General features: G+C 42.5%; 3 protein-coding genes across 3 annotated transcripts in view; 2 read left to right on the plus strand and 1 right to left on the minus strand.

Annotated features, from left to right (window-relative positions):
- The first annotated feature begins 11,961 nt into the window (after positions 1-11,961).
- On the plus strand, positions 11,962-39,715 carry LOC117528729 (cytochrome P450 2K1-like). The gene is made up of 8 exons (XM_034191365.1): positions 11,962-12,090; positions 12,196-12,375; positions 26,861-27,025; positions 34,451-34,630; positions 34,722-34,863; positions 38,340-38,522; positions 38,622-38,765; positions 39,525-39,715. The coding sequence occupies exons 1-8, from the start codon at positions 11,995-11,997 to the stop codon at positions 39,713-39,715; spliced, it is 1,281 nt and encodes a 426-aa protein (XP_034047256.1). The 5' UTR covers positions 11,962-11,994.
- Positions 39,716-61,197: 21,482 nt separating this feature from the next.
- LOC117527803 lies at positions 61,198-66,262 on the minus strand. The gene is made up of 4 exons (XM_034190300.1): positions 66,109-66,262; positions 64,367-65,044; positions 63,058-63,159; positions 61,198-62,782 (listed from the first exon to the last, which is right to left on the minus strand). The coding sequence occupies exons 2-4, from the start codon at positions 65,003-65,005 to the stop codon at positions 61,838-61,840; spliced, it is 1,686 nt and encodes a 561-aa protein (XP_034046191.1). The 5' UTR covers positions 65,006-65,044; positions 66,109-66,262; the 3' UTR covers positions 61,198-61,837.
- A 12-nt stretch (positions 66,263-66,274) lies between these two features.
- The window catches only part of LOC117527804 (RNA-binding protein with serine-rich domain 1-like), a 7,755-nt gene continuing 1,940 nt past the window's right edge, over positions 66,275-72,089 (plus strand). The window contains exons 1-4 of the mRNA XM_034190301.1: positions 66,275-66,348; positions 67,777-67,920; positions 68,030-68,209; positions 71,262-71,370. Of these exons, the coding sequence (XP_034046192.1) occupies positions 66,347-66,348; positions 67,777-67,920; positions 68,030-68,209; positions 71,262-71,370 (435 nt within the window). The 5' untranslated portion in view covers positions 66,275-66,346. The remainder of the gene's footprint in view (positions 66,349-67,776; positions 67,921-68,029; positions 68,210-71,261; positions 71,371-72,089) is intronic.

Consider the following 72,089-nt stretch of genomic DNA (forward strand, 5'->3'; position numbering starts at 1 on the left):
AATAAAACAGATGCTTAGATGCACCAAATTAAACCATGGGAAAGGAAACACCCATTTTAGTTGAATGCAGTGTTAGTGAAAATTGTATCTGCTTGGAGTTTCTTGGGGAATCCAACTGTTATCGTGGTCTATTCAAATATCCAGTCAAAGTGATTATGTAGTTGTCCTTACTGTTGGGGAAAGATTGAGGTTCCCCCTCTTTGATGATATAACACTGTGTTTCTCCAATTTACAACTAAACATCTAATCATGGCCATGACTAGCTAAAGACCATATTTGTATTTTGATTTTATTTTGTTATGGCAGAGGACCTTAAAACGGGTCTCTGAGAATGGAAAGGAAGAAGACTCTGGAAATACACTGCACGCTGTATCTTTCGGAGACTTCTCCAGCTGCATCTGTTTGTCCTTCAACCAAAAATGATTCTCTCTGCATTGATATGTCTGACTCCTGATTGCTCCTTCACAGTCCTTCTCATTTTATGCTGAATATCATTACAGAAATTCCACAACAGATTGGTATCACAAACAGGATTTCAGCGTAATGCTAAGTGCAAACTCTTATTCTACCTTGCTGTGACATTGTTTGATGAAATCTAAAAGAACTTGTAATGTGGGTTCATGTTAAAATGGAATAAAATCTTGACATTGTTTGATGTCAGACGTGATAAGGCTTAAGGAGCAAGAAGGTAATTTAATTCAAGTTCTTTATTGTTTGCTGAATTGAAATAAAACACCACTTTGTCTGTGCAGTGATTGGGTTTGCAAGAAACCAGAAATCAAGATTCTGGGCCTAGGTTGGAGAACAGGCAGTGTCGTAATCATGGCCTCACTTCACTATAAGTAAATAAGTGCATTAATTTGCTTTTCCAAAGACCTGAGGTTTCAACTGTGAGAACACTGTTGTTTCATTTTTTACTTGAAATTCCAGGGGCCATCTGGAGATAGAGCCTAAAACACTCCCTGGGCCCCTACATCTGGCCCACATTCCAACAGAATTGTAATTCAGAGTTCTTCAAGGTGGTCCTTGAAACCTGTTTATTGGTGAAACTCCAGTCAGTGGAAATTATAGGACATTATAATTGTTTCAGGTCAATGAGAAGCTTTCCAGGCCTGGGAGAATCAACATTTATTGCCTCACATCAAGTCAAAATATTTCACAGACCAGGCCGAGATATCTTTTCCTTTCACTCAAAGTGGGAGAAGAGACCTCATTGTTTGAATGCAAGAGCATTTTTTTTTTATCTACATATGAAAATTCTAATGTTTTCTTGTGTGTTTTTTCAAGCAAATGCTTTGCATATATTCCATATAACCTGACCTGTGTTCCTGTTATAAATTGGTATGTTAAAGGTGATTCTTGACTTATTAATAATTTGATGATGAAATATTCTGTTTTAATCAATGGCTTGTTTATGTGTTAGTTGGGTAACTTTAATAATGTTATATTCAGTCAAAAGTATACATAGTTCATGTTTTTAAATATTTAAATCACCTGTCTCTCTACACATGAAGTCTTCTCTGAAGTTAATTTCGACACACCAAATGGTTAGAGTTTTAATGACATAAGTCCCCTTTAAAAGTTTCACAAGAGCTCCTCAGCCCTTCTCCCTGCCTTCTGCCCGCTTCTTCTGCTGCTCTTATTACAACAGCTTAATTTTTCTTCTCTGGTCCTAGCCATGTAGCTAAGCTGCCACGTGGCTGTTTGTTGTTTTATTCTTTGTTTCATAACAATTTGACAACTTCCTAGTGGAGCTTTTCAGAATGACAGCGAATTTACAGAAAAGTGTCTTTTTCCTTTTTGTCACGTCAACACATTACTCTCAAAACTTTAACTAAAATTCACAAAGACTTTTAATTCAATTCAATTTCAATTTATTTCATTTATATAGTGCCAAATCACAACAAAGTTGACCCAAAGCGCTTTGCACAAGCAAGATCGAACCTTACCAACCCCGAGAGCAAGCACACAGGTGACAGTGATAAAGAAAAACTCCCTCTGATGATTTGAGGAAGAAACCTCAAGCAGACCAGACTCAAAGAGGTGACCCTCTGCTTGGGCCGTGCTACCGACACAATTTACAATACGATTACACAGGAAATTTTGGGAGTTCGTGGTGGTGCACAGGATGAGAGGCCTGCAGAAGAAGACACCCACTCCCATTTTTGGAGTGAGCCACACCTCAAACAGACAAAAAAAGAATCAGGCAGCAGAAAGACAACAAATACAGTATAATTTCTCAGTATTAAGCAACAAGAAAAAATACTAAGGTGATCGCCGGCCACTAACCCTAAGCTTCACGAAAAGAACCAGAGTTTAGATAAAGCTGAGGCTGTGACCCGCTCCTCACTTTGTCAGCAGGGCTGGACTGGCATCTGAAAAGGGCCCGGGCACTTTTTGATCATTTTTGACCATTCAGGTGGAGGTCAGCAAGGTAACATAACACTATACAGTGTAGTTAACTTGTGTAATGTTCATCTGTTCTGTCATTACTTTTGGCCCTTCATTTCCAGTTTCTATGTTGCCCATTCATGAGTGTGTGTTCTTCGATGTGACATTGACTTGCTGTTGCGTTTTCTGACCAGCAGATGGCAGTATAACCCCATATAGTGTGTACAGTTATTATTGACAAAAACATAGAATAGTGATCACAACATTTATGTATGTTGGAGCTGTGGCTGTGAATAAACATGATTTTATTTAGCACACTGTCGAGTAGGGCTGTCACGATTAGGAATTTCTGGAGACGATTAATTGTCAGGCAAATAATTGCGATTGACGATTATATTGTCTATTTTTTTCTTTTTTCCCCTTCTTTATATTCTACTATCAGAGTATGATTACACAACTCTGGAAGAATGTTTGCCTTTTGTGAGTGGAGAAACTGGGAATAGTGCAACATTTTTATTTTTATCTTCATTTTACATACAATCCCAACTTTTTATGATTTGTGGTTGTTTCTGTTACATTTCTGAAATTACAGAACTGCTATAAAGAACAGTGTGAACATTATATTGTGTTTTAAAACTTTGTGGAGCAAACACCAAACTCTTATAAAGAAGGAAAAACACCTGGACATGTTCAGGAAAACTGATATAAACTTAACAGAACAATGCAGGCTGATTACACTACCCATGTTTTTTTGTTTTTTTTGTATAAATAAATCAGAATACAATAAGAGGCAACTCACTTTGAAATAATTAAAACATATAGCTGCAGCTTATTAACTTTGAAAAAGAACAGAAATCAGCAGCTTGTATTTTTATTCTGACTCCAGTTCATTTTAGTATGATGAAGTCATCCTTTTTTTCCTCTCATCAGTCACGTTTTGTGCTTGAATACTACAACCCCTGGCAAAAATTATGGAATCACCGGCCTCTGAGGATGTTCATTCAGTTGTTTAATTTTGTAGAAAAAAAAGCACATCACAGACATGACACAAAACTAAAGTCATTTCAAATGGCAACTTTCTGGCTTTAAGAAACACTATAAGAAATCAAGAAAAAAAAAATTGTGGCAGTCAGTAACGGTTACTTTTTTAGACCAAGCAGAGGGAAAAAAATACGGAATCACTCAATTCTGAGGAATAAATTATGGAATCACCCTGTAAATTTTCATCCCCAAAATTAACACCTGCATCAAATCAGATCTGCTCGTTAGTCTGCATCTAAAAAGGAGTGATCACACCTTGGAGAGCTGTTGCACCAAGTGGACTGACATGAATCATGGCTCCAACACGAGAGATGTCAATTCAAACAAAGGAGAGGATTATTAAATTAGGATTAAATTAAATCATCACGCAATGTTGCAAAAGATGTTAGTTGTTCACAGTCAGCTGTGTCTAAACTCTGGACCAAATACAAACAACATGGGAAGGTTGTTAAAGGCAAACATACTGGTAGACCAAGAAAGACATCAAAGCGTCAAGACAGAAAACTTAAAGCAATATGTCTCAAAAATCGAAAATGCACAACAAAACAAATGAGGAACGAATGGGAGGAAACTGGAGTCGACGTCTGTGACCGAACTGTAAGAAACCGCCTAAAAGGAAATGGGATTTACATACAGAAAAGCTAAACAAAAGCCATCATTAACACCTAAACAGAAAAAAACAAGGTTACAATGGGCTAAGGAAAAGCAGTCGTGGACTGTGGATGACTGGATGAAAGTCATATTCAGTGATGAATCTCGAATCTGCATTGGGCAAGGTGATGATGCTGGAACTTTTGTTTGGTGCCGTTCCAATGAGATTTACAAAGATGACTGCCTGAAGAGAACATGTAAATTTCAACAGTCATTGATATGGGGCTGCATGTCAGGTAAAGGCACTGGGGAGATGGCTGTCATTACATCATCAATAAATGCACAAGTTTACGTTGATATTTTGGACATTTTTCTTATCCCATCAATTGAAAGGATGTTTGGGGATGATGAAATCATTTTTCAAGATGATAATGCATCTTGCCATAAAGCAAAAACTGTGAAAACATTCCTTGCAAAAAGACACATAGGGTCAATGTCATGGCCTGCAAATAGTCCGGATCTTAATCCAATTGAAAATCTTTGGTGGAAGTTGAAGAAAACGGTCCATGACAAGGCTCCAACCTGCAAAGCTGATCACTCATTAAGTCCATGCCTCAGAGACTGCAAGCTGTTATAAAAGCCAGAGGTGGTGCAACAAAATACTAGTGATGTGTTGGAGCGTTCTTTTGTTTTTCATGATTCCATAATTTTTTCCTCAGAATTGAGTGATTCCATATTTTTTCCCTCTGCTTGGTCTAAAAAAGTAACTGCTACTGACTGCCACATTTTTTAATGACTTTAGTTTTGTGTCATGTCTGTGATCTGCTTTTTTCTACAAAATTAAACAACTGAATGAACATCCTCCGAGGCCGGTGATTCCATAATTTTTGCCAGGGGTTGTACATTAAGCTCAAGATTGAACAAATACACTCAACAAAAATATAAACACAACACTTTTGGTTTTGCTCCCATTTTGTATGACTCAAAGATGTAAAACTTTTTTCCATATACACAATATCACCATTTCCCTCAAATATTGTTCACAAACCAGTCTAAATCTGTGATAGTGAGCACTTCTCCTTTGCTGAGATAACCCATCCCACCTCACAGGTGTGCCATATCAAGATGCTGATTAGACACCATGATTAGTGCACAGGTGTGCCTTAGACTGCCCACAATAAAAGGCCACTCTGAAAGGTGCAGTTTTGTTTTATTGGGGCGGATACCAGTCAGTATCTGGTGTGACCACCATTTGCCTCATGCAGTGCAACACATCTCCTTCGCATAGAGTTGATCATGTTGTCAATTGTGGCCTGTGGAATGTTGGTCCACTCCTCTTCAATGGCTGTGCGAAGTTGCTGGATATTGGCAGGATGTTGTGTGTTGGGGGTGTGTGGCTGGACATTTTGGTGTTCTTTTCTTTTCTTTGCTCTCCAGGTGGTATGAAAACTGATTTGTCTGTGGAGAAGGTGCTGGCTGAAGAGTCCTTCACCCTCATCAACGTTATGTGCAGCACCTGTGGATGGTGCTCACATGCAACCTTAAAGACTTTCAGCTGAAGCAGATAATGAGATGGCGTTCTGCATTTAAGCCATGTGTGATTCAAGCAGAATTGCCGGGAACTCGACCTTGTGATGTTCGTTTGTGAGACGCTGAGGACCGCGCCTGGGTTTGACACATCGTGCCTGTGAAGGAAGAAGGGTGAGGGACACATGCTGTCAGCACACATCTGAGGTGATTAATTGTTTGACTAATTGTTGATAGTAACTTGGTATTTTGTTACGCAGTAGATTTGAATTGTGATGAGAATTGTGCAGCTCGCTTCTCACTGCCGTGGCATGCGGACAAGTGATCCTCCACCTGTTGTGAGAAGCTGCTCGTTTACATAAAGCTTAAATACAGACCTGAATGTGTTGCTGATAGTGTGTGCCTTTTGAAGGATATTGATTGTAGCTGCTGACTTACCTCACCTTTTCTATCCTTCGCAGAGAGTCGGTTTGTCGTGTCCACCTGGGGGGTGTTTGGCGGTAAAGTGAGTCCAGAAACGCCGGGCTTCGATCCTTTTAGGCGCTGGAGAGCGTGCCAGCCTTCACTCCACCAGACTGACGCATCTTTTGTTCATACACTTTGTTATGCACCAGAGGGTGGAAAAATAAATTGTTTTGTTATTGGAACCGCTTTCTGGTTATTTTAGCGCTGGGTTCCGTCAGACGCAGGTCCGCTCCTCAACCCGCGTCGACACATAACACAGGAACTGGTACACGCTGTCGTATACGCCGGTCCAGAGCATCCCAAACATGCTCAATGGGTGACATGTCCGGTGAGTATGCCGGCCATGCAAGAACTGGGACATTTTCAGCTTCCAAAATTGTGTACAGATCCTTGCAACATGGGACCGTGCATTATCCTGCTGCAACATGAGGTGATGTTCTTTGATGTATGGCACAACAATGGGCCTCAGGATCTCGTCACGGTATCTCTGTGCATTCAAAATGCCATCAATAAAATGCACCTGTGTTCTTCGTCCATAACAGATGCCTGCCCATACCATAACCCCACCGCCACCATGGGCCACTCGATCCACAACATTGACATCAGAAAACCGCTCACCCACACGACGCCACACACACTGTCTGCCATCTGCCCTGGACAGTGTGAACCGGGATTCATCCGTGAAGAGAACACCTCTCCAACGTGCCAAACGCCAGCGAATGTGAGCATTTGCCCACTCAAGTCGGTTACGACGAGGAACTGGAATCAGGTCGAGACCCCGATGAGGACGACGAGCATGCAGATGAGCTTCCCTGAGATGGTTTCTGACAGTTTGTGCAGAAATTCTTTGGTTATGCAAACCGATTGTTTCAGCAGCTGTCTGAGTGGCTGGTCTCAGACGATCTTGGAGGTGAACATGCTGGATGTGGAGGTCCTGGGCTGGTGTGGTTACACGTGGTCTGCGGTTGTGAGGCTGGTTGGATGTACTGCCAAATTCTCTGAAATGCCTTTGGAGATGGCTTATGGTAGAGAAATGAACATTCAATACACGAGCAACAGCTCTGGTTGACATTCCTGCTGTCAGCATGCCAATTGCACGCCCCCTCAAATCTTGCGACATCTGTGGCATTGTGCTGTGTGATAAAACTGCACCTTTCAGAGTGACCTTTTATTGTGGGCAGTCTAAGGCACACCTGTGCACTAATCATGATGTCTAATCAGCATCTTGATATGGCACACCTGTGAGGTGAGATGGATTATCTCAGCAAAGGAGAAGTGCTCACTATCACAGATTTAGACTGGTTTGTGAACAATATTTGAGGGAAATGGTGATATTGTGTATGTGGAAAAAGTTTTAGATCTTTGAGTTCATCTCATACAAAATGGGAGCAAAACCAAAAGTGTTGTGTTTATATTTTTGTTGAGTGTACATACCTTTGGAAAATAAACAGCTGTTAAAGTTCAGCTTTTTGTGATCTGTGCCTCTGCACAGCTTCTCCACAGCAGGGTTTTTTTAAACCCGTGTGTGTAGTTTTTGCTCAGTTCATTTATATATTCTCATTTTTAAGGATGTTTTAAGGATATTTGACCGTTTATTTCATCTCGTGATCTCATAAATTCAGTATACAACGCGCACATGGTCTGAACAGGTCAATGCCGTCAGAACCACACGTGTAGAGAAAGTACAAAGAGTAAAGGCAGCCCCAAGGTTTGTTTGTTTTTTTTAAACATGTTCACTCGGGTTAAAATCCTCTCTCTGCTCCACGCTCGCTGTCTTAAGTGCACTGATAGTTCACAGCAGAATGTAACGTCTCATGCCTCCGTTCAGGAATCTCACTCCCTCACCTGCTCCCTCCCTCGCAGTCTGTAGCGAGTTGACTCTGCGCGCGCGCACACACACACACACACACACACACACACACACACACACACACACACACACAGCTCCTTCGGTAAAATGCCCATTTTAAACGGCTTTGAATAAGACGGCCACTGTTTTAATCGGCCGTCTTATACAAAATTTGAACGTCCAAATGACGGCAGGATGGCTTGCTGCCTAAAACTATGAATTGAGAGGAAAAACAAAGACTTAAATAAAATAAATGACTCAACTACTAAATTAGTTGTTAATGATTTCAATCGTCAACGTAGTCGTGACTAGTCAACTAGTCATGGCAGCCCTACTTAAAACCGAAATGCATCCACAGCGGTGCCGTGGTACGTGGCTTTGGAACCAGAACCTCCTCACGCTCCGTGTTATTATCCGAGCCTCGCTAACCATCCGACCAAAACGAGAGGAAACAGAGTGAGTGAGGCAGCGAGGCTGCGTGTGGCTGCTGCAGCACGATGACATCAGATTCTGAGTCGTTTTATGCAACTTTGTGGATAAAATAAGTAATTCACGGTAATCGCAAATATGAAAAATAATCACGATTGGCGAATACTGTAATAATTGTGACTGCCCTACTGTCGAGGACTGTTTGTTATTGAAGTGCGTAACATTTACAGATGCTTGTGAAATCCACACCTCCTCCTCTTCACTCTCCACCACCTGTGCTCTCGACGCCGGTCCCGGGCTAGTTTGAAATGACGGACCGGCGGCCCCACTACCCGAACCCGAGGTCGAGCTTGTGGTTTTAAACATATCTGTGATTTTGGCACATTTTGCTGCGTCGTCTTTTAATTTCTGTTTTCTTTTTTCCTTTTGCTTCTCAGCTCCACTCTTTTGCTTCTCCATTTTGCACACAACTCTCTGTTCTCCACTCGAGCTCAGACCGAATACCCAAAACTTTGAGTGATGACTTGGGTCAGGTGGGGGCCTGTAGGGAGGGGCGGGCCTTTGAGAACCAAGGAATTTCATTGGACTAGCCCAATGTGCCTCAGGAGAAGCATCCAATGGGCCTCTATGTGTCATTTTTTACTGTCGCAATCAATAAAAACTATAATTATATACATATATTTTTTAATGACAGACCTGAGGGGTCCCAAAATGCGTGAGGGCCTGGCGGGATTTGCCCGGTATGCCAGATAACCAGTCCAGCCCTGTTTGTCAGTGTGATGTATGACACATGAGCGTTAGCTGGTCAAATTGATGCCGATGTCTCACTGGATCAAGAATCATCATTTCAGTCTTATCAGAGTTTAAAAGTAGGAAATTGCTTGACATCCAGCTTTTCACTGATGCAAGGCAATCTTCTAAGGATTTTATGTGGATGAGATTACCAGCAGTTATTGGCATGTGACCAAGGGATGCTACATAAAGGGAGAAAAGCAGGGGGCCTAAGACAGATCCCTGTGGAACCCCAAATTTAATTTCACTAAGCTTAGAGGTAGTGTTTTGTACAAAACACAATGAGAACGACTGGTCAGGTATGACATCAACCATGCAAGGGCATTCCCAGTTATCCCAAAATGATCCTCCAGCCTATTGAGTAGTTTACAAATTATGAATGTTTATGAGTTCAATGGTATGAATATTTTGTGAGGTGAAAGCTGGAACATACCATTCAACAAGGCTTCACCTCGTTGAATGGTTTGTTCCAGTTTTCACCGAATTAAATATTTGTTCCATTGAAAGAATATCAAAACATTCATTATTTGTTTATAACGACTAAAATAGATCTTTGTCATTTGACATTTTATTAATTTACAACCCCAATTCCAAGTTGGGATGTTGTGTAAAATGTAAATAAAAACAGAATACAATGATTTGCAAATCCTCTTCAACCTATATTCAATTGAATACACCACAAAGACAAGATAGTTAATGTTCAAACTGATAAACTTTATTGTTTTTGTGCAAATATTTGCTCATTTTGAAATGGATACCTGCAACATATTTCAAAAAAGCTGGGACAGTGGTATGTTCTCATTTTAACCCTCTGTGATATCGCGGGATTTGACTTCCCCCACTTACGGGGACCTCCATTTAATATATATACAGCATAACTTAACACGGATAAATGGTGTACTGTTTTGTTTTCTGCTGCAATCACATAAGCAATCGCGAAAAGTTTTTTTTTTTTTTGGTTCCCAGTGGAAAAGAAATGATGAAGCAAGTGGGAGACGTTGTGTCGGTAAGTGTTAGCCTACACAGCTAACCGGAGTAGCTGTGCAGTCTGAGATGGTAAGGTGCAGCACCGGGGCCCCCCAGGGCACCGTCCTCTCGCCTTTTCTCTTCACCCTCTATACCTCAGACTTCACCTACAACACAGACAGCTGCCATCTCCAAAGGTTCTCTGATGACTCCGCCATTGTGGGTCGTGTGTCTGAGGGGAACAAGCTGGAGTACCGGTCGGTCATCACAGACTTCGTGGACTGGTGTGAGCGCAACCACTTGTGTCTCAACACCAGTAAGACAAAGGAGATGGTGATCGACTTCAGGAGGAAACCACCACCTCACCCACCGGTGAACATCCAGGGAGAGGACATAGAGAGTGTGGACAGTTTGAAATACCTGGGTGTTCACCTCAACAACAAACTGGACTGGACTCACAACACTGACGCCCTGTACAAAAAAGGTCAGAGTCGCCTCCACCTCCTGAGGAGACTGAGATCCTTTGGAGTGAGCAGGCCTCTGCTTAAGACCTTGTATGACTCTGTTGTAGCCTCTGCTCTCCTCTATGCTGTCATCTCTTGGGCCCCAGGCAGCACAGAGCGGGAGAGAAAGAGACTGAATAAGCTGGTCATGAAGTCCAGCTCTGTCCTGGGCTGTCCCCTGGTCTCTCTGAAGGAGGTGGCTGAGAGGATGGTGTTAGCCAAGTTCAAATCCATCATGGACAACTCCTCTCACCCTCTGCACCGGACTGTAGTGGAGCTGAGCAGCTCCTTCAGTGACAGGTTGAGGCACCCTCAGTGCAAGAAGGAACGATACCGCAGGTCGTTCCTCCCTGCTGCTGTCAGACTGTACAATAACACTGTGAAATAACCACATGCAATAATATGTCTACAAATCGTGCAATATTAATATGTCCATAAATCATGTGCAATAACAACTCGTTTACAAATCCCTGCACTAATGTCACCTTATCACATCTAAATTCCACTTCACATATTGTAAATAAGATGCTCCTATCTCTTTTTCAATCCCAGTCACGTTTATATATATATATATATATATATATATATATATATATATATATATATATATATATATATATATATACACACACACACACACATCTATTTCTACCTCATTTTCTTATTTTATTGTACTGTTACAAGTATTATTATTGCTTATCCTTGCACACGCTGTTTGATGAACATTTTCCTCTACTTGCATCCATCAAAAGCTGACGTAACATGTGAATTTCTCCTCTGTGAGATCAATAAAGATTTTATTATCTTATCTTAGCTCCGTTCTCTCGCCTGCAAAACCACGTCGACATGTTCATAAACCGTATCATAAACAAACCATAACACATGTCCACTTTCCCACCGCTTTGTCACTTTTTCTTTGCATTTTCACTTTGTTTGCATGTAATTTGCCCAAAAACCCATTGAAAAGGCCCTGGTTTGTACCCCGGAAGTAGAGAAATTACGTCATATGTGTCATATTTTACCCCTTTAGTGCCCGCCCCTAAACGTGACTACGGCCTCCTGTTGACAACGCAATGTATATGCGTGTGCACGATGACAAATGCAACACTTGAGCATGCAGCCAAGAGAAGCAGTAAAGGCTTGAACTGCCTTCCCTTTGAATGAACAGGTTCCACAGGTTGGATTCTAAAAGCATAGGATTACAGCCTGTACTAACCATTCATGTGCAACAACGGATTAGCTACTGATGAAGTAACATTAAGGGCATTCTTAGACATTATGACGAGCACAAAACATCACTGTGTATTGACCCGTAACAACTGGCAACAGACTGATGGCTTTTTTTGAGGATTATTTCTTCATTTTTTCCAGTCCAACCACTGTTTTGTTGTTTATTACTTTCTTGTTCTCTGCCTCACTTACAGCAGTTTTGCTTCTCACATGGAGAATGACCCTCTGGGACCGAGCCATCTGCCTCTGCTTGGCAACCTGCTGCAGACTGATCTGAAGAGACCCCACAACACCTGTGTGAGGTCAGTTTGTTGGTTTTTAAAAAGGTGTCAAATCCAATATGCTGCAGTTTGTTTAAATGTCGAATCAAATATCACCTCACATCTGACATAACTGACCTTTTCTGTGCAGTTTTCAAAGAAATATGGATCTGTGTTCACTGTGTATTTTGGACCCACTAAGGTGGTGGTCCTAACTGGGTATAAGACAGTCAAAGAGGCTCTTGTCAACTATTCAGAGGAGTTTGGAGATCGAAGCATCACTCCTATTTTAAATGACATCAATCATGGTCATGGTATGAGGTTCCTCTTACACTTTTAATCTTTGTTTTGAGTCCTTGTATATTGCCTCTTTCATACCCCCGTCACACATAGTCAGAATGATGCCGAATGGTGTCAGAATGACGATTCGGTCCACATCCAAAAAGTGTCGAGTTGCAGCTTGAAAACGTTCTGACAGCCATCTGTGAAAGTCCACACAGTTGGCTCCAATCGGCCGGCAGCCCTGAGTGTGTTGCACATGTTCAAAACCCTCTGGGTTCCATCGAGATGGGACACCTATCCAACGGCAGTCCATGTGCAGTATGAGCACCATCTGATCGCAATTTACTTATTCTGATGGAGGCAAAACAGGATCCAAAACAATTTGGTTGTAGACTGCAGCTCATTTGGCAAAAGTTGGTCTGTTAACCAAAATGTTGACAAATCAACAGCTGGCTACTTCTGTCTGTCAACATCCTTGTTCAAGAGCTTGAAACCGAAACCGAGCCTGGTGTGCAGGTTAGAATATTCTATGGAACATCTTCGTATTGGTATGTGTAGTGCGTGTTCAGTTAGTTTTGTGTTTTCCAAATGCGTTAACATCATGTCAACAAAGCCAAACTGGGGAAGCATTGGGCTGAAAATTATTGAAGAGATCTTGTGACCAGAGGGTCACAAGTTTAATTCCCTAACTTGAATGGAAAATGTAGTTGGGGAAGGTAAGAGAACTATACTGGTCTCATCATCGTCACTCTGAGGTCAGATTAGCAGCAAATGAGGGTGACAAGTAGTTGGGAGTCCATGCCGGTGTCCAGGACAGGAGGCTGGCAGTGGGGGTGGGGGTGTCCACAGATCCCATCTATTTCATGATCATTGCACAAGAAGACACCCACTCCCACTTAACAAAACCAAAGCTAACGATCTCGACGCTTTAACGAAACGTGCCTGGAGCCACAGCTGGAGCAGTGTGGGTCTGCATCTCTGAGTTCCAGGACTCGGCGCTGAGACGGAGCTCGTAGCGCCTGAGTCCTGGAGAAACTACAAACAGAAGCTGTGGAGATCTGTGTGCACGTCAGTGGAACCACCTGCTCTGGTTCCTGGTCCAGAACAAAAGAGGGATCATCTCCTTCATCATCAGAATCCGCACTGTCTGTCGACACGCTGCGCGCTCTGTCTTGCTCCAATTAAAAAAAAAAAAGTGCGCTGTGGTCACTGCTGTATCACTGTATTACATTACTAAGCCATATATATTGATTTATATCAGAAAACTGTAAAAAGGGAGAAATATAAATATAAGTGTAATGCTGATTGAATATATCAGAGCAGTAAATTAATCAGTGCGTGTGAATGCGCGTATTGACTCACACGTGCGGTTATTTCCACCAGCTGATCACTGATCCACAACGTGATTCTGCCTTCCAGAACAGCTAGTTATATCATCATTTTGATTCATCTACCCGTTGCCACATGTACAGAAGGACTGGATTATCATTCCTACACTCAGATTGTTATATTTAATACAAAATAATAAGCGCACGCAGCAGCTGCTGCTGCCGCTAATGCTGCAATGAAGTACCGTTGGAAATTACACAACTTTTTTGTTGTTTCAAATTCAACAGTTGCTTGTGGCAAAATAATTAATTATATCCACACAAAAAATTAATTCTGGCCTATGTAATGTGCCTGAGCCCATTGAAGCTGACCCCCTACCCAGATAAAAAAAATCCAAGCAAGCAGGCTGAGTTTGCCGTGTAATTTCCAACGATACATGAAGCAGCAGCAGCCTCAGCGCTCACAAACCGGCTTCTGCACTGTGTGAAAACATTCAGCTGCTCCAACGAAGTCAAACAACAGCAAAACGAAACAGACGAATTGAGGTTTTCGTTGCCCTTTGTTCAAATTTTTCAACAGTTTAAAAATCCTGACGTAGAGCCAGCTGCAGGAATGAAGCTGCATAAAGGTTAAACGATGCCAACGAAAGTCCAGATTTGTTTTTTTGTTAGGGCTTTGTTGCCCTTTGTTAAGTGCCGTGTGACTGGGCCATTAAACAGAAATTTAAAAAATGAAAACAACCTTGTTGTGATTAGAAGAGCATCATTCAGCATGCAGTCCACAGTCTGTTGATTTATTTATTTATTTTCATGGCAAAATAACAAAACAAAGTGAATCAAGTTTATTTGTAGTTCTAAATATTATTATGGTGTTTTACTCACTTTTTGTCTCTCCCATAACATAATTTTTTTCTATAGCATCTTTTATGACATCATATTATGTAAATCGTATGCAAATTAGGTGATGACATCATTCAGCAACTTCTAGCGATTTTTAGGACAGCCAATAGCTACTTTTCTTACTGAGGAATTGGCAACACTGCTATGCAGATATGAAGAAGTTACTGACACAGTGCAAAGTTGCTGGTCATTGTTCCTAACCTCACATAACCTTTGCAGGATTGTAAAAGTATTAACATAGATTAGAGCATTTGGAATGAATAATATTATCTAACGTGTATTTTCAAGGTATATACTAACAGCACAGCAGGGTGTAGTGGCTGGATTGCAGGATGCTGGCATATATTTAACCTAATGTCGTCCTTTTTCTTTTCAAAGTAATGTAAAAAGTCTTGGGCCTTAAAAGGGGAGCGACTTACAGGTCGAACGGGAACTTTGAATTATGCTTGTTTTTGTTGATTGATCAAATTAGAGTAACATTTGTAGCCAGCAGTGCATGCTTATCGTCGAGATTAGCATCATGCCACATAAGGTTGAATACTTCTAGGTTTGAAATATGCCATTTTTGTTCTAAACCTCTAGCCTTATGCTTGAGGCAACGTAAGTAATCACTGAACTAAGGCCACTGTGTTTTGGGGGGCGTGGTTTTAATATAGGTGGAGTAATCATGTTGAGTGTGGTTGTAAGCGCTGAGTTTAGTCTGTCCACAAGACTGCCTACTGATAGGTCATTTTCCGAAAGTGATGCTAAGATATCAGGCAGTCTGGCCCCAAGTTATATTGTAGTTAAAGAGTTTACGTGTCAGCGCAATGATAAATAAGGTTCTTGTTCCGATAAACATGGCAACGAGTCTGTAAACTTAATAAGTGAGTGATCTGAGACCACTGACACAAGATGCATGACGTCAGTATTTGTGACAGCGATACCATGAATGAGGACCAAATCCAGGGTATTTCCACTAATGTTTGTCGAACACAGAATGCATTGCTGGAGTCCTAATACATCTATAATATCCATAAATGATTTGCAGAGGGAGTCAGAAGGCATCTTGTCGCGTGAATCCATTTAGCCATTCCTTCCACCTTTACAGCTGTCCTTGTCACCACCAGAACCTGGTATAGACCTTATCACCTGGGAGACAAAGACACTGTTCAGAGACTTGATTAACACATACGTAAGAGAAATGTAGGAATAGGTTCATCTGAAAGCCTTTGAAGTCTCCTGGATACCTGCTTTTCCCAAATCCCTGACAATAGGTTTGATACGTTTACAATAGCAATTGCTCACCATGAACTAAATTAGAAGTAAATTTATAATTAAATTAATTCAACTGACTAATTTAATTGGAGTCCTACATTTACTTGGTTTAGCTGGTTTAGAATAGAGCGCTGTTAGTCTCCATGGCATTTCCACCGAGTGGTTCGGGTTGGTACTGTACGGTGTGGTGCGGGTCAAAACAGTTAAGTCTGGCTTGGTTTGTATTTCCATCACTGGCAGAGCCATTTTGTTTGGCAGGTGGAATAAAATATTGATGAGCACGTCATTGAGCGTGCCTATGCTGTCGCGTGGCATCTCTTCTCCACACAGAGGCAAAACAGAGTAATTTAACATTATTTTATTTTTGTATTTTTTGTATTTCTCTTGGATCGTGGGATTTATTTTCATCATGTGCAGACTGCTGAATAATCAACTGAGCTCTGTGTTAAATATTGGTGTAAATGAATGAGGCACTGTGACTCAACTTTTAAGTGGCAATTGCAGTCTGATCTGTCCCCTTGTGCGATCTGATCAATCCCCCATCTGACTGATCAGACAGGGGGACCGATCAGATCGCATTTACAAGTCAGTTAGTTAGTTATCAGTTACGCAAGCTTCTGTGGATGGAGAAGCTTTCAAAAGATCAGTATACTGAAGAAGGGTGCTTCTATATGGAAGTTGCAAGTCTTCCGGATCACGTTTTACCGCTGCTGCGTAAACCCCTGGACTCTCCACAAATCCCTGAACCAACCAAGTTCATGTGTAACTGTTCACCCTTGCACATGAGCACAAACAGGCAAGGCTTACAAACACTCGTCTTCAGTCATTTATTCATTCATTTTGCCCATCGCTCGCCTGTCTCGAGCTCCCGTCACCAGGTGTTTCTTGGCCGTCCACTTTTCCGTTTTCCCTGGGTAGGGCTCCAGCTATCGAATATTTTTGGAATCGAGTATTCTATCAATTATTTTATCGATTAATCGAGTAATCAGATAAAAAGTACTGTTGTATTTGTAAACAATATTAGTAGTGGCAGTGCTTTCCCTAAGCAATTCGCCCAACTGACGTATCCCATAATCCCTTGCGCGCCAGAGAGTCGCTGCTGTCAAACAACATAGAGAATCCACATGATGACAATTGTAAATGAATATTATACCCAGTGGTGTACTCTACATTTTTGAAGTGGGTAGACTGTGTTTTTTGCCTGTCATCAACCCCGTGCGTATGCACCCCGGTTATTAACATTTTTAACACCATAACAACAAATAGATCTATACTTTCCATCTGATCATTTATATTCTATATTTGCCACTATAAATGTGAGAAATGTGTCAGAATGTAAGTAAGTAATTTGCACCAATTGCAAAATTAGTGCTGGAGCTAAGGCTAAGATCGTGCATTTTTGGGTTAAAAGCATGAAACTTGGCACAGTTATAGAGTGACCCCAGGTGAATATTTCTGGATATGGATACATTCTGGCAGAGCCCCCTGGCGGCCACAGCTGAAACTAAAAGTGCGCCCATCGAAATAGCACTACTTCAGTAAATAAATCACGTTTTATATATACGAGGGCTGTCAATAAAGTATAGGTCCTTTTTATTTTTTTCAAAAACTATATGGATTTCATTCATATGTTTTTACGTCAGACATGCTTGAACCCTTGAGTTTTTCCACGCCTGTCGGTGACGTCATTCGCCTGTGAGCACTCCTTGTGGGAGGAGTCGTCCAGCCCCTCATCGGAATTCCTTTGTCTGAGAAGTTGCTGAGAGACTGGCGCTTTGTTTGATCAAAATTTTTTCTAGACCTGTGAGGCACATCGAAGTGGACACAGTTCGAAAAATTAAGCTGGTTTTCGGTGAAAATTTTAACGGCTGATGAGAGATTTTGAGGCGATACTGTCGCTTTAAGGACTTCCCACGGAGCGGGACGTCGCGCAGCGCTCCCAGGCGCCGTCGTCAGCCTGTTTCAAGCTGAAAACCTCCACATTTCAGACTCTATTGATCCAGGACGTCGTGAGAGAACAGAGAAGTTTCAGAAGAAGTCGGTTTCAGCATTTTATCCGGATATTCCACTGTTAAAGGAGATTTTTTTAATGAAAGACATGCGGACGGGTCCACGCGTCGGGACGCAGCCGGCGCGGTGCGGCGGCACAGGAAAAACACCTCTGTGTTGATAACCATTTGTAAAATCCAGGCGGCTTTTGATGGCTTTCAGTGGAGTGAGTATCTGAGAAATTGTTTAACAGCTGGACATGTTCCAACTTGTCCTTAAGGCTTCCAACAGAGGTGTTTTTCCTGTGGCGGAGCGTCGTGGCGGTTGCGAGCCGACGCTGCAATCTGTCCGCACGTCTTTCATTAAAAAATCTCCTTTAACAGTGGAATGTCTGGATAAAATGCTGAAACTGACTTCTTCTGAAACTTCTGTTCTCTCACGACATCCTGGATCAATAGAGCCTGAAATGTGGAGGTTTTCAGCTTGAAACAGGCTGACGACAGTGCCTGGGAGCGCTGCGCGACGTCCCGCTCCGTGGGAAGTCCTTAAAGCGACAGAATCACCTCAAAATCTCTCATCAGCCATTAAAATTTTCACCGAAAACCAGCTTAATTTTTTGAACCGTGTCCACTTCGATGTGCCTCACAGGTTTAGAAAAAATTTTGATCAAACAAAGCGCCAGTCTCTCAGCAACTTCTCAGACAAAGGAATTCTGACGAGGGGCTGGACGACTCCTCCCACAAGGAGTGCTCACAGGTGAATGACGTCACCGACAGGTGTGGAAAAACTCAGGCATGCGCATGAGGGTTCAAGCATGTCTGACGTAAAAACATATGAATGAAATCCATATAGTTTTTGAAAAAAATAAAAAGGACCTATACTTTATTGACAGACCTCGTATGTAAATTATATACTAAAATACATAATAAGACTAGTTTAATAATAGTAAGTATATCAGAGTAAGTTTAGGTAATGAATCACAATTACAAATCGATCCAGTCCTTTGGGGCTGCCTCGCAGACGCCATACGAGGGAGCATGAGTTGCTCCTGAGGTTAATCTATCTTAAACCTAATAAACTACTTATTAATCCACCTCTCTTTGTTGACTGCCAAAACAAACAAACAAAAAATATACGTATATACACACACACTAAATCGGCATAAGGCACCGTTTAACTGGGGGGCTGACCTATGTTTGAAAGCAGTTTCCTTCACAGTTGCAAAGTGCAGTGCACTTCAGCTGGGCTTTGCTGCATTTGCATAGCCCCCTGCAAGATTTCTTGCACTTGCAGTGTATCAGCTCATAGCACATTTCATGCGCCTGTTGAAGGGTGGTCCCTCTTGGTATCCACTTTCTATTAGTTTCATTCCATTCCCAGCCATACAGTGATGGACTTGGCAGCTGTGGTTCTTTCTTTAATGACTGACCCCATATATGTCCTGCTACGAAAGCTGCTCTCAGAATGTGCTGCTTTAATGCTGCTTGTGTTGGAGGAATGCCTTCAAGAGATTTAGATTTCCTAGAGAACATATGCTGCCTTGCATCATTGACACTGGAAAGCTCACTTGTGCAATCATACTAGAGTACAACAAATCTCTCGATTAGACACAGAGAGGCTTCAGTCAGCTCCTCTGCAGATGCCAGAGACAAGAAAGCTTTTGTAACATCAGGATAGGCATTCCATGTATCCCATGCACTTTTCTTGCCCTTTCCAGCAAAGAATGATGTCATGTCACAGCCACTGAATGCATGGAAAAACAACAATGCCTGTGCTTTGGATACGGAAAGAGCACCAGCAATCTCATGGATTGCTATGTACCTCTGAGTTTTCCCTGTGCCAAAGGAGATCCACAATTCAGGAACTCCAAATCTGTGGAAGAAAGCTACTGCAAGAATGACAACATCAGTGTCAGCTGTTCTGATCATGATACTTGCATGACCTTTTGTGGCAGCATCCAATACATGCAGCATTAGGCATGTGTCAGATGGCTCTAACATTTTCTTATCTGTTACTGCTGAATTGCAGATCACACTTTTGTTCACTGTGCAGAGAATCTGCTTATTGTCTTTTTCAATGCTTGCTGCCTGTTCAGCAAGGAGGGTGAACAATTCTGTTTTGTTCTCATTGTTCCTCAGAAAGCTTTGCCAGTTACCAAGAATCTGAGTTGAGAGAGTGACCCTTCGACACACGCCAGTACCTCTTTTCTCTCTGGTTGAGGCCTTCAGAATTTGTGCATCATAGACATCAAACACCACATCAACTCTGTCCACATTCTGCAAGATTTTCTCAATGTGGGGGAAAAAAAACCTCTGCAATGTAGTCAGCAAATGTTTTGGATGTGATGGGTCTTAGACTATGGACCACCATGGCACCATCCAGTACAACTGAGGTCACCGCAGGTGCTGCATTGTGCAACTCAAGTAAAGCTTCCAAGGGAGACAACAAATCAGCCTTCTTTCCTGATCTCATTTCTCCAGCTTTTGAGAGTGAGGGTGGCCATGGTTGGTTTTCATACTTGAAAAACTCTTCTAGGTTTCCCTCTCTAGACTGACATGCTATGCATAGTCTTGAAAACAAAGTACAGTCGTCTTTCAGAGCAGAGACCTGGCTTTTCTGCTTTGTTTGTGACTGAGATCCCAAGAACAAGGACAACTTGTTTTTCTTGATTGGCTGCATTATAGACTTGGACTGAGGAACTAACCACTCAGCAACATATGCCTCATACTGTTGCTGACCCACTGGTGTGGGCTCAGTTGGACCAGAAGGACCTGGGATCGGATCATCAATTATCTTAAATGACATAATGAAACTTCAACCTCCTTAATCTTGTTACTATATAGCTCTATATAGGCCCACCTTTGACAATAAATGTTACTAAACTGGAATGATTATAAATGAACAGTATAGATGTAGCTACTAATAACACATATCAAACAGCTGACAAGACATCCAACCATAAAATGATGGCCAAGTGCATTTCCCTGGTGAGAGTTACTGAAAACATAAAACCACTGGCGACACCCTACAGTGGAAATCGCAGCAATTCACCAGTACTTATTCTATAATGTCTCTCAATGTGGTTTTATTTATATTTGCATATAATATTACCAAGTTGTATTATAATAAAATATGTAATATTATCATGGTGATTGTTAATATTAAACAAAATACAGTGACTGTTGGTATTTGTTGGCTATCATTAAAACATTAATAAACTTTTAAAAAAAAAATCAAACAGTGGCCACCAGGGCCTAAATATTATAAACAACTATTGTAGTCACCGTTTCCTCTGTAAATATACTAAATGCAAAACCTAAACTAGCATCACAATCAGAAATCTGACAATTTCTATGGCATCACCTATTTCTTTAAATATTAGTTCCAGCTGTGGCCACCAGGGGGCTCTGCCAGAATGTATCCATATCCAGAAATATTCACCTGGGGTCACTCAATAACTGTGCCAAGTTTCATGCGTTTAACCCAAAAACTTACAATCTTAGTACCGGGCTAGCCTTAGCTCCTGCACTATATGAGATGCAGATGTGCTGCAGGTCAGGTTTATAAAGCATGCAAGACGTCTCATTTTGGGAGGAAAAAACGTTTTAGTCGATTGTAGTTTATTGTCTGTATTGCAACGTTTGTAAGAGGTGTCATTTTATTTAAAGCGGCGATTCGTTTTGAAGTTATTAATTCCGAGCGGACTCTGTCTCAGAGAGCCTCGCAGCATTTAAAGTTGTTACAAAACGGATGCCGATTCTCGTTTCTCGACTGCAACAAGACCAGAGTCCCAGTTAGTGACTTTAATCCACACAAAAGCGACTCATGGTATTTTAATGGCTTTCAGAGGGGTGAAGAAGTGGACTTACCGATTCTGAAGAGCAGCGAATCAAAGAGCCACGAGCCACTGAATCGAAGCTTCGATTCACGCTTCAAACTAGAGTCGCGCTGCAGAAACGGTTGATTACAGACACTGTATTGAAAATCATAACGGTCCAAAATAAGCGTAACCATCCAAAATTATAGCATAACGGGCCATGACACAAGTTTGCACTAGCTAGAACCCTGGATAATATCATAAAATGCATTAAAATTGTAATCCTGCGAAGTAATCCCCATTTTTACTAAATATACCTGTAATCTGAATACGTCTTTTTTTCTGTAACTGTAGTGGAATACAGTTACCTTTTTTTGTATCCTAATTACATAACGCCGTTACATGTATTCTGTTACTCCCCAAGCCTGCTTGTTAGTTACAGGAATATCCCCATATGCCCATCGTCTGCGTAGCCCCTCAACAGACTTTTTCAGGCTACAATCTGATCTTTGTTAGACTTATCTGAAAGTAACTTTCAGTCTACATAGACTAAGCAGACCGCCTAATCACGATTCCTGCGTGACCAGGACGAGAGGGGAGTGACCAGCTGTGTCACCACACACATGGTCCACAACCTCTCTTCAGGAATCTACCGTCTGCTTCAGCAGACTGGCTAATCTCCAACCAAGGCCCCTAATCTCGATTCCTGATTTCTTTCAAACCTAATCAATGCACACACAAAGTGGTGTTTCATTTCATTTCAACAAACAATAAAGAACTTGAATTAAATTCGCTGCTTGCTCCTTAAGCCTGCTCACTTCTGACATCGAACAATGTAAAGATTTGATTTCATTTTAACATTAACCCACATATAAGTTGTTTTAGATTTCAGCAAACAGCATCATGGCAAGGCAGAATAAAAGAGTTTGCACTTACCAGCGTAATGTTGAAATCCTGCTCATGATGTCAATCTGTTGTGGAATTTCTGTAATGATGTTCAGCATAAAATGAGCAGGATGGTGAAGGAGAAATCAGGACTCAGACATATTGATGCGGAGAGATTTATTTTTGGTTGAAGCAGAAACATCTGTAGAAGTCCTGAAAAGATACAGTATGCAGTGTATCACCAGAGACTTCTGCCTTTCCATTCTCAGGGACCCGTTTTAAGGACCTCTGCCATAACAAAATAAAATCAGAATACAAATATGGACTTTAGCTAGTCAGGGCCATGATTAGATGTTTAGTCATGAATTAGATAAACACAAAGTAAGACATATCAATACACTCATCATCATCATTCATCTTCAACTGCTTATCCAGGATTGGGTTGCGGGGGAAACAGCTCCAGCAGGGGACCCCAGACTTCCCTTTCCCGGGCCACATTGACCACCTCTGACTGGCGGATCCTGAGGAGTTCCCAGGTCAGTGTTGAGATATAATCACTCTACCTTGTCCTGGGTCTTCCCCTGGGTATCCTCCCAGATCCCAGGGGGCATCCTTACCAGATGCCTGAACCACCTCAGCTGGCTCCTTTAAATGCGAAGGAGCAGCGGCTCTACTCCAAGCTCCCCACAGATGACCAAGATTCTCACTCTATCTCGAAGGGAAACAATAGCCACCCTCCTAAGGAAACCCATTTCAGCCGCTTGTACCTGCAATCTAGTTCTTTCAGTCATGACCCAACCCTCGTGACCACAGGTGAGGGTAGGAACAAAGATTGACCAGCAGATCGAGAGCTTCGCCTGTTGGCTCAGCTCCCGTTTCGTCACAACAGTACGGTAAAGCAAATGCAATTCCGCCCCTGCTGCGCTGATTCTCCGGCCAATCTCACGCTCCATTTTCCCCTCACTCGTGAACGAGACCCCGAGATACTTGAACTCCTTCATTTGGGGCAAGACCACATTCCCTACCTGGAGTAGGCAATCCATCAGTTTCCGGCTGAGAACCATGGCCTGATTTAGAGATTTAGAGGTGATGATCCTCATCTCAGCTGCTTCACACTCAGCTGTGAACCTATACAGTGAGTGTTGGGGGTCACAGGCTGATGAAGCCAACAGGACTACATCATCTGCAAAAAGCAGTGATGAGAGCCTGAGCCCACCAAACTGGAAACCCTCCTCCCCCCGAATATCCTGTCCATGAATATCACAAACAGGATTGGTGACAAGGCACAGCCCTGGCGGAGGCCAACCCCCACCAGAAATGATTCCAACTTACTGCCGAGCACCCGAACACAGCTCTCACTTTGTGAGTACAGAGACTGGATTGCCCTGAGAAGGGACCACTCATTCCATACTCCTGCAGCACCTCCCATAATATCTCCCGGGGGTCCCGATCATACGCCTTCTCCAAGTCCACAAAACATACTCCCAGACACCCTCCAGGATCCTTGTGAGAGTGAAGAGCTGGTCGGTTGTTCAACGACCAGGATGGAACCAGCATTGTTCCTCTTCAGTCAGAGATTCGACTACCGGCTGAACCGTCCTTTCCAGCACCCTGGAGTAGACTTTACCAGGGAGGCTGAGGAGGGTGATGCCCCTGTAATTGGTACACACTCTCTGTTCCCCCTTTTTAAATTTGGGGACCACCACCCCAGTTTGCCACTCCTTAGACACTGTCCCAGACCTCAATGTAATGTTGAAGAGACGTCTCATCCAAGACAGTCCCTCCACACCCAGAGCCTTCAGCATTTCTGGACGGATCTCATCAACCCCCGTGGCCTTGCCACTGCAGAGTTATTTGACTAAGTTGATGAAAATCCTTCATCAGCTTCCAGCTCTGCCCCTACTATAGAGGGCGCTCCTGTCTGATGCAGGAGGTCCTCAAAGTGTTGCTTCCAGCCCCGGATTACATCCTCAGTCGAGGTCAACAGAGTCCCATCCTTACTTTCGACAGCTTGGATGGTTCCCTGTTTTCCTCTCCTGAGGTGCCTCAAGGTGTGACCGAAGCACCTCCATCGTTGCTCTGAAGTCCTCTCACACCCACTGCTTTGCCAGAGGCTGCTGCCCTTTGGGCCTGTCGGTACCTTGCAACTGCCTCCGGAGTCCTCCAAGATAACCTATCTCGGAAGGCCTCCTTCTTCAGTCAGAAGGCTTCCCTGACCACTGGTGTCTACCACAGTGTTCAAAGGATGCTGCCCCTTGAGGCACCTAAGACCTTCAGGCCACAGCTTCCCACTGTAGCTTCAGCAATGGAAGCTTTGAACATTGTCCATTCTGGTTCAATGCCCCCCCCCCCCCTCCCCCAACCTCCACAGGGATGCTAAAAAGCTCTGCTGGAGGTGTGAGTTGAAAATCTGTCAGACAGTGGGCTCCTTCAGACGTTCCCAGTTCACCTGCACTATCAGTTTGGGCTTACGATGTCTGTCCAAAGTTCTCCCCCACCCTCTGATCCAACTCACCACCAGATGGTGATCAGTTGACAGCTCTGCCCCTCTCTTCACCCGAGTGTCCAGAACGTGTGGCCTCAGATCAGATGATGCGATCACAAAATCGATTATTGATCTTCAGCCTAGGGTGCTTTGGTACCATGTACACTTATGAGCATCGTTATGTTCGACCATTGTGTTTGCTTCGACAGTCTGTGATTAACACAGAAGTCCAATAACAAACGACCATTCAGGTTTAGATCACGGAGGCCGTTCCTCCCAATCACACCTCTCCAGGTGTCTTTGTCATTGCCCACATGTCTGTTGAAGTCCCCCAGTAGAACAATGGAGTCCCGCACCAGAGGCCCATACAGGACTCCATTCAGGGACTCCAGGAAGGCCGAATACTCCAAACTGCTGTTTGGTGCATACGCACAAACAACAGTTAGAGTCCCCTCCAAAGGTGCGGGGGGGAGTGACCCTCTCATCTACCGGGGTAAACGCCAATGTAGTGGCGCACAGCTGTGGACTCATGAGTATCCCCACACCCACCTGGCAGCTCACACCCTGTGCAACTCCAGAGAAGAATAAGGTCCAACCCCTACAAAGGAGAGTGGTCCGGAGCCAAGGCTGTGCGTGGAGGTGAGGCCCACCAGATCTAACTGGTATCGCTCCACCTCCCACACAAGCTCCAGCTCCTTCCCCCACAGTGAGGTGACATTCCACACCCCCAAAACGAGCCCCTGCTGCCCGGGTCTGGTCCGCCGAAGCCCTCAACTTTCACTGCCACCCATGGGACAGTGCACCCGACACCAGAAGTTTCTCCTGCGGGTGGTGAGCCCACAGGGTGGAGATGGAAGGTCCATCTTGCCTTTTCGGGCTGTGCCTGACTGGGCTCCATGGCAAGCACAGCCACCAGGTGCTCGCTGATGGACCCTCCATCCAGGCCTGGCTCCAGACGGGGGCCCCAGTCTTCCTCTGGGCCGGGTCACATTTCCTCTACCTCATTCTGTCATGGTGTCTGGTGAACCATTCTTGGTCTGGCCTCTCGCCTGAGACCAATTTGCCATGGGAGACCCTATCAAGAGCACAAAGGCTCCAGACAACACAGCTCTCAGGTTCATAGTGGCACACAAACCTCTCCACCACAATAAGGTGATGGTTCCCGGAGGGGACATATCAATACAGAGAGATTTATTTTTGGTTGAAGCAGAAACAGATGCATCTGGTGAAATCCCTGAAAGATACAGCATACAGTGTATCTGCCAGAGCCTTCTGTCTTTCCAGTCTCAGAGACCCGTTTTAAGGACCTCCGCCATAACAAAATAAAAACATAATACACAAATATGGCCTTTAGCTAGTCAGGGCCATGATGAGATGTTTAGTTGTAAATTGGAGAAACACAAAGTGTTCTCAACAAGGAGGGGGATGACCCTGAGCTGGGTACAGAGCCTTCCTGCTCTGCAGACATGGGGAAAACCTCAATATTTCCCCAACAGTAAGGACAACTCCACAATCACTTTTTTTTATTTTATAGGAAGAAACCTCAAGCAGATGAGACTCATTTGGGGTAGCTGTGTGTAAGATATTCTTTCAGGACAGGACAGAAGCCACAAAACAAGCTTGACAGGATATGCATGAACATTATAGAAATGTTGCAACTGCAGAAAAACAAATTGCTTATTGTTCACAATGGCTGGATATTTGAATAGACCACGATAAGGGCTAGATTCCTCAAGAAACCCCGAGCAGATAAGATTTTCACTAACACTGTATTGAACCTAAATGGGTGTTTCCTTTCCCATGATTTAATCTGGTGCATCTAAGCATCTGTTTTGTTATGTTATTAAGCAATTTGGGTTGTGATTTCTAATTTACAGGGGAAGCATTTGATACAAAATGCCTTTTGTCTTGTGCATCATCCAATGTCATCTGCTCCATTGTGTATGGAAGCAGATTTGAATACAATGACTCAGTGTTCAAGGAAATGATTCGGATTGCCAGTGACACCATACGCCTTGCTGGTTCTGCAGAAATCCAGGTAAAAATGTTTGCTTTCTGAGTTGTGTTGGGATACACAAGCACATTTTAAAATCTGAGTGATTACAATATTAAACAGAATATTTCTCATTGGCGTGCATGACTGAGTACAATGTCAGATGATTTATTGCCCTTGTACATCACGTGATCTGTGACATTTCACATGACAATTTGTGACAATGTATCAGATCTGATCACATCTGTGACATTTCACGTCATGTACAAAGCCGCAACTAACAGCTGAGCTGCACATTAAGACAGTGTGCTGGCACACACATTCAGATCCAAATTCCCACAGACTCTCTCAAAGTGAAACAAAAATTTTACTTTCATTGAAAGCTCCATTGAAAGGAACACAAAGCAAAAGACAAAAAAATTAACATTCCCTCACCTAGTTGAATTAAATATAATTCATTTGAGTATCTGATTCTCCGTTATGCCCATGATGCTAAGTAAAGATTTACAAATAATAAATCCACTACATCGAAGAAGCCCTCACACACGCATCACGAGCAAGATTGCCAGCCAATTTTTGATTTTGATTAAAGATCCACGAGTACTCACACAGATGGACAGCCAGAGACCATTTTCAAGTTCCACTAGTCCTCAGGTACAGATGGACAGCCAGAGAATGTCCAGGTCCACTTGCCCTCAGCTTCTGATCGTGTGTGCATAATTTCTGATCACAACTCTGCCTTCAGCTCAACTTCTGTCATGTTTGTGGCACGATAGATAGTCCATTATCTCTTGAAAATAGCGTCTTCTGAGTTTATCCAATATGAGACATACATCTGTGTGTCCAGGCGGTCTGTAAAAACAGCTGGTAGAGACCACCCACGTCCATCATGTTTACAGCAGCAGTAAACCAACATCCTGTGACACAAACAGCAGCATCACCACAATTAGGTTCCAATATCCGACACTCTGAAAAAGCTAAGTGTTTCGGGGTGAAGTGTGTCTTCTCTTCTGTAAATCCGAGCCATCACTTTCAAAGAAAAGCTCCGGAGCTTTGTTATCGGACAAAACCGCAGTTGTTTCACTCTGTCAGCCATCGGGATGTTTCTGTTCTGCTAATATGTATGTCATATGCCAAGAATTGCAGAGTCAGATGTTTTCTGGAAATACACCTGTTATCTTGCTCAGGTAGAGCAATAAAAACCATCAGAGACCACTAATGATGAGAGCATGTGCACAGAGAGACTTACAATCATGAATACCTTGATGTTGTGTTGCTAACTGGGATGTTAAACATGTGACATGTCCTTTAAACTGCTGGTGAGTTGGTGTGACTAACAAAAACTTTTTAAAGGTTTAGTAGTGTCTGATCAATCAACATGGCCACTTAGATGAGAGTTGATGAGAGCTGATCCTGACTGAAAGTCCATGGCTCCCCCATGTTGAGATGCTAGGCCACTGCAGGTTACTGTTTTCTGGATGCATTTTATGTTAGACCAAATGATGATGCAAAAGATACAAACCAGTGCTGAAAGTTTTATGAACATTACCAGTGTTTGTGGCTCGTATTTACATACACTCTGCCTTTGTCATATTATGCAGTAAGCATCATCTGCATATACTAAAGTCCCGGTCACACGACACGCACAAAGGACAATGAAGCCCAAATGAAATAACAAAACTGGACTTTCGCTGACTTTCAGAGGCATCGTTTAACCTTCGTTCAGGTTCCTTCCTTCGTAAGAATTTTTAATCTATTGAAGAATTTGTAGGAATACTGCAGACAACCTCAATTCATCTGTATTTCGTTTTGCTTTCGTTCTTGATGGTTTTTTATCGTTTGCTTAGTTTTTGGAACATTATCCAATCCAATCCACTTTATTTATATAGCACATTTAAACAACAGAACAGTTTCCAAAGTGCTGCACATAAAAATGATTATACAACTATACAAAACAATAAACCCACTCAGATACTAATAAATAAATAAACATAAAAACAATAAAACAATAAATAATTAAAACACTAGGCCAAAGACAACAGAGGACCATACAACATGCAGAGCTAAAAGCCAGAGAATAAAAGTGAGTCTTCAGATGAGACTTAAAACACTCCATTGTGGGGGCTGTTCGGACGTGGAGAGGCAGAGTGTTCCAGAGTCTGGGCCCAGCCACAGAGAAGGCCCTGTCCCCCCTGGTCTTAAGTCTCGTCCTAGGCACCACAAGCTGGAGCTGGCCCTCAGACCTCAGAGCACGCGCTGGGGAGTAAATTTGGAGGAGGTCTACAATATATTGTGGGGCCAGTCCATTTAAAGCTTTAAAAACAAATAATAAAATTTTAAAATCAATTCTAAAATTAACAGGGAGCCAGTGCAAAGACGCAAGAATGGGTGTAATATGTTCATGTTTTTTGCTCCCAGTTAAGAGGCGTGCAGCAGCGTTCTGGACTAACTGCAATCTGTGAAGTGTATTTTGATTAATTCCAAAAAAAAGTGAATTGCAGTAGTCCAGGTGTGACGAAATAAAAGCATGCATGACGCGCTTCAAGTCAGAAAAGGATAAAATTGATTTAATTTTGGTTAAAAGACGAAGCTGATAAAAGCTGGATTTAACAACCGCCTTGACCTGCCTGTCCAGTTTAAGATCAGAGTCCATAATGACGCCAAGGTTGGTGGCTGTGGGCTTCATGTGTTGACTGAGAGGGCCCAGGTCTAATCGAACTGTGGAACCAACACTGGGCCCAAACACAATCACCTCGGTTTTGTTCTCATTTAAGCTAAGAAAATTTTGAGCCAACCAAGCCTTGACGTCTTCCAGGCACACAAGCAAGGGTGTCGGGTTCTTCTTAATAGGCAAATAAATTTGAGTATCATCTGCATAAAGATGATAAGATATGCCATGTTTTCTAAACACCTGACCTAACGGGAGAAGGTATAGGGTGAAGAGAATAGGCCCAAGAATAGAACCCTGGGGGACTCCACAGTTCAGAGGAACAGAAGACGAGGTGGACTCCCCCAGCCTGACAGTAAATGAACGGCCTGTAAGGTAAGAATGGAACCAGTCCAAGGCTGTCCCCCTGACACCCACACAGTTCTCAAGAAGAGATAAAAGAGTTGCATGGTCAACTGTGTCGAAGGCAGCAGTCAAGTCTAAAAGCACCAAAACGGCAGAATCACCAGAATCAGTGATTAAAAACCTTTAAAAGTGCAGACTCCATGCCATTAAAATAATTTATAACCTGACTTAAAACTGTCTAAAATGTTGTTCATTTCTAGTACAAGAACAGCTTTTTCCAAAATCTTTGAAATAAAAGGAAGCTTAGATATGGGCCTATAATTAGAGATAACAGAGTTATCAAGACTCGCTTTCTTTAAAAGAGGCTCAACTACAACCTGCTTACAAAACGCAGGAACTTTTCCTGACATAAGGCTGCTGTTGACCAAAACAACATCAGGGCAGATAGTTCCCCAGACCTCTTTAAAGAGTCGTGGGGGGATACAGTCTGAGGGACAAAATGAAGGTTTGAGATTTTTAACAATATTTGATAAATCTGAAAATAACACAGGTTGAAACTGGTCTAACACTGTTGTGTGTTGGGGGGGAGTGGCTGGACATTTTGGTGTTCTTTTCTTTTCTTTGCTCTCCAGGTGGTATGGAAACTGATTTGTCTGTGGAGGAGGTGCTGGCAGAGGAGTCCTTCACCCTCATCAGCGTTATGTGCAGCACCTGTGGATGGTGCTCACATGCAGCCTTGAAGACTTTCAGCTGAAGCAGATGGTTGGATGGCGTTCTGCATTTAGGCCATGTGTGATTCAAGCAGAATTGCCGGGAACTCGACCTTGTGATGTTCGTTTGTGAGACGCTGAGGACCGCGCCTGGGTTTGACACATCGTGCCTGTGAAGCAGGAAGGGTGAGGGACACATGCTGTCAGCACACATCAGAGGTGATTAATTGTTTGACTACTTGTTGATAGTAACTTGGTATTTTGTTACGCAGTATATTTGAATTGTGATGAGAATTGTGCAGCTCGCTTCTCACTGCCGTGGCGTGCGGACAACTGATCCTCCACCTGTTGTGAGAAGCTGCTCATTTACATAAAGCTTAAATACAGACCTGAATGTGTTGCTGATAGTGTGTGCCTTTTGAAGGATATTGCTTGTAGCTGCTGACTTACCTCACCTCTTCTATCCTTCGCAGAGAGTCGGTTTGTCGTGTCCACCTGGGGGGTGTTTGGCGGTAAAAGTGAGTCCAGAAGCGCCGGGCTTCGATCCTTTTAGGCGCTGGAGAGCGTGCCAGCCTTCACTCCACCAGACTGACGCATCTTTTGTTCATTCACTTTGTTTATGCACCAGAGGGTGGAAAGAATAAATTGTTTTGTTATTGGAACCGCTTTCTGGTTATTTTAGCGCTGGGTTCCGTCAGACGCAGGTCCGCTCCTCAACCCGCATCGACACATAACATAACACAGCAGAACAGGTGTGAGCCATGATTGAACTGGCCGAAGTGACAGTCATCCCAGCCCTAATACTGGCGACCTTATCACAAAAGAAATTTAAAAAGCGATTACAAACAACTTGAGTTGCTTCCAAAGTGGTGGATTGGCCAGGGTTTAACAAAGATCCAATAGTTTTAAAAAGAACACGAGGTTTGTCCCAGTTATCAGAAATTAGATTGGAAAAGTATTTTGCCTTTTCAGACCTGACCATATTTTGGAATTTTCTCCAACTTTTTTTAAGAATTTGATAGGAGACGGTCATTCCATCTTTCTTCCATTTGCGCTCCGCCTTCCTACACTCACGTCTGGCCTGTTGCACCGTTTCATTCAACCAGGGCTCCTGCCTGGGTTTAGGGCGCATAGCTTTGAGTGGAGCAATAGTGTTCATAATGGTATTGCATGCCAAAAGAAAAGTAGATGCAATTTGTTCTGTGTTTTGGCATGTGACAGCTACATTGTTTTTTGAGGCCACAAAAAGGGAGGAGAAATGATCTCCCGCCGCCGATAGCATGCAGAAACACTGGGTTTATTACTGCTGTCCAAAATAAAATTAAATAACACCGGACGGTGATCAGAGAACACTGCATCCAAAAGCTGAACATTACTGACATCAAAACCATTAGTTAAAAGCAAGTCCAACCTATGACCAAATATGTGCGTTGCTTCAGTAACATGTTGCATAAAATTAAAGGTATCAATCAATTCTGAAAACTCAGTAGCCAAAGGCTTGGACGGACAGCAAACATGAACATTAAAATCACCCAGAAGTAAGATTTGATCATACTGTGGAATAACAGCTGCAAGCAAGTCAGAGAAATCATTTAAAAAATCTTTGTTGTGCTTGGGTGGGCGATAGATAAGTGCGCACAACACAGGGCTGCGGTGTCCCAGTTCAAAGCAGCATAATTCAAATGATGAAAAACATCCAGGCACAATACTTTTATATGCCAAACTGTCTTCGAAAATAGTAGCAATGCCACCACCCCGACCACTGCTTCTTGGAACATTAATGAATGAGCAGTTCGAAGGAACCAGGTCAACAAAAGCTGAGGACTCACCCGCAGAGATCCAAGTCTCAGTCACAAACAATACACCCAAAAAGTGTGTGGAGAAGAAATCCTGCAAAATGAAAGTCTTGTTCATCACGTAACGCGCATTAACTAGCGCACAGTTGATAATCTGTGTATTAGCCTCCGAAGCTACCTGGCTAAGGCCTCGGAGGTTGGCGTGGTTTATGTCTGGAGAGACTTCAGCTCGACGTGGCTTGGTGGTACGGAGCGTCCAGGGCTCCACATCAAGCGGAACCAAGCCAGGCGCCAGAAAAGTTCAAGGTGCGGCGCGACGTGAAACAACGAAAACAGTCCATATATTCAATGGGGATATTGTACAAATCTGCAGAATGTGTCAGCCAAAGCTTCAGCTTGACAAGAGTACCCCCACGCTTCCCTCGATGTCTCTTCTTTCGTTTGACAGGTAAGATGCCGGTGCACGACAGATACGCAGGAACATTAGCCAGCAGAGGGGAAAAATAAGTTCCACTATTACGATATGCCTCCACCGAATCCACCGCAGATTTTATTTTCAAAAGCTCATAGCGGTTATAGCTCAGCAGAGAGTCAATGGACCTTGTCATCAAACACAGTATGATTAAAAAACATACAACTATCGCCAGTACAAGACGGCGTACCAAGCATGCCGGCGCCATCTTTCCGTAAGGCACTACGGAAAGATAGCGCAGAAAACTCTACAACATTAGAATTTCGTTTGACTTTCATCCAACTTCATTCAACCTCCCGACGTAGTGAACGAAGTCAGACGTATTGAACGAAGGTTGACGAATGCAACGATATCTGAACGAATCAATAATTAAAGCTTTGACTAGCTGAAAGAAACATCCTTGTATCACTAATGAATCATTCATTTTTGGGATGAAAAAGCAACGTTTTCATACAGAAACAACTGCGTTAAGAATGTTTTATCAACTACTTTAAATGTGCACATTTAAACCATTTGTGGCTGGCCTGCCTGTGTGTGTCCTCGGGTGTAGCCCTGGTCTGACACAAACAGTTCCCCATGACTGATGCCATGGACTCGTCAAAGGTACTCATCAGGACAAGTACTATCACAGATAAAGTGTACAACAAGGTACAGACATGCTGCGAGAACTCAGAAGGTGAAGACAAACAAAACTTGTAAAGACGATCTCTCACCTGTAAGTACTGCGGAAATGAGGACAAGGCTGGCTGCGCTCAGTTTTATACTTTTTCTTTAAGGTCAGATCTGGCAGCTAGTACTGATGCTGTGCATCATGGCATCCTGCACACTACAGAATCACCTTGTTGCCTGGATTGCAACCACCCAGGCAGCCAAATGGTTAATTCCTTTCTTTTAAAAGGTGGGATTGATCAGTTGGTTGCCTGGGTGTCCCTCTGGGGTTTTACATTTGCTGGGATCCTCATCATTGAGCTACCAGCATGCTGGATCACACCCAGAGAAATCCAATACATGGCAGAAGCGTAGCTGATGTTTCCTCACAATGCAAGTGGTACCCCTCATCTGAGTCTCCCCAAGTAACAGTTTGTTAGACACAATCATTCCAGCTGTACCCAAGGATCCTCTGAAGAGACAGTGTACCACAGACATCTAGATGTCACCTTAGGTCTTTTTTAGCATCCAAGTCTCACAATTGTATAACTAGACTGGAACCCAGAAGAGTTTATCAGCAGCCCAAACACCTCTTGACTCCATAAGATCTTCCCACCCATCTCTCGGTCTCAAAGGCAGCAGCCCCAGAGACATGGGTGTTACACTTGAGATGAATAAATCTCCCTTTATGGCAATCTGTCATGAGTTAAATGGACCATATTCAGATAATATCTGGTGACTCCTGTTAAACTTGAATCATTATGACTGCAAAGTAAATCTGTGTTTGTTTTGTTTTTAAATTTCTTATTTTATTTAACTACTGTTCAACAGCTTTACAACATGTTTCCATGGTCGGGAAGTTTGCTCCAAAAGCGAATGCTGATATTGCAAAATCATGAGAAAAATGTTGCCATGAATAAAGGTTTAATCCAGAATCTGAAAGAAACATTGATCACTGATGAATGCAGGGGTCTGGTGGACTGTTTCCTGACCCGTCAACAGAAAGATGAGGTATGAAAAATACACGTTTATCTATCAAATACTAAGTCAATTCTGCCCTTCTCTGTTCCACTACGTGATACCTTTGACTATTTTGTTTCAGGAAGCTCATGTCGTGGACTCTCTTTATCATGAGAAGAACCTGCTTTGTGCAGTGAGCAGCCTGTTTGGTGCCGGTACTGAAACCACAGCAACTACACTCCATTGGGCTTTGCTGTTTATGACCAAATATCCACATATACAGAGTAAGGACCGAGCCAAAATAAGTTATGCCTACTGTTTTGCAAATCTGACCACGATAGAAATGTGTGTTCAGAGTGTAACAGCGGGACATGTTCTGTTTTCTCTGTTCTACCACAAATTGTAAGGTTTTTATCAAACCAAGGGATGCACGTGAAAATGCTAGAGGTCTGTGTATCAGAAATTTGAGTCAGCTAAAACGCTTTGACTAAGGATGCTTTGCAGCGCCGCGGACTCCCAGCCGGCCTCCGCAGCGAGAACCCGGAAGTCGACTGCATACTCCACAGTGCTCCGCTGCTCCTGCCTCATGGACAATAACTGCTGGGAAACTGAGTGGCTATGTTGGGGGTGATCGAAAACCAATCGAAACTCTTGGGAGAAAAGTGAAAAGGAGTGAAGCAGAGGGGATTCAGTGCTCCAGAGGGCGGTAGCCCACTTGAGGGCCTCCCCCAGGAGCAAGTTGATGACGTAATATATTTTACTGAGATCGGTAGAATACTGAGAAGGACGATGGGAGGAAACAAAGGAACACTGCATGGGAAAGGAAGAGCATGTATCAACATTAATATATATGAATATGGTCCTGGATGACAGATAAACGGTTCGGGGACTAGATTGGGGGATGCGGAGGCCTGTAGTTGAACTGGAGTGGAAACCGGAGCAGGAGGCAGACCCAAGGTAAGCTTCTCAACTTTAGCTGCTCGTGAGGATAGTATGGTGTGTGTGTGTGAAACCTGTTGGGTGAGGTCCTGAACATGATCTGACAGTGCAGCGAGTTGTTGTTGTTGTTGCTGACCCAGGAAGGCGCCCTGGGTGAAAAGAGCCTGTTGTAGTTTGTCTGACCCTGCGGAGTCCATGATGTTGGCCAGAAACTCCTGTTACAGATTTGACCCAAACACCCGGATTGGGCTCCAATGCAGGGAGGCTGAATGGATAAAGAAAACCAGATTTATTGTACAAGGATGATGACAAGAACAAATGCTGCATGAATGGTGTATACTGCTTGGGAGGTTTGCAGAGTGGAGACCCGGCCCGCGTTGCAGTGGAAACTGGTGGTCGCAGCGCAAGTAGACCCGGTGTGCAGCTGGAGATCCATTGTGTCCATTGTGTGGAGTTGTGAGTGGTCCGTGGTCCAGATGGCCCCCTGTGGAGATGACAGAGAGCGGTGTCACTGCGGAGGAGGAGAAACAGTATGAGGGTGTCTGCCCACACTTACTCAGACCCAAATTAGAACAGGTGACTGGAAACATGCAAGTAGCCAAACAGAGAGTGAAGATATCACTGCGACGGAACACAGAAAGGCTCTATCCAGAAATAGAGAGGCCAGGTACCAGGTCGTGAACACTGAGTTTCTGGCGCCAATGAGCTGTTGAACCAGGGTTTATATGGAGGCAGGTTGACTGCAGACAGGTGTGCTCATCAGCTCCTTGTGGAGCTGATGAGCACATCTTATTTTTATACAAATTCTGACACAATCATAAAATATAATAAAGTTATTGCAGATCATTTCAGCGACTATTTTGTTAATGTGGGCAAAAACTTATCAAATTCAATTGTATCCTCAAATGTGTTCTTTGGACAACAGTAAAACAATTAACATAATTCTGGATTTAATGTATATTAAAGAAACAGATGAAAATGAAATTATTGACATAGTTCATAAACTGAAGAAAAAAAATCAACTGACAGTTACAACTTTGATAAAACCTTTGATTAAACCTTTAACTTATATTTGTAATTTGTCATTAATGACTGGGAGATTTCCTTCCAAAATTAAGATAGCTAAAGTGATACCACTGTTCCAATTTGCCGACAAACATCTTTTCAAACTACACGCCAATCTCATTGTCACCACAATTTTCAAAAATTCTGTTAAAGATATTTGTAAAGAGGTTGAACGATTTCATAACTAAACATCATATACTCAGTGAACAGCAGTATGGCTCATACTACTTCACTGGCTTTAACTGATTTTGTTGAACAAATTACAAATGCAACTGAGAATAAGCAATACACTGTAGGGGTTTTCTTTGATTTGCAGAAAGCATTTGATACTATAGATCACACTTTACTATTGGATAAATTACAGAAATACAGTATTAGAGGACTGGCTCTTGATTGGATAGCTAGCTATTTATGCAACAGGTTTCAGTGTGTCCATATTGGTGGGATAAATTCAGAATTTTTGAGGATTACATGTGGGGTGCCCCAGGGTTCAGTCCTTGGGCCATTGTTGTTTCTGTTGTATATTAATGATTTAGGTTTGGTCTCCAAGTCGGTGACTTGTATTTTGTTTGCTGATGATACAACTGTGTTTTGTCATGGGGATCATTTGGGACAGCTTTTGGACATGATGGAGAGGGAACTACTAAATTTCAAACAATGGTTTGACTCAAACATATTATCACTTCATCTTGGTTAAACAAAGTATATTATATTCGGAAATAAGCCCAGGAACGTAATTAGAAATTTATTATTGAATGATGTTGAAACTGAAATTGTAACCAAAACCAAATTTCTTGGAGTTTTTATAGAGGATAAATTAAGCTGAAAAACTGAAAAAATTATGTTAAATCTAAAGTCATCGCGATTTTATAAAAAGCACAAGACTTCCTCTCCCAGCATTCATTAGTTTCATTAGTTACACTATATCATTCATTACTTCTCCCTTATATGACCTATTGCATTGAGGTTTGGGGAAACACACATAAAACAAATCCAAATCCAATATTTTTGTTATAAAAGAAAGCTATAAGAGTTATACGTAATAAACCATATCGTGAGCCAACAAACCCACTATTTGTCTGTTTACACATGTTGAAATTCTGGGACTTGGTTGATTATATTACGATACAAATCACGTATAAAATTAAAAATAAACTTTTGCCTCAACATGTCCAGGATCTGTACAAAATGAGGGAGTCTAGCTGTAATTTGAGGTGAACATTAGTATTTGATATAGATTAAAGATTCAACCACTGTTAAAAGTCAATGGGTTTCCATAAAAGGTGTCAAAATTTTGAATAAATATTTTGATAGCATTAAATCATCTGGTACTTTAGTTGGCTTGAAAAGACTTTATAAAAACAATATACGTAATTACTTATTATAGTATGATGAATCAGGTTAACTGAGTTTGTTACTTTTTTATTGTGCATTGTACTTTTGTTTGTTCTGTTGTGGTGAGATATTTTAGTTCACTGATTACTCTATATGGTCTCTGCTTGTTTTTTTGTAAGTGTTCATATATATGTATATAGCAAACGGTAAAAGGGGTGGGTGTTTATAAGCTTTTGCTTCAGCCTACACCCTTTCGGCTGCACAAAACTGGAAATTGCCTATGAGTTTTGTGTTTTGTTTTGTTTTTCTTTAATGAGAGATTTCTTTTTTGTTATTAAGTATGTGTGCGTGTGCATGCCGAATAAAATTCATTCATTCATTCAAATGTCAAATGTAAGTAAATTATAACTTGTATTTTCAGACCAGGTCCATGCGGAGTTGGGCAGTATTGTTGGAAAGCGTCAGATCAACGCAGATGACAGAAAACTGTTGCCGTACACAAATGCTGTCATTCATGAGACCCAGAGGTTTGCAGACATTCTACCACTGGCAATTCCTCATCAAATGGCAAGCGATGTAATCTTCCAGGGGTATCGTATTAAAAGGTATATTGTTCATGTCTGTAGATATATTTATACAATTACATTTTGTGTTAATGTGACGGCTTTAAGCAGTTGTTCCAGGTGTTAAACTTTGCCTCCACAGGGGACGACTGTTTTTCCGTTACTGACTTCTGTCCTCCACGATGAGAATGAATGGGAGAGCCCGCACACTTTCAATCCTTCCCACTTCCTGGATGAACAGGGCAAATTCATCCAACGAGATGCTTTCATGCCATTTTCTGCAGGTAACAACTTTTTTTTGTTCTTTGTTTTTTTGTTTTGTGTGTGTGTTTGTGTGTGAACGAGAGAAAGTGTGTGTGTGTGTGTGTGTGTGTGTGTGTGTGTGTGTGTGTGTGTGTGTGTGTGTGTGTGTGTGTGTGTGTGTGTGTGTGTGTGTGTGTGTGTGTGTGAGAGAGGCCAAAATTGAGATTGACTCACCTTAAAGAGGTGAAAAGCTGCCAAACAGTCAAATCCACAGCTGAGACTCGATCCAGAAAACTATCTTCGAAATCCTCACACCTTGCCTGGTGTATGCCTCTGTAAAAAAAACAAAACAAACTCAAACAGACTTGGCTCTATTTGTAAGAAGTGAGGCTGGGAGCTGGTTTTAGTCTATGTTGTGCAGCTTTTTTTCCAGCTGTCAAACTCAGAGCCGCCAACATGAGTGCAGCCAGTGTGCGGCAGTTTGTGGTCGCTCCTTTCTCCCAGCCCACACACACACACACACACACACACACACACACACACACACACACACACACACACACACACACACACACACACACACACACACACACACACACCTTCCAAAAACTGTGTCCTAAAGTTCTTCAACTTACTAAAACACACGAAGACAAAAAATAATAAATAACGCAAACATTGGTGGGGTTTTTGTTTCTGCCAAAAAACAGCAGCACTTTGATAAATCCAGGGGCAACCCAAGCCATTAGAAGATGGATGGATGGATTTACACTTACTTCCCTTTCAACATTTTATTGCTGTAGGTCGAAGGGTGTGTCTGGGTGAAAGCCTGGCCAAGATGGAGCTCTTCCTCTTCTTCTCCAGCCTTGTCCAGCACTTTAAATTCTCTCCTCCACCTGGAATTACAGAGGATGAACTGGATCTGACTCCTGATTTGGGCTTTACTATTGGCCTGTTGCCATATGAGCTGTGTGCCACCAACCGCACTTGTTGAATGCCAATCAGTGGTGTAGTCCAGGGTATATGGTAGTATACGGTGTATACCTACTTATTTTTCAGGCAGCATTGCGTATACCCACTTCTAAATCCCCCCTGATGCGCACCATTCAGTAATATCTGTGTGCCAGATTGCCCAGCTTTTCCTCAAGGATGGTGAAGCCATGACCCACCCTCCTCTGCCTCTAATTGGCTGGTACTCGCTGCCTTCACTGATTAGATTGGGTAACTTTAGGGATGAGGACTGATGAGCCAATCAGAGGCAAAGTAGGGTGGGTCATGCCAAGGAAAATATTGCTAACACCTCATTGCCACTCCAGTTGATTGATAGGTCACTGCATGTCTCTTTGAAAGATGCGCGGAAATGCGGGAAAGGTAGAATAAACATCTTTCAAGTGAGTGGCACCAATTATCGAGAGAAACTATTTTCATGGAAGACATAATTCTGAGGTACATTTTAAGGTGATTTCCAAATGAATCATTGTTTTAAAGACTGGCAATGTGACTGCACATTTTGAGGAGAAGAGATTTTGTCGCCAACAGTTAAACTATGCATGTCGGCTAACGTTATCCTAACATAAGCCTGAAGCTGGCTAGATTGGGATAAAGTGGGGAAATGCGTCATTGTTGGTTTTCAGTAAGTGTATAATCAACCCAGTTTGCAAGAATTTCATATGAGACTGTGAATGCCCAGAGATTATCTCAGTGTCTATTCAGCTTGTTTGTTATTGTAAAAGTCTAAATTATAACGTTTGCCAAGTTACTTAGCCCTAACTAACCTACATGATCTAGTTTAATTTTATCGCAGATAGGCTGGTAGTTTATTTTAAAGTAAGTTAAAACACAAGAATGGGGACAAATCGTTTAAGATTCAGCCTAAAACAATATTGAGGTCCAACCAGGCTGTCTTATTTTTTATAGGGACAGATAACAAGGAAAAGAAGGGAGAAATTGCTGACTTTTTTGTAAAGAGGCACAAATCAGTGCCAGACCAAGCTCAATCAGACCCCAGCCCTGAAACCAGCTTGTGTGACAAGTAATAACTACAAACTGCTCCTAATCAAGTCATGATAATTTTATAATAGTCAGCAAGTAGAAATGACGGTTTTTGGGGTAAACTAAATAGAGTAGCCTTACATGTCACTGTTTCCAAAACAAGGTGTTTTTCTGGACTACTTAAAAAAAAAAGTGAAAATTGAGAGTATACCCACTTCTCTAGTAGGGACCACTACACCACTGATGGCAATCATATCTCTGGAAACATATAGACACAGGTTCTTACATATTTTAGCTTCAAAGTGGGGTAACTTGTTTTGAGACTGACTTGTTCTGCTGAGGGAATTAAACATAAATAAATAACTTAATAAAATAATCCATGCATTATGAAATTTTAATTTAAAAAAAACAGTGGCAGGTAATGAATTGACTCAGTTGTGACTGGAACATCTTCAATTCAACAGCTGATGTAACTGGGTTTCCTTTGGCAACAGGCACAGGGTGAAGGTTGAGTTGTGGATGAATTAATTAACCAGTTATGTGGGATATGTTCCTTTGGTCAGAAATACTCAGTAACTCTAGTTGACCTGATCTGAGTATGCCTCAACATTTTCTTGAATATTTTGACAAGTTTTTGTGTGGCATTTTAACATTCATCCTCTCTGTCATCAAAGTCTGTGGGGAAACTGAGTGTGTACCTGCTGGGTGGCAAAATCTGTTATTATCTCTCTCAAGATTTCATTTTGCTCTTTAAATATTATTAGTTAATGTTTGATCCTAATAGAGGAATCAATAAAAATGAAACATACCTTTAACAATCGCACTTTATCGCGTTTTATCTGCAGTTTCAGTGTCTGTACTTGAGTTCTGCCTTTGATTTCTATTTAATCCACTAGATGGTGGATGTAGCCTGTGAGCGGTTGCCAGGCAGTTGCCATCTTGCTTAGCATTATTAGGCGTTGTTAGGCATTAGATTAAATAAAAATTGATCATTCACTGACATAAACTTGGATTAAAGTGATCTGAAAATGCCGTTTTGTGCAGTGTTCGGGTGCAACAACAAGCTGACAAAGGATTGTGTTGTGAGCTTTCATAAGTGAGTATTATATGTAATATTAATGTGGGGAAATTACTAAAATTGCTGAATAAAGGTTAGAAAATGATTTATTTTTTGTGTTGATCTGTATTTTATAAAGTAGTGACCTTAATTTTACTGCCTGCCCATATCCAGTTCCCCACACAGAAACTAGGGTTGACAGACAATTTGAAGCTGGTTTTCTGATTTAACAAAACTTGTGACCTAAAACGCAGATACTCCGTTTATATAAAATGGTTGTGATTATCACTGAACTGCCCATTTTTCACATTTAAAATTGTTTTCTGACTGTAATCTTCACTTGTGTGGTTATGGCTGCTGGATTTGGTTGATGACCAAATGAAAACCAGCACAGGCACATTTGGGTATGTGCACATTCAAATATATATATATTTTTTATTACTAATGTGTTTTCTTTTTCTTGATGGTGACACAAGAGCTGCAGATTCTTAAGAGGCCCCGATTGTCTCCCTGTGTTCAATATTTGTCAATAAACGTGTGTGTAATGTTGTGAATGTCACACACTGTCAGCCGGAGCACCTAATTTCTTTTAACCTCTGTGTATGCACGCTGCTCTGAGCTCACAGTGGCCTCTCATACACACACACTCCCACTAGCGTTTTTCCCATTTCATGTTTATTCCGTGTGCAAGGGTACCAAATAAACTAAAGGAATAGAAGGCAGCAAGTTATTCTCAAAACTTCATACAAACTCAGGATTTTGGCAAATACCTTTGTTCCAAATACCTTTGTTTTTGTATCTTGTCTGCGCTTGAACATTTTAAAAAACGAATGTCTCAGCTCTTGGAGAGGGCAAATGGAGTTGTCTGCTAAATGGATGACATTTTGGTGTACGCTGACGCATAAGCCCAGCATGACCAGCAACTACTGGCAGTTCTCGAGTAGATTACAAAAGCAGGTGTGACATTAAAAAGTGAAAAATGTGAATTTGCAAAAACCTCTGTCAAGTTTCTCAGACAAATCATTGACAGTTAAGGAGTCAAGGCATCCCCAGAAAAAGTGAAAGCTGTCAGCAACATGGAGCCACCCACCGATGTACCCACTTGGAAAATTACCTTTCCCACCTAGCAGAGGAAACAGCCATTGAAAGAACTACTCAGCACTAAAAACATGGTGCTGGAGTGTGAGGCTCAGCAAACTGCATTTAACAGCACTAAGTCAAAACTGAGCAAACCACCAAACTTGACAGTCTACTACCTTAAGGTACAAAGGATAGTGTCAGGTGATGCATCGTCCTATGGACTGGCAGCAGTGCAACTTCAGAAACAAGAGCATGGGACCACCAAACCAGTGGCATTCACTTCAAGAGCGCTAATCACCACAGAACCAAGATATGCTCCAATCGAGAAGGAGGCATTGGCCATAACCTGAGCCTGTGAGTGATTTTCAGATTGTCTCACAGGCATCGAGTTTCATGTTGAGACAGATGACACATCTTTAGTACCACTTTTAGACTAAAAGAACTTGGATGAACTACTGCCACGTGTACACCGCCACATGTGAGACTGTGAATGAGATTAACGAAGTACTCTTTCACCATCTCACATATAGTGTTAATTTTGTTGCCCATTTTTCAATTTAGCCTTCGTCTTGTGTCAAAGTTCATTCTTAGTTTTAGTCCCATTTAGTCATTCACATATCATTTTTGTTAGTCATGTTTTAGTTGAATAAAAGTCTCAACATTTTAGTCTAGAGCCCGAGAGATATATCGGCCAGCCGATATTATCGGCCGATATAAGCCCTTTTCAAAGTACTCACTATCGGCCGAAATTTTGCCGATAGAACACTGACAATTTCTCATAAACAGAACAGTTACTGGAATAATGTGTGTCGGCAATGTAAAATGTCCTTGCGCCGTTTGTCCAGTAGATGGAGCTATGACTTCATTCAACTGAGAGCTGTTTACACCCCTGCTTATGTGTTCATCACCAGCCCCGTAGTTGCCGTCCCACTGCACTGATCGACTGACAAAAGCATACAAGTAAGTTTATAAGGATGTTGTTTGTAATACCTTTGCGATTACATTCACCCCACATTTCTCCCGTTTCAGTTCAACTCAGTTTGATTAACTCAGTTTAGGTAGTAATGTGTCAAATGTGCTTCATTGCGTCGGTCACGCTTTTTATTAAGCCCACGTTGTGTAGACCTTATTTCTGGCATGAAAAGCTTTCATTTACTGCTAAGAGGTTGAAACATTCAGATTCACTGGTCGTCCAGAAGGGTTCTGGGAATTACTGCCGTTTGTCATTAAACCTCTGGGGCCGACAGCCCTGCATTTTTTTCATCCAAATATTGTATCGGCATCAGCCTCAAAAAATCCATATCGGTCGGGCTCTATTAGTCTAGTGTTAGTCAAAGGAGAACTCAAGGTATTTTAGTTGAGTTTTAGTCAAAACATTTTTGTCTTTTTCTATTTATTTCAGAGGTAATTTTTGTTTTTTCATTCCAGTTAACTTGTGTTTCACAGTTGAAATATTGATTAAATGTCTGGAATAACAAACATCTTGAATGAATTGAATTGAACTGAATGAATGAATCTTCAATGCAACTTTGCTAAAAGTGTCTTGTTTGTTGATTCAATACACATTTACAAATGATACACTTGTTCTGATGTTTTATATTTATTAGAAACACCAACAAAATAAAATAAAAACTGGTGTTAAATAATATGACTCTTAGACTCTTATAAATGTAAAATGTTACTTTAGCCTCAATATCCTCCTACAAAACTCGTGCCTGGAGCGCTGAGACTTTGACACTGACAGAACATCTCATTTTGGGGAAATGGAATGAAATAGAGCAGACTGAACCAGACTGACTCCAAAAAAATACTTTAATTTTTAGCTTTTGTTTTTTTGTGAGATGCGCTCAGTACATGTAGTAGGGGCAGGTGCACCATCTGGCGTTCAAGAGATGAAACTTCAGTCAGTGGGTCAGTCTGCTCCATTTCATTACATTTAACCCCTGTTTCGTTATCAGTCCCCATTTTGCTTAAAATAGTTAAATAAAAGTAATTAAGTGAATCATATTTAATCATATTTGGAGTCAGTCTGGGTCGTCTGCTCCATTTTGTTACTTTTTACCCTCATTTCGTGATTATTAGGCTCCATTTCATCCATTTCGTATTTTAATATTGACGGTTTTACAGTATCCCAGAATCCTTTGCACGCTGGGGAGGGAGGCTTGATAATGGCTCAGCTTAATGCTAACTTTAACATTGAAAATGACATAGACATTCTAACACGTTAGCATTGGTCCCATTTTTAAGTTATAAACTCTCTCAACTGTTTCAGAACACCATAACAGCTGGTTTAACATAAAAAAGGTAAATATTACTCACAAACATATGCTCTTTAGGGTTTTAGCGGGGAAAAATTAAGATAAAGCGAAATAAATCAAAGAACCAGCGAAGCAGCAGATTGAAGATTGAAGCACTGCTTCATTGGGTCAAGGTTCAAAGCAAAGGCAAACAGTTGATTGTACAGACCAACTGCAGGATCTGTAATCAGTGTACAGAAATTATCATTTTCCTGACAAACACCCCCCAAAAACAACAGCCACTCTGAAGGACCGATAAGGGAATCGTAAGATGTCGATGGATCGAATAATTTCTTAAAGCTACCCGAAAAGAACCGGTTCATGACACGCAACCCTAATAGCAACATGCTTTTTTATTTATTTATTTTTAATAAAACTCACATTAAAGAATCAAGATTATCTTAGTTAAACACCTAAATACATATTTTGGTTGAACTCACCTCCATAATGATGCAATGCAAACAAGTTGCTTCTCCATTCCAGTGACAACGAAATCTCGGCCTCCCCAGCGAGAACGTGAGTACGCATGAGATTTGACACCTTAAAGGCATCAATAGCCACAGCTAGACTGGATGTTGCGTTTCTTCTTATGTAGTAGACGAAAACGAGAAACTAGTTCAAGAAACACTAAAAACCATAAAACATGTCCAGGAAACCTTGTTTTAGTCGTGGTCTGAGAGGCTATGACATCGACCGGCTGCCGCTATTTATGCAGGTCAGGTGGTTGACGTCACTGGTTGGGGGGAAGATGAGCCTCGTTCTGAGATTCCCAGCCAGAGGCACCAACAAAGAGGTTATATATAGTACTAGAGTCCACACTCCCAATGCTGCCCACTAAACACGAACGTCCCTTCATGGACAGCGACATGACACCTCCTAACTTAATGTTCCCAGATGTTAATGCAGGGCACAGGCACGGGCAGGAAACATACACCTGTTTATGAACCAAATGTCATGGACAAAGTGACAAGAAGAACCAAAACCACTTACTTATGGAAGGAAATATTGTCTCCCTTGTTCCTCCGTTTGTGGCTTTGCCAACATGCGTAGCTTTCCGGCATATTCCACCTGTTTCTTGATAGAACTTCAATAAGCGAGCTAAGTAAACTGCCCGAAATTAAAATGGCCACCGCACCTCCTTGCTGGAACACGGCTCAGTGTGAGTGCGAACTTTATGTCTTAGATATAACCTCTTTGGGCACCAACAACATGGCTTCGGGAATCGGGATCAACAAGTTTGCCGTGCTCTCCATGTTGGATCTCAACTGCACTCGTCCTCAGCAGAGGAGACCCCAACCAGTGACGTCAACCGGAAGTGCCCTCCACTGACTTCAGCCAATGGCGATTTACATCTCAATTTATAATTCAAATAATATTATCTACACTGCACTCAAACATTCTGCAAGTGGATGAATAAAACTTAATTTCTACCAAGGAATGCACAAACAAATTCTCAAAAAGTGTTTCTCTTCCCCTTTAAGTGTAATGTCATCAGAAGCATCCTGATCAAGTCTGGAAATGTGTTTATTCATTTATTTTCTGGTTGTGAAAATGGCTGCCGGTAACATTACATTCACAATTTTATTTTTGGACTTAAAACGAAAAGTACAACTCTTTTAATAACACTGGCACTCCAAATCTCAGCTGAGTATTGATTTCTCAGCCATCTACGTACCTGTTAAAGATTCGGAACATTAACATAATAAAAATCTAAACGACTAACTCCTCTTAAAAATCAAGACAAAATTATAACCATCTTTGATTATGCTGATTTTCTTGGCTATAGTTATAAAAGCAACATCTGGAGTTGGTTCCCAGGCACCAGATTGTGGCTGCCCACTGCTCAGAGTGGTTGGATTGTGTCTTACAACTGTAACTAGGATGGGTTAAATGCAGAGGACAAATTTCATTGTATGTTTGTATATATGTACAATAGAGGGTTCCTTTTTCTTCTTCTTCTTCTTAATAATAATAATAATAATAATAATAATTAAATTAATAAACATCTTTCCAAAATAAAGGTTTCTCTATGCATGAGTGCTGATGAGAAAATATTTTTTACTGGACATTTTTAAGGGAAAAATATATTTGAAACAAAGTGATGTAGTACACTAGGGCAGGGGTTTTCAAAGTGTGGGAGAGTGTGTTGGGGAAAGTGTAGTGACACGGACCCACAACAGGGGGCGCAAATGAACGGTCAATAGATGAGCCAAAAGGTAACAATTTAATGTTGTGAATGTGCACAACGAATATACAGACAATCTCAGAATCTGATGGCAGTCAATCCACAAAAGTGACGTGTGGGCAGGCTCGAGGATAGAAGACGTGTGTCCTGAGAAGAGCCGGAACCACACGATTTCCACCGCCACAGAACCCGGTGAATACTGGAGCCGCCAAGTCCCGAATTCCCAGGTGATCACCGTCCCCGACCTTCGGATCTGGTACTGCTGGCGAGGAGCACAAACAGTGAGACGTGGGTGTGTGCACACCCAGTAACAAAAACAGTCAGAAGGTGGAAAGTCACCTCCACCTCTAATACACACTCGTGCAGCTCCTGTCAAACACTTATCTGGTTGGGGTGTGAAGCGAAGCCGTCGCGGATTACGCCAACCTCACTGATAAGGCACTCCACAGGAAAGCAGCTGCAAAATGAATTCAGACTAGGACACAGTTAGTTTCTGGCTGAGGATATTACCTTCACAGGTAGATGATATCTCGGCAATGAGGTGGAGATGACGTCCGGTCTTTATGGAGTGAGATGATGAAGTGTAGATGGGTGACAGCTGTCAAGAGATAATGAGTGACAGCTGTCACCCCCGGCTGTGTCCGTGGCGACAGTGCCCTCTCGTGCCTGAAGCCCACACTTCAGGCAGGGCGCCCTCTGGTGGTGGGCCAGCAGTACCTCCTCTTCTGGCGGCCCACACAACAGGACCCCCCCCTTATCCGGGTGACGGCGGTAGAAATCGGCCAGGAGGGCCGGATCCAGGATGAAGCTCCTCTTCACCCAGGAGCGTTCTTCGGGTCCATACCCCTCCCAGTCCACCAAATACTGGAACCCCCGGCCCATCCGACGGACGTCCAGGAGCCGGCGCACCATCCAAGCCGGCTCCCCGTCGATGATCCGGGCAGGAGGCGGCGCCGGTCCGGGAGCACAGAGGGGTGAGGTGTGGTGAGTTTTGATTCTTGACACATGACAAACCGGGTGGATCCGCAGTGAAGCTGGGAGTCGGAGCTTCACTGCGGCAGGACTGAGGATTTTGAGGATCTTGTATGGTCTAATGTACCTGTCCTTGAGCTTCGGGGAGTCCACCTGGAGGGGGATGTCCTTCGTGAAGCCACACCTCCTGCCCGGGCCGGTAAGCAGGGGCCGGGGACCGCCGACGGTCTGCATGGGTCTTCGCCCTTGTCCAGGCCTTCAACAAGGCAGAACGGGCGGAGCGCCACACCCGACGGCACCTCCGCAGGTGGGCCTGGACCGAGGGCACACCGACCTCTCCCTCCACCACGGGAAACAATGGGGGCTGATACCCCAAACACACCTCAAATGGGGAGAGGCCAGTGGCAGAGGACACCTGGCTGTTATGCGCATACTCGATCCAGGCCAGATGTTCACTCCAGGCCGTCGGGTGTGCGGACGTCACACAGCGCAGGGCTTGCTCCAATTCCTGATTGGTCCGTTCCGCCTGTCCATTGGTCTGCGGGTGATACCCGGACGAGAGGCTCACGGTGGCCCCCAGTTCCCGGCAGAAGCTCCTCCAGACGTGTGAGGAAAACTGGGGACCACGATCAGAGATGATGTCGGTGGGTATCCCATGCAGACGGACGACATGGTGGACCAGAAGGTCTGCAGTCTCCTGGGCTGTGGGGAGCTTCGGGAGGGCCACAAAGTGGGCCGCCTTGGAGAATCGGTCCACTATCGTGAGGATGGTGGTGTTGCCCTGGGACGGCGGGAGGCCCGTGACAAAATCCAGACCGATGTGGGACCAGGGGCGATGAGGCACAGGAAGTGGCTGAAGAAGTCCCTGTGCCTTCTGGTGGTCTGCCTTGCCCCTGGCACAGGTGGTGCAGGCCTGGATATATTCCCGGACGTCGGCCTCCAGGGACGCCCACCAGAAGCGTTGCCGGACCACTGCCACGGTCCTTCATACCCCCGGATGACAGGAGAGCTTAGAACCGTGACAGAAATCCAAGACAGCAGCTCTGGCCTCTGGTGGGACATAGAGTTTGTTCCTCGGCCCAGTTCCGGGGTCCGGGCTCCATGCCAGGGCCTCCCGGACGGTCTTCTCCACGTCCCAGGTGAGGGTGGCCACGACAGTGGACTCCGGAATGATGGGCTCCGGTGGATCCAACAGCTCAGTCTTGACCTCATCTTCATGCACCCGGGACAAGGCATCCGATCTCTGGTTCTTGGTCCCGGGGCGGTAGGTGATTCGGAAGTCAAAACGCCCGAAGACCAGTGACCAGCGGGCTTGCCTGGGGTTCAGCTGCTTGGCGGTCCTGATATACTCCAGGTTCCGATGGTCAGTGAAAACCGTGAACGGCACAGACGCTCCCTCCAACAGGTGTCTCCACTCCTCAAGAGCCTCTTTCACCGCAAGGAGTTCTCGATTGCCGACGTCATAGTTCCGTTCAGCTGGGGTCAACCTGCGAGAAAAGTAGGCACACGGGTGAAGAACCTTATCGGTCTCTCCGCTCTGGGATAGCACGGCTCCTATCCCTGAGTCAGACGCATCCACTTCAACCACAAACTGGCGGCCAGGGTCGGGCTGCACCAGAACTGGTGCAGACGAGAACCGGCGTTTCAACTCCTTGAACGCGGCTTCACACCGATCCGACCAGGTGAAGGGGACTTTTGGAGAGGTCAGGGCTGTCAGGGGGCTAACTACCTGACTGTAGCACTTAATGAACCTCCTGTAGAAATTCGCAAAGCCGAGGAACTGTTGCAGCTTCCTACGGCTTGTTGGTTGGGGCCAATCTCTCACCGCCGCAACCTTGGCCAGATCAGGGGCGACGGAGTTGGAGGAGATGATGAACCCCAGGAAGGACAAAGAGGTGCGGTGAAACTCACACTTCTCACCCTTCACAAACAGCCAGTTCTCCAACAACCGCTGCAGGACCTGACGTACATGCTGGACATGAGTCTCAGGGTCCGGAGAAAAGATGAGTATGTCATCCAGATATACGAAGACAAATCGGTGCAGGAAGTCCCGCAAGACATCGTTTACCAATGCTTGGAACGTCGCGGGGGCGTTAGTGAGGCCGAACGGCATGACCAGGTACTCAAAATGACCTAATGGGGTGTTGAATGCCGTCTTCCATTCGTCTCCCTTCCGGATCCGAACCAGGTGGTACGCATTCCTAAGGTCCAGTTTGGTGAAAATGTGGGCTCCATGCAGGGGTGTGAACACTGAATCCAACAGGGGTAAAGGGTATCGATTATGAACCGTTATGTCGTTCAGCCCCCTGTAATCAATGCATGGACGGAGTCCGCCATCTTTCTTGCCCACAAAAAAGAAACCTGCACCCATTGGGGAGGTGGAATTCCGGATCAACCCGGCAGCTAATGAGTCCCGGAGGTAGGTCTCCATTGATTCGCGCTCGGGACGTGAGAGATTGTACAGCCTGCTGGACGGGAACTCATCACCCGGGACCAAATCAATGGCACAATCGTACGGACGGTGCGGGGGAAGGGTGAGCGCCAGATCCTTGCTGAAGACGTCAGCAAGATCGTGGTACTCAACCGGCACCGCCGTCAGATTGGGAGGGACTTTAACCTCCTCCTTAGCGTTTACACCGGGAGGAACCGAGGATCCTAAACAATTCCGGTGGCAGGTTTTGCTCCACTGAGCCACAACCCCAGACGGCCAATCAATCCGGGGATTGTGTTTAATCATCCATGGGAAGCCCAAAATCACGCGGGAGGTAGAAGGAGTTACAAAAAACTCAATCTCCTCCCAGTGATTCCCAGACACTACCAGGGTTACAGGTAGTGTCTTGTGTGTGATAAAAGGGAGAAGAGTGCCATCTAGTGCTCGCACCTTCACTGGGGAAGAAAGCGCCACTAGAGGGAGCCCTACCTCCCTTGCCCATCTGCTATCCAGCAGATTCCCTTCTGACCCCGTGTCCACCAGTGCTGGGGCTTGAAGGGTTAAATCCCCACTCAGAATTGTAACTGGGAGTCGTGTTGAAAGATGAGTATGACCCACGTGAATGTTTTGACCCCCCCTTAGCCCAGTCTCTAAGGGCGGGCGTTTGTGTTTTGACCGTTTGAGGCAGTCTCTCTGCTGATGCTCACTCAAGCCGCAGTGAAAGCACTCCCCACGGACCAGCCTCCTTTGTCTGAATGTGGCCCTGCTCGTGTCCCTAGCATCGTCAGCAGGGGGAGCTGTAGCCACACGGAGCGCTGTGGCTGTGGAGCGTGGGGAAGACGGCTCCCTTTCGGACCCGGGAGGAAGAGGGACGGCTTGTGCCTGACCGCGCCTTTCGCCTCGCTCCCGTTGGTGTTCTTCTAACCGATTGTCCAACCGTATAACCAAATCGATAAGCTCAGCCAAATCCCGCGGTTCCTCCTTAGCCACCAGGTGCTCCTTCAGGACCGACGACAGTCCGTTTATGAAGGCGGCGCGGAGCGCAGTCATATTCCAGCCGGATCTTGCAGCCATGATGCGGAAGTTGACTGCATATTCGGCTGCGCTCCGGCGCCCCTGTCTCAATGACAGCAGCACGGTAGACGCGGTTTCGCCTTTGTTAGGGTGATCAAAAACAGTTCTGAGCTCCCTCACAAACCCAGTATAAGAGGCAAGGAGCCGTGAACTTTGTTCCCAAAGCGCTGTAGCCCAAGCGCGTGCCTCACTTCGAAGCAAATTAATCACGTAAGCCACCTTGCTGGCATCAGACGTGTACATCACGGGATGCTGTGCAAAGACGAGCGAACACTGCATAAGAAAGTCCACGCACGTCTCCACACAACCTCCGTACGGCTCTGGGGGGCTTATGTATGCTTCAGGGGATGGTGGGGGGGGTCGTTGAATGACCAGTGGAATGTCTGTATTCGGCACCGGGTCGGCAGGAGGAGGAGCTGCAGCAGCGCCCTGAGCGCGCGCTTCCACCTGTGTGGTGAGAGCCTCCATCCTGCGATTAAGGATGATGTGTTGCTCGGTCATCAGGTGCATCCGAGCGGTAAAGGCGGTGAGGATGTGCTGCAACCCACCAATCACGCCTCCAGCCAACGCCTGTGCACCCTGCTCTTCCATTGGCTGTCCAACAGATGGTTGACGCCCCTCGGGATCCATGACGTTGGCCGAGATATCCTGTTGGGGAAAGTGTAGTGACACAGACCCACAACAGGGGGCACAAATGAACGGTCAATAGATGAGCCAAAAGGTAACAATTTAATGTTGTGAATGTGCACAACGAATATACAGACAATCTCAGAATCTGATAGCAGTCAATCCACAAAAGGGACGTGTGGGCAGGCTCGAGGATAGAAGACGTCTGTCCTGAGAAGAGCCAGAATCACACGATTTCCACCGCCACAGAACCCGGTGAATACTGGAGCCGCCAAGTCCCGAATTCCCAGGTGATCACCGTCCCCGACTGTCGGATCTGGTACTGCTGGCGAGGAGCACAAACAGTGAGACATGGGTGTGTGCACACCCAGTAACAAAAACAGTCAGAAGGTGGAAAGTCACCTCCACCTCTAATACACACTCGTGCAGCTCCTGTCAAACACTTATCTGGTTGGGGTGTGAAGCGAAGCTGTCGCGGATTACGCCAACCTCACTGATAAGGCACTCCACAGGAAAGCAGCTGCAAAATGAATTCAGACTAGGACACAGTTAGTTTCTGGCTGAGGATATTACCTTCACAGGTAGATGATATCTTGGCAACGAGGTGGAGATGACGTCCAGTCTTTATGGAGTGAGATGATGAAGTGTAGATGGGTGACAGCTGTCAAGAGATAATGAGTGACAGCTGTCACCCCTGGCTGTGTCCGTGGCGGCAGCGCCCTCTCGTGCCTGAAGCCCGCACTTCAGGCAGGGCGCCCTCTGGTGGTGGGCCAGCAGTACCTCCTCTTCTGGCGGCCCACACAACAGAGTGAGCCAGACCCCCCCACCCAGAGAACAAATGAATAGCTGTGCTCCCCCCTACACCGACACACATACACACAATTTCGACATCTTCGTCTGTTTCTTTTTATTCTTTTACACGTTAAGCACATTTTAAAATATATTTATGTGTTTTTAAGGAGCTGTCTACACTTTAAACATATTTTTAAAGAACTTTCTATTCTTTCACACATTTTACACCCTTTTCAAACATTTTAAACGTGTTTTAAAGAACTTTTTATTTTTCTGTTTTTGCCTTTTGTCATATTTTAAACATCTTTTTTTTTTTTTACATTTAAACATGTCAAACATCTCTGTGTGTTTTTAAACGTCTTTGACATAACTAACATATTTTAATATAAATATTATTAATTAAATGTTTACACATATTTAGTCTCAGATCTAGTTTCACCTAGTTTAATGTGAGCAATGAGTCTCGGTCTTTGACGCACACAAGTGCAAATGAAGATCGTCCTGTAATTTATTGTTTGGTTGCACCTCACTGGTGGATTTACGCACTAAAAATGTTTCCATTTTTAGCCAACAATGTTTTCTTTTTCCATTTTCCCCCTTCTTCTTTTGTTGGTTAACAGTGTTTAGTAATTTTCTTTGCGTCTCTCCCCGCCGAAGAACTCTGGTGCCCTCACAGTTTGAAAACCACTGCACTAGGGCATTTGATCTTGTATATTTTCAATCATTTCAAAGCATGAAGAAATCCCTTTGCTTTTGGTTCTGGTGACAGTATTTGCTGAAAAAATCTGAGCAGATTTTCTACATTCCTTTGCTCCACTCTTGAGAAAATACCACAAACATTATCTCCTTCTCTGTCAATAGCTTTTGCTTTTTATTTTTTCAAAAGAATGGTAAATGAACTGCATTTACATGGGGCGTTTCCATCTGAATCAGAAGCTCAAAGCACTTTACAATGATGCCTCACTTCTCACATACAGTGAGGAAAATAAGTATTTGAACACCCTGCGATTTTGCAAGTTCTCCCACTTGGAAATCATGGAGGGGTCTGAAATTTTCATCTTAGGTGCGTGTCCACTGTGAGAGACATAATCTAAAAAAAATCCGGAAATCACAATGTATGATTTTTTAAATAATTTATTTGTATGTTACTGCTGCAAATAAGTATTTGAATACCTGTGAAAATCAGTGTTAATATTTGGTACAGTAGCCTTTGTTCGCAATTGCAGAGGTCAAACGTTTCCTGTAGTTTTTCACCAGGTTTGCACACACTGCAGCAGGGATTTTGGTCCACTCCTCCATACAGATCTTCTCTAGATCTTTCAGGTTTAGAGTTTCAGCTCCCTCCAAAGATTTTCTATTGAGTTCAGGTCTGGAGACTGGCCAGGCCACTCCAAGACCTTGAAATGCTTCTTATGGAGCCCCTCTTTAGTTGCCCTGGCTGTGTGTTTGGGGTTATTGTCATGCTGGAGGACCCAGCCATGACCCATCTTCAATGCTCTTACTGAGGGAAGGAGGTTGTTTGTCAAAATCTCGCAATACATGACCCCATCCATCCTCCCTTCAATACAGTGCAGTCGTCCTGTCCCCTTTGCAGAAGAGCACCCCCAGAGTATGATGTGTCCACCCCCATGCTTCACGGTTGGGATGGTTTTCTTGGGGTTGTTCTCATCCTCTAAACATGATAAGTGGAGTTGATTCCAAAAAGCTCTATTCTGGTCTCATCTGACCACATAACCTTCTCCCATGCCTCCTCTGGATCATCCAGATGGTCACTGGTGAACTTCAAATGGGCCTGGACATGTGCTGGCTTGAGCAGGGGGACCTTGCTGCCCTGCAGGATTTTAAACCATGACAGCATCATGTGTTACTAATGTAATCTTTGTGACTGTGGTCCCAGCTCTCTTCAGGTCATTGACCAGGTCCTCCTGTGTAGTTCTGAGCTTTCTCAGAATCATCCTTACCCCACAAAGTGAGATCTTGCATGGAATCCCAGACCAAGGGAGATTGACAGTCATCTTGTGTTTCTTCCACTTTCTAATAAATAATCATAACAGTTGTTGTCTTCTACCAAGCTGCTTGCCTGTTGTCCTGTAGTCCATCCCAGCATTGTACAGGTCTACAGTTTTGTCCCTGGTGTCCTTAGACAGCTCTTTGGTCTTGGCTATGATGGACAGGTTGGAGTGTGATTGACTGAGTGTGTGAACAAGTTCAAACAGGTGCAATTACAGGTAAAGAGTGCACAATAAGAGGGCTTCTTAAAGAAAAATTTCACAGGTCTGTGTGAGCCAGACTTCTTGCTGGTTGGTTGGTGCTCAAATACTTATTTGCAGCAGTAACATATAAATAAATTATATATAAAAAAAATCATACATTGTCATTTCTGGATTTTTTTTAGATTATGTCTCTCACAGTGGACATGCACCCAAGATGAAAATTTCAGACCCCTCCATGATTTCTAAGTGGGAGAACTTGCAAAATTGCAGGGTGTTCAAATACTTATTTTCCTCACTGTATACAGTACACACCCACTGATGTCAGGGTGCTGCCATATGGCGCTCGTGACACAAAGAACTTAATGAGCATTGAAAACAGGGAACTACTGACTATGTGAAATTTTGCCTTGATAATGTGGTAGCTAAGAAGGATGTCATCATCTTCCCAATAACAAGCTCTATATAACTAAAGAAATCAAATAGTGTATAAATAGGAAAAAGCAAGCATTTCGTAATAAAGACAGAGTAAGTCTGATAGAAATTCAAAAGGAACTGAAACAACTCTTAATTAAAGCAAGAGAACGATACAAATAATGGAACAAAGCCTCTTATCTTCAAATACTAAAAAACTGGGACACAATGAAACTAGCTGCTAATATGAATCCTACAAAAAAGCAAATTATTACCTTGGAGGAACAGCAAAGATCAAATGAGTTGAATGATTTCTATTTGAGATTTGACAAAGATAACTTTTCTCAGGAGTGTGATGGAGTGATGCAGTCACTACCAGAAATCAGTACCACCGACTGGCTGGAAGTGGATCCACCTAGTGTCCAGTGTCTTCTCCGTACTGTGAAAACTGGTAAATCCACTGGCCCTGATGGACTGCCGGCTTTTCTGCTCAAAAGCTGTGCAGAGGAACTGACACCAGCATGGTGTCCTATATTTCAGCATTCATTAGACACCAATACTGTCCCAGCTCTATGGAAGAGGTCTATTATAATACCAGTGCCCAAAAAGCCCTGTGCTACAGAAAACAATGACTTTCGCCCTGTAGCCTTGACCCCAATTATTGCCAAATGTTTTGAAAGATTTGTTTTGTCACTGCTTAAAACAGAAGTACAGCCCATGTTAGAAGCATGTCAGTTTGCCTATAAGCATGAGCGTAGCACTGAGGATGCCATTCTATGCATGTTGCACCTTGTTTCTAAGCATCTGGAAAGCACAAAAACTTATGTTCGCACTTTATTTATTGATTTTAGCTCAGCCCACCTACTTTTTAGGAAATTGAAGGACATGAATGTTAATGTAATTCTTATAAAATAGTTTTATTCTTTTTTAACTAACCGCACACAGCAAGTGAAACTTAATCAGACATTATCAGATATCAAACACTGTATACTTTTTATACCAATACTTTTTACAATTTATACTAATGACTGCAGGAAAGTACACCCCAATAATTTTATTTTTAAATTTGCAGATGGCACAGCAATTGTGAGCCTCTTGCATAAGGACATGGACCCTTTTGTCTGCTACAATGAGATTGACACCTTTATTAAGTGATGTGACAAAAACCATCGATTTTAAATGTGTCAAAAACACAAGAGATGGTTTTTGACCCAAGGCAAGTGACAACACACAAGCCAGTAGTCATTTCAGACCAAACTATAAATCAGGTGGCAACATATAAATATCTCGGGGTCCATACCGATAATTTGCTAAACTGGAAATCACACTTTGATAATTTGTGCAACAAACTGCAGCAAAGAATGTATTTTCTGAGACGACAGGCTTTATGGTGTTAGCAATCAGATCAGGCTTATCTTTTACAAAGCTATCGTAGACAGCCTAATTAGATATGGAATCACTGCCTGGTTTGGTAACCTTACAGTTCAACTTAAAAATAGGTTGTCTAACATGCACTAAACAGCAATGAAAATAATTGGTATGAAAAAATATGAGTCCATTAAGAAGCTGTATAACCAGTCAGTTATGACGCAGGCAACAATAATCTGCTCAGACTCCACTCACTCACTGTCCTCAGAGTATGAACTTCTCCCTTCAGGAAGAAGATTTCGTATACCAAAGTGTAAAACAAATCATCTCAAATTATCATTTGTTCCAGTTTCTATCAAACTGCTAAATAATGCTAAATAATAAATAATGCAAGTAACTCGTGCAATAGAACAACGTGCAATAAACTTCAGCACTTGGCACTAGCATCTGGCACTTTTCTCAGCACTTTAAATAGTTGAATGTCTGTGTTGTCATTATAATGTATTTCCTGATTTTAGTCTAGATTTTAATTCTTGTGTTTTATGTGATTTGTGTCGTTTTGTAAATTGTTCTTTGCCCTGTGAAGCAATAATGTAGTGCAACACCTAAGACAAACCTCCCTAATGGGACAATAAAGTTGACCTTGACCTGCACCTTGTCTGTGGTCCTGAATGAAATTTTATCTAATATTAAAATAAAATAAAATAGAAAATTCACAACTGTAATTTATGCTTGTCAAGACAAATTGTTGTCCGTCCGTACGGTAACACCTTCCACGTCATACAACTTTATAACCATAAAACTCTCAAAATCTAAATTTTCATACATTAACACTGAGAGGTCAAATATCTGTCTGTCAAAAAGTTATGTATTTCTGACATTTATAAATGCCCCCCTCCCCCACCTTTTTTAAAACTGAAGTTTAGGTTTCAAGTAGGGTATGTACAGAAGCCCTGAAAAGCTCACATCACCTGCTAGATGGTGACAACAGTTACTCAAATGTATGGCAAGGTCTTGTGTTTAGTCATTTTAGAAGTTATGTTTTGGTGAAAATGAAATAGGCTGACAGCCAAAAATCAACTTATGGTTGTGTCCTTTGCTACTATGGAAAAAATTACTTGTATTAAATTGTAGCATGAAACCTATCAATGAATAAGAAGCCTTTGTCAGAATCATGAAAATTAAAGATATAATGCAATGCTAAAATACCCTCACCCTTGTGCGCGTTGTCTTCTTTAGAATTTGCAGTTAATTGGTATCCCAGTGCAAACTATATATATATATTTGAATAAATATAAAATTATAGATTTACTGTTCATTAATTATTAAGATCCTTTTGTCTTATATACAATTCGTACATGTTCAATCAAGCCCCTCTATTTTGTCACGAGTAATTTCACAAGGACCACAATGGAAATAAATGTTTATGCTTTACTGTGTTATCACCTCTGTATCTTTATATTGATGTTGCAGAATAAACTCAATCAATTATAAACATTTAATTTACCTTTTAACGGCATCTGCAGGAGGGCATGCGTGTGTGCATACATGAGCTTTTGAAAAGAGCGGAAGTTACCTTTGACCGCATGTGATGCGCTTGCTCGCTGACATCTGTGAGATGCCTGGTAAATCGATGCAGAGGTGTTATCAGGTTACACAAACAGCATTTTCAGTTTTAGAAGTGTTTATTTCTCACTAGTTTTTACATAATATATGAGAAACATGTTAGAGTTACACAGAAATGCAGCAGTTTGGGAGTGGATTCCGCCATGTTGACTTAGCAGCCAGAGACCAGCCAGTGGTGTCACAGTGCCTCTCTACTCTAATTGGCTGTCACCCCCCAACCCCCCCCCCCCCCCCCCCCCAACCAAAAAAAAAAAGAAAAAAAAAAGATTTACATGATTCATAGCATAAAAATCGGAAACACAATGCAAACTTTTTACCACTTAAAATAGATCGTTAGCCATCTTTGGACTTGTCCAAGGTCTGTGTCCCAAGAATGTTCCCTGTGAATTTGGAACACCTTGGCAGTAATAGGCCTGGACTTATGCTGAGCACAGACAGACGGAAAGATGGACACAAAGCCTTCACAATACCTGATGGCCATATTTTGATGGCCTTCAGGTAATAAAAAAAAAAAAAACAGATGATCTCAGGAAACAATAACTTTATTTGTAACCTTTCCTGGATAAATACAATAGTCCTACCCACTGCTGAGGTGACATTCAGATAAACTTGGGAATACTTAATTTCTGGAACTGTGGACTTTCAGTCACCTTGGCTGCACCCAGTACTGTCAGACTGTGCAATTTCATACATAGCTTGGCAATTTTAAATTAGAATTTTATATTTTCATTATTATCTCTGTTTGCGAAGTTGAGCGGAACTTATATTTTCACCCCTGTTTGTTTATTAAGAGCCTGGAGCCCACAATATTTCAAAATCATTATGAATCGTTATATCTAGGGCCAAAATTGTTATATTGTTATAAAAGTTTTAGAGAGGATTCATATCCCGATAGCCAAGAACTGATTCTATTTTCAAGGTCATAGATCAAAGTCAGGAAAAATAATGGAAAAAAATCCCTATCCTTCAACATTGAATGAATTTTCAAAAATTCATAACTCTGTCAAAAAAAAGATATATGTAGGATGGTCTCCTTTACCGACTGACAAAGTTTGATCCGGATCTGATCTGGACGACACATTTTGTGGCCATTGAAAACCCCATTTAATGTCTATTTTACATCTTAATCAAACATGCCCCAATCACACTCATATTTGAAAGTGAGGTGCAAACTGGCACTCACTATCGCCTGACAAAGTTTTATCTGGATCTGATCTGGATTGTTGATTTTGTTGACATTTGAACTTAATATTGAAAAGCCCATTTGGTGTACATTTTGCATTATATCTCAACCACAAGTTCCTCAATCACTCATGTTTCTGTTATGGATTTATCTACACCACCAAAATTGGATGTAGGTTCCAATATTATGCCTGTGTGTCTGTCTTCCAGTTATCAGTCAGAAACCAAGTGCCAAAAAGCCATGGCAAATTGTGCATAGCAGAGATAACCAATGTTCTGTGAAAATGATCCCAAAAAAGAATTCAGAAACCAAATAAGTTGAAGCCCCGCCCCCACATACAAAAAACAATAAAAACACCTGATAATACCACACAAAAACTTAAGTGCATGAACTAAATACATACTCCTGACTTTGATCACATATAATTTAGCTTATGAAAAGCCACTTCAAACAGGACCTTCACCTTGAAAATGTTTTCCAAGGTAAAATTTTGTGGTATTGGAAAGCAGTATTGGCGCTCTATGAGTGTGGTGCTCTAGACTTTTGTCTGTTTGTGAACAGCCTATAACCCACAATTTTTCATGTATATAGTTATGATTTTTTTTAAACAGAGGATTCATATATTGATAGGCAAGAAGTGATTAAATTTTCAAGGTCATAGGTCGAACTCAGGAAATCTTGGACAACTGTAAAGATTGCATGAATTTTCAAAAATTCATAACCCTGTCAAAAAACACTGTATTTCTCTCATATTTGAGGATGTTATGCAGTATGGTATCCTTTATTGACTGACAAAGTTTGATCTGGATCTGATCCGGATTACAGATTTTTTGGCCATTTAACATTGAAAACCCCATTTAATGTATATTTTACATTATATCTTAATCAAACGTGCCCCAATCACTTTCATATTTGAAAGTGAGGTCCAGACTGGCACTCACTATTGCCTCACAAGGTTTGATCCTGATCTGATGTGGATTGTGGATTTTGAGGACATTTGAATATTGAAAAGCCCATTTCATGTACATTTCGCATTATATCTCAAACAAAAGTGCCTCAATCACTCTCATTTGTGACAATAAGGTGCAAACTGGCACTCTGAATGAATAGACTAAGTATGATCCACATCTGATCTGTAAAGCAGATTTAGTGGATATTTTAACATTGAAAAGCCCCTTTGATCTATACTTTGTATTATATTTTATCTTGTGAAAATCCACCTCTAACAGGACTTTGACCTTGAAATTTTTTTCCAAGACAAAAATTTATGGAATTGGAGTGTGCTCGAGTTTTTATTTTACTTTGTTAGTAAAAATAGAATTGGATGAACACACAAAATTTAGCCTGGTTTGGGATCAGTTTTGCCTTTTTTTAAATAATAAATTTTGACAAAACCAATCCACATACAGAAATCAGAGTGCAGCAGTTTTTGAACAGCTTTGGGGCTAGAAAACCATCATCAACTGAATCATACAAATCATGGGATCAACTATGATCACCACTTCAGACACAGTTTTGTTTTTTGTTTTTACAGAAATTACAAAAAGAAACTTTTTTAAACTACAGAAATTCTATAAATTGCAGAATAATTGGCACCCATAGCTATGCTTAAAAGAGGTCCCAGCAACATTAATATCAAATCCCTATTCTTATATACAACTGCAAAAACTAATGTAAGAAATGCTACAGATTAGTAAATACTGTGACGCATACAACTACAGCAAAAAGACTCTTAAAGGGGAAAAAATATCAATGAATCAAAGCCCTTATGGTCCAACCCACCACAGACACAAAGGAGAATGTGGATCCTAAGGACCTTCCACTTTGATAATATTGGCCTGCTGATCCTGTGGAGAGTGGTTCGATTCCATTGCTGGTTGCATGGAGGCACTGCAGTCCTGCAGAGTTCCCCCTGGACAGCTGTTTGGAAACTCACAAGATTTACTCTCTGATCTTCTGAATGTCTGAGAATGTGTGGTGTTATACGTGGAAGCATAGGGTTGTGCATAGGTCACCATCAGGGTTTGAGTGCTTTGCTGTGGGTATGCAGTTACATAAGGTTGTTTCTGAGGGGGCGTATAAGACAGCGGGAGGCTGTCTGCATTGCTACAAGCCGGGAATCCATTCATGTTTGGGCTCAATCCCGGCAGTTTGAAGGTCTGTATAGGTTCCATATTGTCTAAGGAGTTGTAAGCTGGCTGGTTTTGGTTACAGTGAGTGTAGGTGCTTTGATTATAGCTGAACGTTTCTTGGTTGAAGGATGTAGACGGAGAAGCAGCCGGCAAAGATGAAGGCGATGGGGTTTTGTTGTGCTGCTGACGAACACTGCTGCAACATCCCTGTTTGGAGGCAAGACTCTGTAGAGTACTGAGGATCTGTCTTTGAATGTGCGTCTGCTGTGCCTGCTCCCTCTCCAGGCGGCACTGTTGTTCCATCAGCATCTTCACCGCAAGGGTCAAGCTGCGCACCTCAGAACCCAGAGTTTCAATCTGATCAGGCAGACCATCTCTCCTGCTGGCATCCTGAACTACTTGCTGTGGGCTCGGGTTCCCCTCCGAATGAGCAGCACCATGACCAGGGTTGTGCAGATGGATTACAGTGGCCCCTGGAGCTGTTGAAGGATCTGGTGACCTGTTTGGAAGTCGGATGCCAACCCGAAGAGGAGGGTGAATGGAACGAAGAGACAGACCTGGTCTCTGCGACAAAAAACGTCGTGGGGCAGATCCGCCGGCTGGCTGATCCTCCATGACAGTCTAAGAAAGATTGAAAACTAATATGTTTTCATAATGCACTCTAATGCTGCACTATCAGATTCTGACAGAATTCTGAAATTACTTCAAGATGCCAATTTTCAACCAATTCCAAAACATTCTGAAACTGGTTGATTCAAAGCTTACTCAAAGGTTCAAATGTACCTTCTACACATTACCACAAACTACAGCTTAGATGTGATCATGCCTTTACACATGGATAGCAATGTGTTCACCAATTTGGAGCAATAACAACTTTTGTTGTGCTCTTTTCTCACCTTTTCATTGGTCAGATTGTAGGAATCAGGCTGTTGTGTCACTGCAGTTCTCACATTAGGGCCTTGAATACTGGATTGATCTCTCCTTGGCAATGATGCCACCTGGTGGAAGTTCCCAGATAAATTATACATTAAGTGTCTGACAGAAGAACTTAATCCTATTCTCAACTTTTGAAGTCTAGCAGAACCCAAGTGAATTGTTTCACCAACTATTTTGCCAAACAAAATATAATGTGATCGTGATTCTACATAATATTCAAGTGAACATTTCTGCTCGGTTTGTGGTTTTTCTTAAAAATGGGTACCATATGTTTGATTACACCAAACTCTAAAGATATCACAGAATTTATGACCATATAGCAGTGCTCCGATGAACCAAAAAATAAATAAATAAATTGCCCCCCCTATAAAAATTGGTCCGCCCTGCCTTCACTGTGCATCCGAGTCTGACTCTCTACACCCAAAGCGATCAAAGGGAACCATCAGACAACAAATTAAAACCTCTTAAATCATTCTAAAGTCAATTTTAAGCAGAAACAAGGCGATAATCGGTGAATCGTTACTGACGCTCCGAAATGACGTAGGTGCTGTAGCACATCAGACTCAGATGTGCTGCTGTGGTGTTCTGATCGCTCCCCCATCTTTTATTATGAAATAATGCTGAATTTATGTGGAAATGATTGTGGTACAAAAGCTTCAGATATCTTTCGCTGAGACAGATGATGACTGGAGTGCAGTTTGAAGCAGAAACAAGGTGATAATCGGTGAATTGCTGCTGACGCTCAAAAATAACTCATGCACAGTGAAGGTAGGGCGGATTGATTTTTACGGGGGGACCATTCGGTCGGCATGTGAAGATCATGACAAAACACACAATGATGGAATATCCGGTTTATCATGGACTGTCTTGGACCCTCTTTCAAGGGGTGGCCAATAATGTGCCATGAAGGGTCAAGACAATACAGGTTTTTCTTGCTACCGATCATCTCAGCAGGTGATTTTACTGATTACCAGGTTCATGGGAGAAGCTCATCAGCCAGTCCACCTGCTGAGGTGATTGGCTGCAAGGAAAACCAGAAATGTCTTGGCTCTTGTTACCCACCCCTGCAAGGTTTTCCAAGGTGTGGACACGGGTTCAACCTGTGACCTGGGATGGATCTCCACTAGATGAGAATGGACTTCAATACAGAGTAAATACAGATAAAGAAATGTATAACAAATTATGTAACCTTCTATTATTATAAACCAGAATACAATGCCAACATACTATAGGTGACACATGAGAAAGAATGTCTGTCTGTGTAATCACCTTCATTCTGTGTGATAAAGCTTTATCCAATAGCCTCTTACGAGCTGCCAGTATGGGATTGGTGGCTGGAGACGGTGTGACTCGTCTCCTCATAAATGCTCCAGATGATGTCCCTGTGGATGACACATTCTCTCTCTCTGTTCTTCTTACATTGGACTGGAGGCCTCTTTGTTGGCTGCTTTGTGCAAGAGATGTAACACTAATGATTTGGATGTCATTTTCATCCTTATCTCCCTCAAGTGTCTGCTCTGGCTGACCACCTCCAGAGCCAGAAGCCTGTGTGCTAGTCTCTGAATTTGTCTGTTTGGGAAAATCTGCAGCTGCTGAAAATCCAGCATGCTGAGATGATGTCCCACGTAGCAGGTTTTGCAGATGAATGTTACTCCATCCTTCCTGAGCTCCTGCATGGCTTTCCCCAGGCCTGGCCTGCACTTGTGCAGTGGATGCAATGCTTCCAGCTTCTACGGGTCTGACTCTTCCAGGTGGCCTTCCATGAAACTCCCTCAAGAAGAGGTAGATTGCTTGGGCAGACACTTTGATATTCTCCAGCTCCAACACAGCCTTGATCTTACGGAAACTCAGACCAGCTTTCCGCAGCTCCACCACTTTGCATTTGGCTGCTTCATCTAGTCGGCCCATTGTGTCTCAGTCCACAACTGTGTTTTCTGAATTGTTATTCTGTAAACAAGTTCAAGAAACAAAACATCTTCAAAGTGCTATCGGTATGCAGCCATATCGAGAATACAAGATTCTATTGGTACATTGCCATATTAATTATCCTTTAGGGTTATGGCTAATGTTTTGGTTGAGGTTACTGTTTATCACATAACCATTCATATGTGGCATGGATGAAAACTTTCATATTTGACTCACCACAGAGGGTAACATACTATGGCATAAGCAGTAGGGCAAGAGACATTGGAGACAATGGCCCAGGTTTGAATCCCAGTCATGTTCAGTTTTTTTTTCTACTTCAATTATAAAATGCATATATGAGAATCATCATAACCATACATAATTGCAAATATTATGGAACAAGAGAAACTAGTAGCAAAGGGTGTGGGCCAAGCAGTTGGGTGCACTTGTTTCCAGTGTGGAAGGTTTATGGTTGAAGGCCCCCCTGCCCATTCTCCATGTAATGTGGAAGTGCGTCAGGAAGGGCATCAGTCGTAACTTGTGCCAAATCAACATGCAGGTCCACGACAGGCGCAAAACTAAAGGAAAATACTTTTGGAAACAGAGAAACTGGTTTAGATTGTCACTTCAAAAAGGTTGTGTAGGCCCAAGGGATTAAAAAAAGAAAAAGGTAGGCTCATTATCATGTGACCTAGATTGACCAATCAGAAGAACGAATAAAATTATGTATTACTTATTTGGCTACCTAGGGATAGCCTTTTGGAAAAAAAAACACAATACTAACGCCATTGCTGCAATTATCTCTACAGCTAGTACTACTTTCTATCCGAGGAATTATTTTATTCATACAGATTTGATTAAATATTGTGATGACACCAATTTGGTTCATCTGCATTAATTTCTCATTCTCTCTCTCTCTCTCTCTATATATATAGATGTATGTACTTGAATTTATAATTTTGACGAGGACTGCAAAAACAAATGTTTAGCGGTTTCGGTTTATCTTTGACTTCGAGATTATCAATATACTAAGTTAAGTAGAAGTTTAGCTAGCGTTAGCATTATCAAGACGGTGATAACAGCACTACTATAAAAAAATCAGTTACCTTACGAAACCTCCTCGTTTCGCAGGAAAATCTATTGGATCTTACGATTCAGCCACATACTTTCGTGTATCATGTGAGCTTTCGTCATTGTATAGCCACAATATTTATTTATTTATTTCCTCTTTTCGCAAATCCAACATAAACAAAAAAGTGGCGCTCAGCTACATGACGTCTTCCGGTACGTGACGTCATTAGCAAGCGACTTCCCTTCTCACGGGTTTGCCCCAGACGTGAAGAAATGTAAGTTTGTCTGATTTCCGGGCCATTTTTGAAGTTATTCAAAGGAAAGGAAGCAGTTTGACGCTAGTAACAGTTTTACTTTGTAAAGAGGCGATTTGTTGATCTACAGTAGCCTCTGTGGCTTCGTTTTTCGTAGAACCGAAGAAATTAATGGCGCCGAATGTTTGTGTTCATTAGCTATCGCGTTTAGCATTTTGAAGCTGAACTGCTTGGTTAAAGCCGTTTGGAAAATTGCTTTTTTTTTTCTCGTTTTTTTGTACTTCAACGATCCTAAAATTACGGATCAAATTCTTCATACAGTCGGGTCCTTAAATATTTGGACAGTTACTGTTTTTGTTATTTTCCCTGTACACACCACTCCAGTGGACCTGCCGGCTTTAATTCAAGGGGTTTACATAAATCTATTAACCATTTAGGAATTAGCCGACTTTTACAATCCATTTTCTGGGGCTATTGAAAAACAAAACAATCCACATGACCTTGATTAATTTGATTGTCAAATAAATTGACTGGCAAATATTTTTTATATTATATATTTATTAATTGTTTGGAGTGGGGAAAAGGCTATTTTTTTTTCTATTTCAGCTTCTCAAATGTGAGGATTTTTGTTCGATGATAATAATAACCAAGGGCCCCTTTTTGGTGGCAACTCATAGTCTGAGACTCACTAAAATATTAAATGTTAAAATATAGCATCAGACTTGAAAACCCCCATAAGTATCCTTTCTATGAGCTATTTTAAGGATCTTGACTTTGGCTGAGGAAAGTCCAAGGCTAAAGTTGTGTATAAACTAGTTGCAGCCCAAATAGCCTAAAGGTTTTTTTTGTCATGGTTTTCTTTTTAATTTGTCAATGTATATTCTGTGGCTGTGAAACCTCTCTTCAGTCAAATGATGCAAAAAGGAAAAGGTGAAAATTTTACCAACATCGAAAGTACATTCTCCTTGAGGAGAATGTTAACGTCCACTCCCCTTGGTTTGTGCTCTGACATGCACTGTCAACTGTGGGATCTTCTTTTGTAGACAGTTGTGTGCCTGTCAAAATCATGTGCAATCAACTGAATTTATCCCAAGTGGACTCCAGTTAAGATGTAGAAACATCTCAAGAATGGTTCATGAAATCAGAGATTAACTAAGGATTAATTCATTATTCCAACCATTTTAAATTCAGATTGGTTGGATGATTTGTCACCCAATTGTTGCACCAGCAACAATACAGATTCTGCTTCATTTATTTATTTTTTTTATTTGTTGAGTCTTAATAGATATTGACAGGATGTTTCTTCTGCATCTTACTATTTTCTACTTTCAAGGATCGTGTACCCTTTAATGTAATGTGCGTCACCGGATCTATGTATGAGTGTGCATATTTTTTGCCCCCCTATACTTTCATTATGTCAAACTAACAACATTTTCCCTGTGACCTTAGGGCGCCATCCCTCACAAAGCGAAAGGAGGATGACAAAACAAAAGACAGAGCCAAGGAAAAGACTGCTACCAAGGAAGGAGACAAGGAAAGAGGAAGGGAGAAAGCAAGGAAGCGTCGCAGTGCTTCAACTGGCAGCAGCAGCAGGTTTTTGACTATCCCGTTAAAAAAAATGTTTGATACAATCAGTCTGTATATTATTTCTAACTTGGACTATTTTTTTCCTTTTGTTTTTTTATTCTTTGACTGGGTCCAGATCTAGTTCTTCTGGAAGCAGCAGCTCGGGTTCTAGCTCAGGATCTTCAAGTGGATCGAGTTCCTCTGGTTCCAGCCGCTCTGGTTCTTCCAGCTCTCATTCTTCATCCTCTTCCAGCTCCTCTGGGTCCCCCAGCCCCAGCCGTAGACGCCATGACAACCGTCGGCGCTCGCGTTCAGCGTTAGTCACTACATCTCTTGCGACTGCACATTCTTTATGAGCTACGAGCCATAGTTAATTGGTGCATTGCTAAAGTCAGCACATCACATTAGGTCATGGAGTGTTGAGTAGTTTCTTAAGGGCCCCTTCACACATAACACGATTGAAGCCGACTAGCGCACGAAGGTGGAATTGCATGTCAGTTGGGAAAAATCGGAACTGCCTCTAATGCCTCGTACACCTGTCGCTCCAACTCTTTGCCCACACCAGCGGCCAAAAGACAGAGAGTGCCCATTCGATCCCTCTTGCGGCAGATGTCAGCCAAATTCCAGGTGACACACACGAACATCCAACACCGCTTGCTGGAGACTTTGGAAATGTGTGGCCATTCGCGTTGTCAGCACAAGACCACTTTCGAGCCAGCTGTAGAATTTGTCTAAGTGCCCCCAAGACTGTGGAGTTGCCAAGCAAAACACGTGGTGTGCCAAAGTGTCGGCTCCCCCCTCAACACGTACAGTGTGTGTGTATTGTGCATGTGCCACCCCCCACTCCCAAAAATATGGATGCATGTGTTTGCGTACCTCCAAAAATACGCCGTAACAGACGCTGTTTTGTCAGTTATTATGGTGAAAATTAAAGACTTCCTCTTCATCTACATCGGCTAATTTCTCTCTTTTTTAAAAATATGTTTATCTCCTTGTTGATTTTAGGCATCTTACGCTCCTGCTATAGGACAGCGATGGTAGCTCAGTGGTAAATTTTCTGTCTAGTAATCAGAGCTTTTGTAAACAACAGTGACACAATGTGGTGCAATATGTTCTAGCTGCTTGTACTTTGTTCGTGCACGAAACCGTTGCCGGTGTGTCATGCACACCTGTGCGACCGTACATTCCTCACTACAGCAGGTGGAATGTTTCGTGGTTCCCCATTTCATATTTGGTTCGCGAATTATCTTCCGGTTTCTGCGTCTTTCGTGTTACAGTGAGGAAAATAAATATTTGAACACCCTGCGGTTTTGCAAGTTCTCCCGCTTAGAAATCATGGAGGGGTCTGAAATTTTCATCTTAGGTGCATGTCCTCTGTGAGAGACATAATCTAAAAAGAAAAATCCGGAAATCACAATGTATGTTTTTTTTTTTAAATAATTTATTTGTATGTTACTGCTGCAAATAAGTATTTGAACACCTGTGAAAATCAATGTTAATATTTGGTACAGTAGCCTTTGTTTGCAATTACAGAGGTCTAATGTTTCCTGTAGTTTTTCACCAGGTTTGCACACACTGCAGCAGGGATTTTGGTCCACTCATCCATAGAGATCTTCTGCAAATCTTTCAGGTTTGGAGTTCAGCTCCCTCCAAAGATTTTCTATTGAGTTCAGGTCTGGAGACTGGCCAGGCCACTGCAGGACCTTGAAATGCTTCTTACGGAGCCCCTCCTTAGTTGCCCTGGCTGTGTGTTTTAGAGTCATTGTCATGCTGGAAGACCCAGCCATGACCCATCTTCAATGCTCTTACTGAGGGAAGGAGGTTGGTTGCCAAAATCTCAATACATGACCCCATCCATCCTCCCTTCAATATGGTCTAGTCGTCCTGTCCCCTTTGCAGAAGAGCACCCCCAGAGTATGATGTTTCCACCCCCATGCTTCACGGTTGGGATGGTTTTCTTGGGGTTGTTCTCATCCTCTAAACATGGTAAGTGGAGTTGATTCCAAAAAGCTCTATTCTGGTCTCATCTGTCCACATGAGCTTCTCCGATGCCTCCTCTGGATCATCCAGATGGTCACTGGTGAACTTCAAACGGGCCTGGACATGTGCTGGCTTGAGCAGGGGGACCTTGCTGCCCTGCAGGATTTTAAACCATGACAGCATCATGTGTTACTAATGTAATCTTTGTGACTGTGGTCCCAGCTCTCTTCAGGTCATTGGCCAGGTCCTCCTGTGTAGTTCTGAGCTTTCTCAGAATCATGCTTACCCCACAAAGTGAGATCTTGCATGGAATCCCAGACCAAGGGAGATTGACAGTCATCTTGTGTTTCTTCCACTTTCTAATAAATAATCATAACAGTTGTTGTCTTCTACCAAGCTGCTTGCCTGTTGTCCTGTAGTCCATCCCAGCCTTGTGCAGGTCTACAGTTTTGTCCTTGGTGTCCTTAGACAGCTCTGGTCTTGGCTATGGTGGACAGGTTGGAGTGTGATTGATTGAGTGCGTGAACAGGTGTCTTTTATACGGGTAACAAGTTCAAACAGGTGCAGTTAATACAGGTAAAGATTATAGAATAAGAGGGCTTTTTAAAGAAAAATTAACAGGTCTGTGTGAGCCAGAATTTTTGCTGGTTGGTAGGTGTTCAAATACTTAATTTGCAGCAGTAACATAAAAATAAACTATTAAAAAACATACATTGTGATTTCTGGATTTTTCTTTTTTGATTATGTCTCTCACAGTGGACATGCACCTAAGATGAAAATTTCAGACCCCTCCATGATTTCCAAGTGTGAGAACTTGCAAAATCGCAGGGTGTTCAAATACTTATTTTCCTCACTGTATGTGTGAAGGGGCCCTAAAGCAGTGACAGTGTCTTAGGATTGGGGCAAAATTTTGATGGCGCTCTAACAAGCTGTATCACAACTGGAATCTGCTTGGTCAGAAAACAAATGCTCCAGAATGAATCAGTCTTTGTGAAGCTGATGTCTGATCATCTGGAAAATATCTGTCAATCCAGTATGATCTGTTGGTTCAGCTGGGGGCAGCCCCATCGGAAGAGAAGTGCTGTAGTTCTGAGGTGTTTTTCCAATCAGCATCTCAGGCATTTAAACTGCTGTGAACCTTTTCATTTGAGTTAAACTCCCTCATTTATCCTCCCACCACCACACCTTACACTCTGTGTAACCACATATGTATCAAAATAATTCCAAATGGGGGGTGAGGTACAATTCAGTGCCAGTAAAATACTTAATTGTCTTGGCACTGCTTGTACTGGCCATTGTGCTTCCATGAGAATAAACTCCTGGGTGTGATATTTCCTGTAGTTTAAATGAATATGTAGGTGACACAGGATTTTGCTATGATCTTGCAGGTCCAAAACACAAAAGAAGAACGAAGATAATAAGGAGAGAAAGAAAAGGAGCCCAAGTCCCAAACCGACTAGAATTTACTTGGGTCGGCTAACCAGGAATGTTACAAAGGTCAGTTCAGAATTGGACAGTTGTCTGCTTCATAAAATGCAGCATGAAACTTCAGTGGTATGTGTGCTTGGCGTATAAAACTTAACATATTTTATGGAGTGTAAGTCGTCGTTTTTTATGAGTTCTGAAGGTCCTGTTACTTGTATAACCAAAAAAAAAAAAAAGTCACATTCATTCATGATGGTGACTGTCAGGCCGTGTGTGTATTTAATTGAATTTTCAGAAAATGTAGAATATATTAATGTAGTGCATCCAGGAATTATTCACAGCACTTTTTCCACGTTTTTTTTTTATGTTACAGCCTCATTCCAAAATGGATGAAATTAATTTTTTTCCCTCAAACCTCTACACACAATACCCCATAATGACAATGTGAAAACATTTTTTATGAGATTTTTTTGCAAATTTATAAAAAATAAGAAATTGCACTAAAAAGTAATATGTATATAAGTGTTCACAGCCATTGCCATGAAGCTCAAAATTGAGCTCAGGTGCATCCCATTTCCACTCATCATCCTTGACCTGTTTCTACATCTTAATTGGAGTCCACCTGGGGTAAATTCAGTTGATTGGAAATGATTTGGTAATGCACACACCTGTCTACATATAAGGTCCCACAGTTGACAGTGCATGTTAGCAAGCATGAAGTCAAAACAATTGTCTGTTGACCTCTGAGACAGTATTGTCTCGAGGCTCAAATCTGGGGAAGGGTACAGAAA

Source organism: Thalassophryne amazonica, chromosome 16 (genome assembly GCF_902500255.1).
Source record: "Thalassophryne amazonica chromosome 16, fThaAma1.1, whole genome shotgun sequence".
NCBI lineage: Eukaryota > Metazoa > Chordata > Actinopteri > Batrachoidiformes > Batrachoididae > Thalassophryne > Thalassophryne amazonica.

Excerpts from the sequence above, each read along its gene's own strand:
- LOC117527803 (XM_034190300.1), bottom strand. The coding sequence starts at position 65,005 with ATGGGCCGACTAGATGAAGCAGCCAAATGCAAAGTGGTGGAGCTGCGG. Across the intron at positions 63,160-64,366 it reads CTTTATCACACAGAATGAAG|GTGGCATCATTGCCAAGGAG; the intron begins GTGATTACACAG and ends AACTTCCACCAG. Across the intron at positions 62,783-63,057 it reads ACAATCTGACCAATGAAAAG|ACTGTCATGGAGGATCAGCC; the intron begins GTGAGAAAAGAG and ends AATCTTTCTTAG.
- LOC117528729 (XM_034191365.1), top strand. The coding sequence starts at position 11,995 with ATGGAGAATGACCCTCTGGGACCGAGCCATCTGCCTCTGCTTGGCAAC. Across the intron at positions 12,376-26,860 it reads ATGGTATGAGGTTCCTCTTA|ACAGGGGAAGCATTTGATAC; the intron begins CACTTTTAATCT and ends GATTTCTAATTT. Across the intron at positions 27,026-34,450 it reads CTGGTTCTGCAGAAATCCAG|CTTTACAACATGTTTCCATG; the intron begins GTAAAAATGTTT and ends ACTGTTCAACAG.